This window comes from Tamandua tetradactyla, chromosome 7, assembly GCF_023851605.1.
Source record: "Tamandua tetradactyla isolate mTamTet1 chromosome 7, mTamTet1.pri, whole genome shotgun sequence".
Lineage (NCBI taxonomy): Eukaryota > Metazoa > Chordata > Mammalia > Pilosa > Myrmecophagidae > Tamandua > Tamandua tetradactyla.
In genome coordinates this window covers 69,392,817-69,453,764 of record NC_135333.1, presented here as the reverse complement: position 1 = coordinate 69,453,764, position 60,948 = coordinate 69,392,817, and the positions used below count along the sequence as shown (strand labels likewise).

At 43.4% G+C, this 60,948-nt stretch overlaps 3 protein-coding genes and 1 pseudogene across 4 annotated transcripts in view; 3 read left to right on the top strand and 1 right to left on the bottom strand.

The window, feature by feature from the left end:
- The first annotated feature begins 15,403 nt into the window (after window positions 1-15,403).
- C1RL (complement C1r subcomponent like) lies at window positions 15,404-24,670 on the top strand. The gene is made up of 6 exons (XM_077169921.1): window positions 15,404-15,481; window positions 16,003-16,231; window positions 20,391-20,580; window positions 22,119-22,244; window positions 22,373-22,459; window positions 23,412-24,670. Exons 1-6 carry the CDS (start codon window positions 15,477-15,479, stop codon window positions 24,236-24,238), a joined length of 1,464 nt encoding a protein of 487 aa, XP_077026036.1. The 5' UTR covers window positions 15,404-15,476; the 3' UTR covers window positions 24,239-24,670.
- A 1,770-nt stretch (window positions 24,671-26,440) lies between these two features.
- C1R (complement C1r) lies at window positions 26,441-35,889 on the top strand. Of its 2 annotated transcripts, XM_077169920.1 has the most exons (11): window positions 26,441-26,613; window positions 27,334-27,562; window positions 28,778-28,970; window positions 29,801-29,947; window positions 30,052-30,248; window positions 30,545-30,692; window positions 30,807-30,928; window positions 32,628-32,706; window positions 33,071-33,226; window positions 34,502-34,576; window positions 35,013-35,889. In XM_077169920.1, coding segments are annotated over exons 1-11 (2,118 nt in total). In that variant the 5' UTR covers window positions 26,441-26,611; the 3' UTR covers window positions 35,783-35,889. The 2 variants fall into 2 exon arrangements, with proteins under 2 accessions (XP_077026035.1, XP_077026033.1); XM_077169918.1 differs by lacking the exon at window positions 26,441-26,613 and having other exon boundaries at window positions 27,263-27,562.
- Window positions 35,890-36,007: 118 nt separating this feature from the next.
- On the top strand, window positions 36,008-38,461 carry LOC143690478 (glutamine synthetase pseudogene; annotated as a pseudogene).
- Window positions 38,462-59,824: 21,363 nt separating this feature from the next.
- C1S (complement C1s) overlaps window positions 59,825-60,948 on the bottom strand; it is a 9,114-nt gene continuing 7,990 nt past the window's right edge. Inside the window, exon 12 of the mRNA XM_077169913.1 lies at window positions 59,825-60,948. This exon is cut by the window's right edge and continues 98 nt beyond it. Within this exon, the coding sequence (XP_077026028.1) occupies window positions 60,247-60,948 (702 nt within the window). The 3' untranslated portion in view covers window positions 59,825-60,246.

Genomic DNA, 60,948 nt, shown 5'->3' with positions numbered 1-60,948 from the left:
TGGTTCCTAAGACCAATGGATTACTTTTATCCTATAAAAGTAAGAAAGCCATTTTTTATGAATGGGTGCAGGAATTAGCAGTTCTTGCATTGATCTTTCTCGGTGGATAAGAGTTTTTATATTCTGTTTCTAGATTCACAATCTAGTGTTTTGTGTAAACTATATCCGCAATAGGATAGGCCGAGAATTAGTTTTGGGTGAATTGATAGCAGGATTAGTGGTAAGAGGTGTATTAGCATGAGGCTGTTTTCTCGTGTGAAGGTTGGTTTGATTATATGGGCGTGTGATGTTGGTTTTCCTCGTTGGGTTATGATTAGCACGCAAAGTGAATATAAAGCTGTGATTACTACGTTTAGGCCTATTAGTAGTATTGTGAAGTTTGATCATGCGAATGATGGGATTATTACGAATAGTTCTCCGACTAGGTTGATTGATGGGGGTAGGGCTAGGTTCGTTAGGCTTGCTAATAGTCATCAGGAAGCCATTAATGGGATGATTGTTTGGAGGCCTCGTGCTAGGATTATGGTGCGACTGTGAACTCGTTCGTAGTTTGTGTTGGCCAGACAGAATAGTATGGAAGATGTTAGTCCGTGAGCGATTATTAGTACGGAAGCTCCTATGAAGCTTAGTGGAGTTTGAATTATAATGGCTATAATTACTAGTGCCATGTGGCTTACTGATGAGTAGGCGACTAGGGATTTTAGATCTGTTTGACGTAGGCAGATTGAGCTAGTTATAATTATGCCTCATAAGGATAATATAATAAATGGGTAGGCTATATATTCTGTAAGTGGGTCTAGTATTACGGTGATACGTAGTATTCCATAGCCTCCTAGTTTTAGTAAGATAGCTGCTAGAACTATGGATCCTGCAATTGGTGCTTCAACGTGGGCTTTTGGGAGTCATAGGTGTAGGCCATAGAGTGGTATTTTAACCATAAATGCTATAATACATGCTAGTCATAGAAAGTTTGATGCTCAGTGTGTTGGTAATAGTTGGGTTAAATATTTTATTGTTAGTAGATTTAGTGAACCTGTGTTGTTTTGGATATATATTAGTGCTACTAAAAGGGGTAACAAGCCTATGAGGGTGTAGAATAGAAAATGAATTCCTGCATTTAGTCATTCTGTCTGATTTCCTCATCGGGTGATGATGATAAGGGTTGGGATTAGTGTTGCTTCAAATAGGATGTAGAATAGGAGTAATTCTGTGGCTGTGAAGGTTATAATTAGGAGTATTTGGAGTATAATTAGTATTGAGATATATAGTTTTTTCCGTGTAATTGTTTCTTTGGACAGGTGAGATTGACTTGCTAGTAGTATTAATGGGAGTAGTCATATGGTCAGTGCTAGTAATGGGGTCGATAATGGGTCTGTGAAGAAGGTGGTGGAGAAGTTTAGGCTTAGGTCAAATGGTTGATAAAATAGATGTAGGCCGATTAAGCTGATTAACAGGCTGTGAATGGTTGAGTTAATTCATAGCATTTCTTTTTTTGAGAGTCAGGTCAGTGGAAGTAGTATCATAGTTGGGATAATGAGTTTTAGCATTGTAGGAGATTAAGGTTTTGTACATAGTCTAGTCCATAAGTGTTCGATACTGTGACCAGTAAGGCTAGACCTACAGCAGCTTCACATGCTGCAAATACTATTAGTATTACTGGCATTATACTTGATAGAGTGAAGGATGTATTTAGTGTAGTTACTGTGCTTAGAATAAATAATGATAATATTATGCCTTCTAGGCATAGTAGTGATGATATTAGATGGGATCGGTATATAAAAAGTCCAAGTAGTGCTGTAGTAAATGCTAGTAGGATGTTTGTGTAAATTGATGACATATGATAATCATGTATTGGACCATGATTTAATGAGTCGAAATCATTTGTTTTAAGTTAAACTAATTATCATATTCTGTTCACTCTAGTCCTTTTTGGATTCATTCGTAAGCTAAGCCCAGTCCTAGTAAGGAGATTAAAAATAAGGCTGTGATTAATACCGGTTCGAGTTGGCTAGTTTGTGTTGCTCAGGGAAGGGGTAATAGTAGGGCAATTTCTAGGTCAAAAAGTAAAAAGGTAATTGCGATTAGGAAGAATTTTATTGAGAATGGGAGTCGGGCTGATCCTATTGGGTCGAATCCGCATTCATATGGACTTGATTTTTCAGAATAATTATTGAGTTGTGGTAATCAGAATGCGATGGTTACTAGTAGTAGGGCTAGGGTGATGTTAATTAGTAAGGTTAATACTATATTAATTACCCTTTTCCAGGTTTGTCTGGAACTTGCTAATTGGAAGTCAGCTGTACTTGTTTTTACTAAAAGGGTAAGATCCTCATCAATAGATTGATACGTAGAGGAATAGTCAGACTACATCTACAAAATGTCAATATCAGGCTGCAGCTTCAAAGCCGAAATGGTGATTTGATGTGAAATGGAATTTTAATTGGCGGAGGAAGCATACAATTAGGAATGATGAGCCGATAATCACGTGTAGTCCGTGGAATCCTGTGGCCATGAAGAATTTTGATCCGTATACTCCATCAGAGATCGTAAATGGGGCTTCAAAGTATTCTGATGCCTGTAGTAAGGTAAAGTATACTCCTAGTGAAATAGTAATGAATAGTGCTTGTAGCATGTGTGTGCGATTTCCTTCTATAAGGCTGTGGTGGGCTCATGTGATGGATACTCCTGAGGCTAGTAGCACGGCTGTATTTAGTAGTGGTACTTCTAGTGGGTTGAGTGCTAGGATTCCAGTGGGAGGTCAACATCCTCCTAGTTCTGGGGTTGGGGCGAGGCTTGAATGGTAAAAGGCTCAAAAAAATCCTGCGAAGAAGAATACTTCTGAGATAATGAAGAGAATTATTCCATAACGTAATCCTTTTTGTACTGTTGATGTGTGGTGGCCTTGGAAGGTGCTTTCTCGGATTACGTCTCATCATCATTGGTATATTGTTAGGAAATTTGTTAGTAGTCCTAGCGCAAGGAGAGTTGTAGAATTAAAGTGGAATCATATTGCAAGTCCGGAAGTTATTAGTAGTGCTGATAGGGCTCCTGTTAGTGGTCAGGGGCTTGGGTTAACTATGTGGTAGGAGTGTGTCTGGTGTGTCATTAGATGTTGTCGTGTAGGTATAGGCTTACTAGGAGGGTGAATACGTATGCTTGGATGAGGGCTACTGCGAATTCAAGTATGGTTAAGAGGATTAGGATGATAAATGTAATTAGTGCCGTTGTAGGGCTAATAGACATTAGTGCTAATGTAGCTCCTCCAATTAGGTGCATTAGTAGGTGGCCTGCTGTGATGTTAGCGGTTAATCGTACTGCTAGGGCAATTGGTTGAATAAATAGGCTGATTGTTTCGATGATAATTAGTATTGGGATCAGTGACATCGGAGTTCCTTGTGGTAGGAAATGTGCTAGTGATGCTTTAGTCTTGTGGCGGAACCCTATGATTACTGTTCCAGCCCATAGTGGGATGGCTATACCTAGATTTATAGATAGTTGGGTTGTAGGGGTAAATGAATGTGGTAGGAGGCCCAGTAAGTTTGTTGAGCCGATAAACATGATGAGTGACGTTAATATTAGTGCTCAAGTTCGTCCTTTTGGGTTATGAATCATTATTATTTGTTTTAGTACTAAGTTAGTTAGTCATTGTTGTATGGAGATTATACGGTTGTTAATTAGGCGGTTTGGGGCTGGGAAGAGGATGGTTGGGAATATGATAATTAGTATGACAATAGGAAGTCCTATTATCGTTGGAGAGATGAAGGAGGCAAATAGATTTTCGTTCATTTTGTTTCTCAAGGAGTTAGTTGTTTAGTTGAGCTCGGTGTGCCTTGTATTGGTGTCGGGTGGAAATAGTGTTTTGTGAGTTTTAGTTGTATTAGGATAAATAGTGTTAAGATTATGAATGTAATTGTGATTAGTCATGTTGATGTATCTAGTTGTGGCATGTCATTAAGGGGAGGTTATGTCCCAGTCTTTAACTTAAAAGGTTAATGCTGATTTTAGCTTCTTTAATGATCTAGATTAGTGATATAGTTCAGGCCTCAAAGTGTTTTAGTGGCACTAGTTCGAGGACAATGGGTATAAAGCTGTGATTAGATCCACAAATTTCTGAGCATTGTCCGTAGTAGAGTCCAGGCCGTGTTGCTATTAGTGTGGCTTGGTTTAGGCGTCCCGGGATGGCGTCAGTTTTTAGGCCTAGAGAGGGTACTGCTCATGAGTGTAGTACGTCTTCTGATGAGATTAATATGCGGATTGTGAGTTCTATTGGTAGTACAACTCGGTTGTCAACTTCTAGTAGTCGTAGTTCACCTGGCTTTAGATCTGTTGTTGGGATTATGTATGAGTCGAATCCAAGATCTTCGTAGTCGGTATATTCATAGCTTCAGTACCACTGGTGTCCTATTGTTTTTACAGTTAATAGTGGGTTGTCAATTTCATCTATTATGTATAGGATTCGTAGTGAGGGCAGTGCGATTAGGATAAGAATAATGGCTGGTAAGATGGTTCACACTGTCTCTACTTCTTGAGCGTCTATGGTGCTTGTATGAGTAAGTTTAGTTGTTAATATCAGTGTAATAATATATAGAACTAGTGTGCTGATTAGGAATACGATTATTAGTGTGTGATCATGGAAATGGAGCAGTTCTTCTATGATTGGGGATGTGGCGTCTTGGAATCCTAGTTGTAGAGGGTAGGCCATAGAGGAGTAAAGGGTTTGAGCCTATAATTTAACTTTGACGAAGTTATATAATGTTTTTATTAACTCCTCGTATAAAGAAAGCCACATTGGATGTGAAGTTGGCTTGAAACTTACTTTAGGGGGTTCGATTCCTTCCTTTCTTGGTTAGTTTTTTACGAAGGCTGGCTCTTCGAATGTATGATATGGAGGAGGGCAGCCGTGTAGTCATTCAGCGTTAGTTGTTGTTAGTTCTACTGTTGAGACTTCGCGTTTTGAGGCGAAGGCTTCTCAGATTATGAAGATTATAATGATTACGGCTGTTAGTGAGATGAATGATCCTATTGAAGATACTGTGTTTCATATGGTATATGCATCTGGGTAGTCAGAGTAACGTCGTGGCATACCAGATAAACCTAGAAAATGTTGAGGGAAAAATGTCAAGTTTACTCCTACAAATATGATTACAAAGTGTACTTTTGCTCAGGTGTCATCTAATGTGTAGCCTGAGAATAGTGGGAATCAGTGAACGAACCCTCCTATGATCGCGAATACTGCGCCTATTGATAGTACGTAATGAAAGTGGGCTACTACATAGTACGTATCATGTAGTACAATGTCAAGTGAAGAGTTTGCTAGTACGATGCCGGTTAGTCCTCCTACTGTGAATAGGAAAATAAAACCCAGGGCCCATAATATGGCTGGCGATCATTTAATGTTTCCTCCATGAAGGGTAGCTAGTCAGCTGAATACTTTTACTCCAGTTGGGATTGCAATAATTATTGTTGCTGATGTGAAGTATGCTCGTGTGTCTACGTCTATACCTACTGTAAACATGTGGTGTGCTCAAACGATAAAGCCCAAGAATCCAATGGATATTATAGCTCATACTATGCCTATGTACCCAAATGGTTCTTTTTTTCCAGAGTAGTATGTAACGATGTGTGAGATTATTCCAAATCCGGGGAGAATTAGGATGTAGACTTCTGGGTGACCGAAGAATCAGAATAGGTGTTGGTACAAGATTGGGTCTCCACCTCCAGCGGGGTCGAAGAATGTAGTATTTAAGTTACGGTCTGTTAGGAGTATGGTAATCCCAGCAGCTAGGACAGGGAGTGATAGTAAAAGAAGTACTGCCGTTACTAGTACTGATCATACGAATAGTGGGGTTTGATATTGATTTATTGCTGGGGGTTTTATATTAATAATAGTAGTGATGAAGTTGATTGCGCCCAGAATTGAAGAAACTCCTGCCAGGTGTAGTGAGAAGATGGTTAGGTCTACGGATGCTCCTGCATGGGCTAAATTTCCAGCTAGAGGTGGATAGACAGTTCAACCTGTACCTGCTCCTGCTTCTACTATAGAAGATGCTAGTAGGAGGAGAAATGATGGTGGTAGGAGTCAAAAACTTATATTGTTTATACGTGGAAAGGCTATATCTGGGGCGCCAATTATTAGAGGAATGAGTCAGTTGCCGAATCCTCCAATTATAATAGGTATAACTATAAAGAAGATTATTACAAATGCGTGTGTGGTTACAATAACGTTGTAAATTTGGTCGTCTCCTAGTAGGGTGCCAGGTTGCCCAAGTTCTGCGCGGATAAGGATGCTTAGGCCTGTACCAACTATCCCGGCTCAAGCACCAAATAGTAAGTATAGGGTGCCGATATCTTTATGATTTGTTGAGAATAGTCAACGTGAGATGAACATAGGTAAAATGGCTGAGTTGAGGCATTAGACTGTAAATCTTAACACAGAGGCATGGCGTCTCTTTTTACCAATAGTCCTGTGGTGAACAATTCATGCTGAATTGCAAATTCAGAGTAGTAGGTTGGGCCTGCCAGGGCTTTTGTTGAGTAATAAGGTGTGATGAATAGATTGAAGCCAGTTGATTAGGGTATTTAGCTGTTAACTAAAGTTTCGTGGGATTAAAGCCCACCAGTCTAGGGAGGACGTAGCTTAATTAAAGTACTTGAGTTGCATTCAGGTGATGTGAGATGAGATCTTGCAGTCCTTAATTCAGGGGCTAAGTAATTTAATACTTGCTTAGAGCTTTGAAGGCTCTTGGTCTCGGTTAACCTAAGCCTCTAGCCAAGTGTCGTAAGTATTGGTGACATTGGGATAATGAGGATCGATAGCGTAATTAGGGTGGGTATTGCGGGTATGGTTGCTTGTGGTTTGAGTTGTCATTTTATTTTTGTGCTATTATTTGATGGGAATATTGTTAGGGATGATGAGTAGATTAAGTGTATGTAGAAGAATAAATTTAGCAGAGCTAGGATTGCTATAAGTGTGGGTACTATTAGAAGATTATTTTTTGTCATTTCTTGAATAATTATTCATTTTGGTAAAAATCCTGACAGGGGAGGTAGGCCACCTAGGGATATTAGTACTAGAGTTAGTAGAGTGGTTATTAATGGGGTGTTATTTCATATGTGTGATAGTGATAGGATTGTAGTTGCTGAGCAGTAAGATAGTAGTATAAATATTGGAATTGTTATAATTAGGTATATAATGAGGTTTAATATTGTTAAGGTTGGGTTGAATATGATGATTGCGGTTATTCATCCTATGTGTGCAATTGATGAGTAAGCTATGATCTTGCGAAGTTGTGTTTGATTAAGGCCACCTCACCCTCCAATTATGACTGAGAGGATAGCCATAGTAAGGATTAGAGTGGTATTGATGTAAGGGGAGATTTGATATAAAATTGTAATTGGCGCTAGTTTTTGTCATGTTAGTAGGACTATTCCTTGAATGAGTGGTACTCCTTGGCAAACTTCTGGGAGTCAAAAGTGGAATGGTGATAATCCTAATTTTATAGCCAGTGAGATGGTTATGATTGATAGTGCTATTTGGTTGTGTGCTTTTATAATGGTTCATTGGCCTGAATTGATTAGGTTGATTAGCACTGCTAGTATTAGGAGTATTGATGCTGTTGTTTGTACTAGAAAATATTTTGTGGCAGCCTCAGTTGATCGTGGGTTTGCTTTTATTAGTAAGATGGGGATTATGGCGAACATATTTAGTTCTAGACCTATTCAGATTAGGAGTCAGTGGGAGCTGAGTATTGTAATTACAGTGCCTGATAGTAGGGTTACTGTAATTATTATTAGGACTAAAGGGTTAATTTAGTATGGGAAGGATATAAACCAACATTTTCGGGGTATGGGCCCGATAGCTTAATTAGCTGACCTTACTGGTAGAATGTGGTGTAAGAATGGAAGCACGGAGAAGTTTGATTTCTCAGGAGTAGGTTCGACCCCTATATTTCTAGAAATAAGAGGGCTGTGACCTCTATGTTTTACTCTATCAAAGTAATTCCTTTGTCGGACATATTTCTTATGTTTGTGGGGGGATGCTTGCTAGTGACATGGGTAATGATACATGTCATATTAGCATAGCTAGTGTAAGGGGTAAGAAGTTTTTTCATAGTAGATGCATTAGTTGATCATAACGGAATCGTGGGTATGATGCTCGGATTGGGGATCATTTGGATTTTTTTTTTTTTTTTTTTTGGAAAGAGTTTATACGAGGAATTCTGGGCAACCCCTTTCCAGGATTGCCCCAACTCTGTCTTCTGGTTCTTTAAGGCAGTAAGATCCCAGATTTTATCTTAGTTGCAGGCACCCCATGCTGTGTTTGAGGCAGGCTTCCCACATACTAAAGCTATTTTTTGAAAAAGGCAAGAAACTCACCCCATATTATTGCCTTCATTTAAATTTCAACTCTCCTGCAATAACTACCTGTTTTTGTCCGATCTTCAGAGCCTTCAGTATTTGAATTTTATATTTTATCCTGAGTTTCTAGTTGTTATCTTGGAAAGGTTAGATGGATAGGCACTGACTGCAATAACTGGAAGCAGGTAAGATGTGTCTGAAAAACACAATTGTAAAATTCAAAGCACTCCACACGTGTTCCTTTTTATTTTTTTTTTCCTTCGTCCCTCAATATTCATCAAGTTCAGCACAGTCCTGGGCACTGTTTGGGAGGTGGGAAATGGGGGCAGAAGTTTCTGAGATACTCAAGTAGCTTACAATCTGTTTATGAAGTTGGCATGCATAATAAGAAAACTACACACCTGTAGAGCCCAGAGCACAGGGAAATATTTCAGAGGCTCAGTGCTGTAGCCCCACAGCCTCTCCTAGGATTTTCTGTGCTATTAATTAAGGGGAAGGTGCAAGTTCTTCCCCAGAACTGCTCCTTTCCTCCAGGCTCCAGAGCCCAAAGCATTAACTCGTCACCCTCCCTATCTCCCCATTCCCAGATGTGAACATGTGTGGCCCCAATGAGCCCCTGTGTCTGTATCTGTGCCTAAATTACTTGGGTAGCTACCTCTGCTCCTGCTGTTAGAGTTACAAGCTGCAGAGCAACAGCCACTCCTGCCTCCCCACAAGCCAAAGAGGTGATGCTAAAAGCATTATAATACCCAGGTATATATAATACTTATATATACTTTTATATATAAAAAGTATTATAATACTCAGGATTGTTGAATAAATGAATATAGGTTAGAGGCCACAGTGTTTTTCTGGAGATGTTTCCCAGCCTTTTCTAATGCTTACTGCTCAGTGGCGGGCATACAGACCTCAGGACTTTGAGACAAGCCCATTATGCTCCCACCTTTCAGATCTGGTGCCCTGAAAGAAACATTTTCTCCAGTATCGGAGAAGAATGGAAGCTCTGCTTTCAGTGTAGAAGGAGGGAGCAGAAACATGTTGATAAGCATGACCTGTACTCCGTGTGTGATTCCTGAAGAGTGTGGCTGTGCTGCTACTGGGAACAGAGAGGACAGGGCTCTGGGCACGGAGCTGCCAGAGGATGTTCCAGGTAGCCAGGGCTCAGGCTGGGCTACTGTTTTGGTTTACTAAAGCTGACAAAATGCAATATACCAGAAATGGGTTGGCTTTTACTATGGAGATTTATTAACATACAAGCTTACTGTTCTAAGGCCATGAAAATGTCCAAATAAAGGCATCATCAGGATGATACCTGTACTCTGAAGACTGGCTGTAGGCTTCCTTTGCTTCTCTGACACAAGGGAATGCACATGACATGTCTGCTAGTCTCTCCCTTCTCTCCCCCGTTTCATTGCTTCCAGCTTCTGGCTTCAGTAACCTCCTCTCTGAACTTCTGTATGTTCTTCTCTTTCAGCTTCTTTGTCTCTCTTAGGTTCTCTGGGCCTTTTTCTCTGTGTTTTCTCTCTGTCTCTTATTCTCTTTATAAAGGACTCCATTAAGAGGATTAAGACCCGCATTGAATGAGGTAGGTCACGTCTCAATTGAAATAACCTAATTTAAAAGTCCTATCTACAATAGGTCTATAACCTCAGGAATAGACTGATCTTTTCTGGGGTACATACACCTTCAAACTGTCACAGCTATTAAATACAGCAATGGGTGATGGTGAGTGGGGCTGCAGGTAGAGGGCAAGGGAGGTCTCTTGCAGTGCAATCACCATATTGTAGTAGCTTCAAAGTATCTTATGATACCAGGACCATATACTAGGATGATATGCAACTTATTACCCAAATCAAGACACCCTTGTGAGGAAAAGGGGACACTATTAATAATTGCACTCAGGACAACCACTGTAATCCAGGACTGTTCCAGCCAAACTGAGACATATGGTTTGCCAATAGACGACCCCAAAGAAGCGTTCTGGAAGATTCAGTAAAGTGAATCCATCAAAGCTACAAGGGAAGGAGAGTTAGTAACCCTCGTGGGCAAGACACAAGTCTTGCTAGACCTGTCTGAGTCACTTGGGAAAATGAAGACAATGACAAAAAAGGCTGCCTTTAGGAACTTCTTCAAATAAAGTGATTCAGGGTGGGTGAAAATAAACACAGAAGCCATCCAGTATTGTTAAGGCTTATAGGTTGACTAAATTGGTGTGTGGTAAAGGAGGAGCTGTGGTGAAACATCCAGTAGCTGTTCTAGTGCCTCTTCCTGCCAACGCAGACGACTAGGGGCTCATGCTACAGCCTTCACATTCATTGGCCTTCCTACCTGCACATCCAGAGCTTTCACTTGCAGGTTTCTGGAGAATGCTACCTCTCCTGAGCGCTAATTGCCCTCCTCCCCCTGCTGCAATTGGCAAGAAGTGGCCCAACCTGGACTTCGGTGACGGTTAGGTTCTCATGTCAACTGGCCAGGTGATGGGCCCAGTTGTCTGGCCAGGCAAGCACTGGCCTGACCATGGCTGCAAGGTTGTTTTGTGGCTGGTTGATAAACCAGAAGGCTGGTGTATTAAATCATTAGTCCTTTGATTGCAGCTGTGGCTGATTACACCTGTAATCAACTAATGGCATGTCCCCCAAAATGAGATAATCCAGTCGGTCAAAGACTATTAAAGAAGAAAAGAGACTTTTTCACTGCTTCTTCAGCCAGCGAGCCTCTCCTGCGGAGTTCATTGAGACTCTTCATCAGAGCTGCCTTCTTCACAGCCTGCCCTGTGGATTTTGGACTCTTCCACTCCCACAGTTGCATGAGACATCTTTATAAACCTCATATTTACAGATATCTCCTATTGATTCTGTTTCTCTAGAGAGCCCTGACTAACACAACTTCTAAGGGCCATCAGGCTTCTCTCCCCATGGGCCGAAGCAGTCCATTGTCAGCCTTACAGGCTCTGACAACCATGAAAGGACGTTGGCTGAATCACCAGATTTCCGATGTAGGGCATATTACTCTACATAGTAGAATAGTGAAGGCCAAAAGCTGAAGTGAAGGCCTCATGCCACGACTCCCCTCTGCTTACCTTAATCTAGTGTCTTTTCTCTCTACCACCTCATTTCCACGAAGCCACCTCATTTTCTGCTGCTCTACATGACCATCCGTCCTCTCCCCAGCAAGTACACAACTTGGAACCAAAGGACAGAGATAGAAACAACCAGAAATGAGGGAGAGATTGATACAGATGCAAGCAGGCTTTGAAATAGAGAAGTTAAAGGCATGACCAGCATGACCCTCATAGAACTTTCCTTCACCTCCCCTCTGAGTTAAGTCTGGGCTTTGGTGGGTAAGAGATCTATCTGGTCTTAGCAGTATCAAGCACCTACTGGGGTAAACACTATCTCCAATATTTCAGCTGTTCCTTAAGTCAAACAGCAGGTGGTGTCTATGCTAGAGTTTTAAAACAAGACACACTGAAAATTGCTACATTTCCAGTAACTTCCTTTCCCTCCTGCCAACTAGAGATATCCCCAGCCACAGCTGTACTCCTTGGCTTGGGTCAAGCCCTCTCAGTTGCCCTAGAATGAAGGGGCCTATGTCCCAATTGTAGATAAAAAAACATTGTGTCCTATCTTCTGTGTTAACGTTCTCTTTTCTTTTGTGCGCTTTAACCTTCTCAGATCTGCTCATTTTTCATGCTGAGCATGCTCCTATGGAATTCTGATGCTTGGTTTTGAAAAGCAAGCCCCACAAATGCTAATGAAAGGATTCTCAGGAAGATGAAAAGATGCTTGCTCCCTCATATCCTACAGTTGCAGAATCGGACAGGATTCTGCTTCACAAAGTTGATGCTGATAAAGTGGTGACTTGGCGACACTCAATCTCACTGGTGTGATAAATGCATAATCCTATTCTGTTATGATTATATCATCCTTGGAAGTGTAATTATTACAAAGTAATCTTTTAAGACACTCAAACTTCAGGAATTATTACTATATGCCCAGTGGAATGTAATCAATAAGCTCCAAAAGTCTTCAGCTCTAGTTGGTTACTAGTTTAGGCTCTAAAAATAATATTTAAATTAATCTCTTCACTTCTCAAAAAGTAGAAATATTTGTGTTTGTTGTTTTTTAGGCCAGGAGACTATCTGTGGTATTCTGTTCTCCTTTCAAGCATAAAGGTAAAAATCCCATTATTCTGTTCAATTCTTTTTCCAAACAAAGTACTTGAGAGTTTTTTGTTGTTGTTGTTTGAGATCTTTTGCTTATTTAAATGAACAGGAGGAATCACTGCCCTGTGAGCTGCCTGGAATGATAGAACCCAGCCAGGTGGGAAAGACTGGAAAAAGAAAGGGGAGGAAATGGTAAGACCCTGAGTTCAATTAGCTGAGAAGGGATTTGGAATTTGCCTGTGGCCCATAGCATCCCTTCCCTAGGTGTATAGTTTCCTGGCTGCTGTGACAAATACCACACATGGGCTGGCTTAAAAACAGGAATTTATTAGCTCACAGTTTCGGAGGCCTCCTTCCTGGGTGACTAGTGTTTTGGCTGCTGACAGTCCTAGGGTTTCTTGACTTTCCCATCACATGGTGACATCCTCTCTTTTCCCTTCCGGGTTCCACTGACTTCCAGCCACCCCTCCACATGACTCTCTCTCCATAAATCCTCCAGCAACAGGACTAAGGGCCAACATCATTCAGTTGGAACACACCTTAACTAAAAATAACGTATTCAAAATGTCCTATTTACGTTCTGGAGCAGCTAAAAGGAAAAATCTGAGACGATGGTATGGTAGCCCATGACAAACTCTGGGATCTGTCCTGTAGCTACTTGTTGAAGAGTGCTTTGAAAACTATTACCTTTTTCTGTCTTTGCTTTGTATTATACACATTTAACCATTTAAAAAGTTAAAAAAAAAAAAGTCCTATTTACAATAGAACTAACCATAGAACCAGGGGTTGGGACTTGAGTATGCCTTTGTGGGGGGCTTGATTCAATCAAGCCATAAGCAGGACAACTAATCTGACTATGAAAACACAGCATCAGGGATATTTGGGATCCGTACCTCCTTTTCACCCTTAAGACTTGGGGGGGAATAAAAATTCGCAAGCCCAATAAGAAGCTGCCTACTCAGGTCAGAGGCTCCTCAGGAAGATGGAGCAATACAATGCTTAAAGATAGGAAACGAGCAAAACTAAAACTTGGATGGAAGAGGAGGAGGAGGAAAGCAAGAAAGTAAAGTTCTGGAGAAAAGGAAAGGGATGGAGTTACAGCACAGGGAAAGGAGGGGTGAGGAGGGGCAGGAGAACACGCCCCCAGGACCCGAGCACTGTGCCCTCAGTGCCTCCTGTGCACTTCCTTAAGCTAAGGAGGGGGGAGGAGAGGAACCCAGGGGAGTGGACTTAACGAGTGCGGCCAGGTCACTTGGGAGGGGTTGGCCCAGAGAGAGCCAGGAAGGAGCTTTCTGTTACTATTAAATATTTAATTTTAGTATTTATTAAGTAAAATATTAAAATATTTATTGCTATGACAAAATTGCAAAATATTACAGAAACACAAAATAATACAGAAAATATTTAGTATATTTTGCAACTTCATATTTTCTCACTCTGTTATTAGATATCTGAGTTGTGACCATATGGTGCTTTTTTTTGCCTTATGTGGGGTGGGGGAAGGATCCTGCAGGAGAAGGAGAAGAAGGAAAAGTCAAGTCCCCAAAGGTGGTAGCAGAAAGGTAATTAGCAAAGTGATAGTGGGTGGGAAGAGTGGTAATGGTGATTAGGGGAGGGGGTAAGAAGGGAAGGAGCTAGCTTAAGAATATTTCTACCCATGTATTCAAAACCCAACCACACGAGTCTCATGATCTCATATGTGGGCCGTCGGTGATGGTGAGCAAAGCAGCTGTTGTCTCTGCCTCAATGGAGGGCAATGCCTGGTCTAGCAGACTGTTTAGAGGTGCTCCCTGGATTCCTCAAGAGGCCCCTGAAAGAAGAGGTGGACCAGGAAGCACTGGAGAGGGCATGAAGCAGCCATCATGTTCAGTAGACTGGTGAGTAAAAGGGAGTGGAACTATTTCACAAAGCCACTATGAGTTACGGCTTCTGAGCCAGCAGGCCTTCTAGAGGGGCTGGAGCCCAAGCCAAGGACCTGACCCTGTGGCCCACAGTGAGATGTCATTCACTCCATCCTTGCCCGCCCCTCACTCCTCCCTTCCTCCTGCAGATCACAGACAGCAGGACCAACCTCAGCCGGTTCTGTGGGCAGCAGGGACCTCCACCGGGCAGTGCCCCTAGTCAGAGGGAGATTGTGTCTTCAGGGAACAGGTGGCAGCTGACCTTCTGCACAGATGACTCCACGGGGAGCAGGACCAGCCCTCTCCACAAGGGCTTCCCGGCGCTCTACCACGCCATGGGTGAGCAACACCCCTGGGGGTGCAGGGAGAGCAGCCTCTGCCCCACCACCCGCCCCATCCACCAGGCCCCTTTTCTGCTAAGGAAGCCTGAGTGATAGCTAGAGTTGAGGTCTCAAGGACACCTGGGCCGGCCCTGACCCCTGCCCCGGCCCTGATCTGTGAGCCCACCACCTCCAGGAGCAAAGGGCAGGATTCAAAAGGCTCCCTAAGTGAGTGACTCACTCCTACCTGGGGAGGAGGGAGAGGGAAGGAAAAGCTCAAGTTCACGTACCACGAACTCCAATTTCTACAAGAGACAAGCAGGTAAGTAAATGAGCAGAGCAGGCTGGATGGGAGAGGAGGGAAGCAGCAGCCACCACGTGTGAGGGGCCCCTACCATGTGTGATATGTGCACGTAGTGAAAAGTAGTTTTAAATGGTGTAAAAGAGTCAAGAGCCAGTGCCCTCCCACCCGTGATCTTTGGGGGTCAGCATTATTTTGGAGATGGTTTGCCTCTAGATTGTGATAGGTGGGCCTTCCTGATTCAGACAGCAGGTGGCGTCCAACCCAGAGAATTAGAAAAAGGGAACATGGAGGGTTACTTAACTCATTTCCAGTAACTTCCACCTCCTCCCCCATGGGGCCTTCTCCAGCCCCACCTCCCGTGCCCTGGCCTGATCCCAGAGTACAAGAACTATCTCTGGAGAAGACCCCACCCTACAAGCTGCTTAGGCATGATGTGAGTGCTTCCCTCGGAGAGGCCTGGGAGGGAAGGCGAGGGTGGGACGGACGGACGGACACACACACACACACACACACACACACACACACACACACACACACACGAGGGGAACTGGGAGAGGCCTGTAGCCTCCAGCAGCCTTAAGGAGAAGGAGCAGAGGTCTGAGTCAGGAGAGCAGCATATTAAATGCCACCCCTCACTTTTACCACCAGTGCTCCCTCAAATCCCAGTAGGGGGTGGGAAAGGGGTTATTTGCTGAAGAAGAAAAGCAGCCCCCTCCTTTGAGTGAGACTCTTCAGGAAAACTTTCAGATCTGGAGCTCAGGCCGAGGAGAAGGTGAAGGAGGTTGAGGCAAGGAAGGGGCCATAAAGTGGTAGACAAACGAGGCGAGGCACCAGGCCTCAAGAACTGGGGCCCAGCTGCTGACCCCACCCCCCCTTTGCAAAGCCAGCCCCACTCCTCACGCTTCCCCAGGCCCCAGGCCATAGCTGTGTGGCTCATCTCCCCCTCGTCCACAGGTGGTGGCTGCTCCTCTGGGGGGCCCTCCAGGTCTGCCACACACAGGGCATTGTCCTCTTGGCCCAGCGGCTACCCCAGAAGCTGACATCTCCCCAGTATCCAGAGCCCTATCCCGAAGGCCTGGCGTGCACCACTGACATCGAGGCTCCAGAGGGCTTTTCAGTGAAGCTTGTCTTCCAGGACTTCGATCTGGAGCCGTCCCCGCTCTGTGAGCGGGACTCAGTCACAGTGAGCTGCAGAGGGGATCCTGGAGGGGCTCTGGGGAGGGAGCCCCCGGCCTGGAGCCTCCCAGGAGCAAGGGGAGGTGGCTTGGTCCTGACCCCAAGGGAAACATGGGAGAGGCTGGATGCAGATCCCAGGTCAGGGGTGCTGGGGCCCAGCTTACCTTGGAGGCCGTGGCCTGGCCCCTTGCTCAGCCACCCACCAGCGTCTGTCCACGGCCACCATCCAGGAACCAAGGAGCAAAGGAGACTAGTACAGGGACACACAAATCAAGAGTAAAAGGGCAGGGACTCATGCATCTGTCCTTAAAAGTAGATTGTTCTAGTTTAAAGCTGTCGGAATGCAATATACCAGAAACAGAATGGCTTTTTAAAAAGGGGAGTTTAAAAAGTTGCTAGTTTACAGTCCTAAGGCCAAGAAAATGTCCCAATCACAACAAGTCTATAGAAATATCCAATCAAAGGCATCCAGGGAAAGATACCTTGGTTCAAGAAGGCCGATGAAGTTCAGAGTTTCTCTCTCAAGTGAGAAGGCACATGGCGAACACAGTCAGGGCTTCTCTCTTGGCTGGAAGGGCACATGGTGAACACGGAGTCATCTGCTAGCTTTCTCTCCTGGCTTCCTGTTTCATGAAGCTCCCCGGGAGGCGTTTTCCTTCTTCATCTCCAAAGGTCATTGGCTGGTGGACTCTCTGCTTCATAGTGTTGCTCTCTCTGAATGTCCCTCTCCAGAATGTTTCCTCTTTTATAGGACTTCAGAAACTAATCAAGACCCACCCAAATGGGTGGAGACATGTCATCCCTTAATCCAGTTTAACAACCACTCTTGACTAAATCACCTCAACCAGGGAGATGATCTCATTACAGTTTCAAATATACAGCATTAAATAGGGATTATTCTACCTTTATGAAATGGGATTTATATTAAAACATGGCTTTTCTTAGGGGACATGCTTCCTTTCAAACCAGCACATAGATCATGGAGTATTTGTTCTGTCAGTTTAGGAAGCTGAGCACAAATAGTAACAAAGATTAGCTTCAACTCTTCTCTTTTAACTTAAAAGAGCTATCACAAGACTTCTTATGACAAGGGCTTTATTCGGAATAAGAATGCTTTAAAAACATGTACCTCATTCAAAAATCAGGTAATGAAAAGCCGCAGTTCCCCAGCCCACTCCCCACCATCTCAGATTGAGGCAATCATTTGCAATTTGTGTAGCTGTTTCTTCTAGGATTTACCTTCATCAGTAAAAATAATGTGCTTATTCTGTTATTTCCTATTTTTCATTTTTAAAATATTGACTAATGTCAACTGTAGAAGATAAGGACTGGCTTCATCTCTGAGCCCATCACCACTCCCAATTCCCCTCCCCATCCTCCCACTTTATAGCACTGTTGTTATTAAATGTATAACCATCATTTACACTATTCAGGACAGTAAAATATTCACAGCTCAGCACATGATATACAATAATTATATTTTCTTCTCCAACTTTTGATTTTCCCAGGAATCAATAATTATATGGAATTCTTTCAGGGTTTTTTGTTTGTTTTTGCTTTGTTTTCTTTTGTTTCAATTTTTAGTTTGCTGAGCTCTCTCTGCAACTAATCTCCCCAAACTCTTAGTGTGGAGTATAACTCTCCTGACATCTTCAAGTACAATCTCAGTCCGGTGGTCCTAGTTTTTATTGATGGCATCTTGCTTGAAGGCTTCAGATTCCCTTCTTCTGTCTGAATTCTTTGCTCTCTAACCCTTCACTCATTCTGGGAGTTGGTTCCTTTCTCCCTCATTCTAGGGCTTTCCTTTACCTCCCGTTGTTGGACCCGAATTCCCAGTCTTTCTCTTTCTTGGTTCCTCCCTCATTTTGCAGGAATGCATTTTCCCATAGCTTCCTAAGACACTAATAAAATTTTGAGGAACTTACATACTCCTAAATATCATAGGTCTGCCTTCTCAGTTGGATGGTCTGTCTGCTATGTTAGTCAGGGTTCTCTAAAGAAACAGAACCAACAGGAGAAATCTGAAAACATGAGATTTATAAAGGTGTCTCCCGCAATCGTGGAAGTGGAAGAGTCCAAAATCTGCAGGGCAGGCTGTGAAGCTGGCGGTTCCGATGAAGGGTCTGGATGAACTCCACAGGACAGGCTCATAGGCGGAAGAAGCAGTGAACTAGTCTCTCATCTTCCTTGAAAGCCTTGAACTGATAGGGTTATCTCATAGGAGGTCTCATTTTATAGGAAGGAAACTGAGATATGGGGTGCTCCAGTTTGCTAGCTGCCAGAATGCAACACATCAGAGATGGATTGGCTTTTTTAATAAAAGGGGATTTATTTAGTTAAAAATATATAGTTCTGGGTGGGCCATGGTGGCTCAGCAGGCAGAGTTGTCAGCTGCCTTGCCAGAGACCCAGATTCAATTCCCGGTGCCTGCCCATGCAAAAAAAAAAAAAAAGTATAGTTCTTCAGAGGAAAGGCAGCTAACTTTCAACTGAGGTTCTTTCTTACACGGGAAGGCACAGGGCGATCTCTGCTAGCCTTCTTTCCAGGTCTCTGGGTTCCAACAACTTTCCCCGGGGTGATTCCTTTCCACATCTCCAAAGGCCTGGACTGAACTGCGAGTGCTGAGATGAGGTATGCTGAGCTGCTTGGGCTGTGCTATGTTGAGCTCTCTCATTGAAGTTTCCAGCCAATTAAATCAAACATCATTCATTGCAGCAGGCACACTTCCTAGCTGACTGCAGATGTAATCAGCAACAGATGAGGTTCACATGCCATTGGCTCATGTCCAAGGCAATAGAACTAGGCACCTTCACCTGGCCAAGTTGACACCTGAACCTAAGTACCACATGGGGCAATTAAGAAACTCCCTATCTCACACAGGGAATTAGGACCAAGGTCTGAAATATAACGTGGATCTATGATTCTCATTCCTGTGTTCATTCTACTTTGCTAGTGAGACTCCTAAGTGATTTTATTTAGCTAAGAATTCATGTGAAGGGGTCAGAAGAAAACTGGAGTGGCTTATAACCATGTAGATCAATAATGACAGTTTCCTATATCAAGGCTCTTCCTCAAGAAGGAGGCCTCTTAAATGTGGAGAGTTACATTGGGATGTGCCTGAGCATGGGATTTGGGGCAACTGAGAAATTTTCTTCACGCCAACTTTTCCCAGTTAATGTAATCACAGTGCGATGGGCTGGATAGAGTCTTAAAGGAATTTGGAATTTGGGGAGAAAGGGAATGAAGAGCCTGCAAGAACCCAGGATATGTGGATCAATATCAAAGTTAGAAATAAAATTATCTGAGCAGTGAGCTGGGTGTCCAAAATAGAGATCGATTATGAAGCACAGGCCAGGGGAACTCCTTCCAAGTTGCCCTTCCTTGGGTTGAGGAACCCACGAGAAAGGATTCGAGCAAGGACCAGACACTAGAAGGGGGTTGAAAGAGAGACAGCATGTTTTGAGAATTTACCAAGTTAAGCAACAAAAGCCAATGTCTGCCTAATCTGTGTGTTTTGTGTCCTAAGAGTCTTACACATTGTGAGGGCTTCATTTACAGGCTGTGGGTTAACAGAAGGGGTGCCATAAAAGAAGGAGAATGGGAAAGGTGAGAAGCCCCTGGGGTTCGGTCTTTGCAGGAGGGTCTTCTTGCCTTGCAGATGTTAGTTATAGAAAGTTATTCAGGGAAGTGGATGTTGATGTCAGGGAGGAAAGAGAAGCCTGAGGGGAGAGATATCTAGCTGTATATTCACTGAGTCAAAACTGTGCTTGCATGGACACCATGTTGAGCATCAGGGACTCAGGGGTGAGCAAAAGAGACATAGTCCCTGTCTCCTTAACAGCTTATAATCTAGTGGACTATTGGGGGATCCATGGGGTTCCCAAGGAGCTTCTTGAAAAAAGGTTAAGATGGTGGGCTATATGACATAATTATGGTCGGCTAAAGAGATACCCTAGGCATGTGGTCATGTCTGGAAGAAACTTGGGAGTCAACAATGGAACAGGAGGCTACATGAGGAAGCCTCCACACGTGCAGCTTCTGAGCCCCAGGCATGTGCAGGTCTTCTAGAGGAGCTGGAGCCCATGCCCAGGACCTGACCTGTGGCCCCCAGTGAGACAGAATTCACACCCCCCTTCCCCACCCCTCACTCGTCCTTCCTCCTTCAGATCACAGACAGTGGGGCTGACCTCGGCCGGTTCTGTGGGCAGCAGGGACCCCCGCTTGGCAGTGCCCCTGGTCAGACGGAGTTTGTGACCTCAGGGAACAGGTTGCAGCTGACCTTCCGCACAGATGCCTCCATGAAGAATAGGACCAGCCCTCTCCACAAGGGCTTCCTGGCCTTCTACCAAGCCGTGGGTGAGCATCTCCCCTGGGGGTGAAAGGAGGGCAGCCTCCGCCCCACCACCCGCCCCATCCCCACCCACCAGGTCCCTGAGTATCTACCTAAGGCAGCCTGAGTGACAGCTGGGGCTGGGGGCTCAGGGACACCTGGGCCTGCCCCCACCCCTGCCCCAGCCCTGACCTGTTGGACAGGCAGCCCCATGAAAGGGGGCCGCCACTGCCCAGCTTCAGCATGTTGTTTCCAAGCAGATGTGCAAGCCCAATGTTGGCAGGTCATCTGATTTTTCAAGCATAACCCAAAATCCAGATTTTTAAGTGAAATTCTAGATTTTTGAATGGTGATTCGGGTTTGAAAGATAAGACAGGCACATGACAAAAATTTCCCAAAGAAAGACAGTATGGTTAAAAAGTAAGTCTTCTCTAATCTCTGCTCTTTAGTCCCTCGGTTGCCCTCTCCAGAAACAGCCCCATTCTCCATTTCCTGGGTATTCTCCCAAAGACATTTTATGGCATTCAAATAAATATTGTGTGTGTGTTGCATTCTATACACAATGTTCTAAACTTGGCATTCTTCATTCAATGATATATCTTGAAGATCATTCCGTATGAGTGTGGTTACAATTGCCTCATTCTTTTTTTATTTTGTATGCTGTATAGTGCGGGTCACATTTCATTCTTTTTCCATGTGGCTATCCCCTCATTGCAGAACTATTTGTTGAATTGGGGGAGGGGCTCTGGGGGAGGGGGGTAATGCACAGGCAGGGAAGCAAACCCAGGTCTCCCAATGGCGAGACTTCTACCATTGAACTACCCTTGAACCCCTTGCCCCATTCTTTTTTTTTTCCACATGGGCAGGAAATCGAATGAGGCACCAGGAATCGAACCCAGGTCTCCAGAATGGCAGGCGAGAATTCTGCCTGCTGAGCCACCATGGCCTGCCCCCCATTCTTTTTTAATGAACATATGACATTCCTTTGATTGATGTGATATGATCTTCCTTTGATCAATGTAATCAACTCCACATTGATAGATATTTTGTTGCCACTGACAGTGCTGCTGTGGATATCCTTGTTTATGCATCTTTGAGCACATGTTTAAGAATACTTTTAGGATAAATTCTTAGAATTGGAAATGCTAGGACAAAATGTTTGCATGTTTAATTTTTTTTTTTTAACATGGGCAGGCACCAGGAATTGAACCCAGTTCAACTCCGGCATGGCAGGCGAGAATTCTGCCACTGAGCTACTATCACACCACCCTGCATGTTTATTTTGATATTGCTAAATTTTCCTCCAAAGAGAATTTACTAATTTATGCTCCCACCAACCTCATTTGGAAGTGCCTGTTTCCCCATACCCTACTTACACAATTATTTTCAAATTTTTTGAGCATTAACAATCTAATCGGTACAAAATAGTTTAAATGTTAAAGAAAATTTGAGAAAAAAAAAAACACTCTGCAGACCAAACTAAATATGGCCCATCCAGAATCAGCCCCTCGGCTGCCAGTTTGCCAGTCTGGTCTGTGCACTGATGACTGCTGTTTTCCTATAGCTGTGAATAGCAGTCAACCCATTGGCCAGGCCAGCGGGGGCTCTGAGGCCATCAACACACCTGGAGACAGCCCTCTCAAGGCCCAGAACCACTGCCAGGAGCCGTATTATCAGGTAGTGCCAGCAGGTGAGTCCCCCACCCCACCCCAGCTGAGGAATCCTCTCCCACATGCCTCACTCATACCACAAGAGGCCTGAAACCCTCTAGGCACCTACTTTCCCAATTCTGAACCCGTCTCTTTGGCTTCTCCTCAGCTCACTCCTCAGGGACTCTCACCTGTGCAGCCCGGGGCCCCTGGAAGGACGCCCAGGATAGGGAGGAGGCCCCGCGGTGTGTGCCTGGTGAGTAGTGCCTTCCTCAACGCTGTCCTGATGGCCACCCCTCAAACAAGCCTCTCCTACAGCTGGGACCAGTGGGAGTGGGAGAGGAGCGAGCAAGGGGCAGGAGGACTAAAGGAAGGACTTGGGATAGAAAGGCAGAAGGCAAGAAGGGAAAAGGGAACCAAGGGGCCCAGGAAAGGAGAACCAAGGAGCTTACCACTTATTCTTCGAGAGTCGAGAGGTAGCTGGGAAAGTTAAAGCATGAAGTAGTTAAACAGATGCAAAAATGGAGGAAGAGGAAGGCCAGGGATGTCAAGAAAAGTTGAAATTAGAGAAAACCTTCTCTTCATTTGGTACACTTTAAGGATATACAGACAGGCTCTCTGCCCACCCCCACCCCCAATATACCTCCCTATTGAGATGTCACGGTGCCAGATGGTCTACCAACTTTTAAATCTTTTTTTTTTTTTTGAGGCAAGCAGTGCCTTCTTACCCCATGTGAGTGGTATTTACTCCTGATCCACAGAAAGCTGAAGACTCACTGTACTTTGGGAATGGGTTGGAGGGCAGGTGGCAGTGTTCAATGATGACGTGGCACAGGAAACAGAGGCACAGCTTGCTGCGAGATTTTGCCCAGGGATGGCCCCACCACGTCTAAAGGAGTGGCTTGACGATGGATGAGGAGGCCGGAGGAAGAGCTCAACAAAGCCAGCCCCCAGCACCCCTCACTTCACCGTCCTGAGTCCCTACAGGATGGGCCCCCAGTACCATCTGAATTAATTTACGGCTCATGCCTGTCCGTCTGTCCTTCCCCTGAGGGTCTGCCTCAGCATAGGGTCCTTCTGACCCAATGCTGGACCATGCCAGGGGCCCTCTCCATGCACCCTAACTGGACAGCACTTCACAGGAGTAGGTCTTTAATAGATGCATCAGGGTGCAACTGACTTTTTACCCTTCCCCCCGTATCTTGCAGTGTGTGGACGGCCGGTCACCCCCATCGCCCCGAACCAGGAGGCCCTTGGTTCCCCCAGAGCCAAGCTGGGCAGCTTCCCCTGGCAAGCCTTAACCCTCATCTACGGGCGCGGGGGCGGGGCCCTGCTGGGCGACCGCTGGGTCCTGACCGCTGCGCACACCCTCTACCCCAAGGACCTCGTCTCCCAGGGAAGGTACCCGAGTGTGGATGTGTTCCTGGGCCACACACACGTAGAGGAGATGATGAAACTGGGAAACTACCCCGTTCGCCGTGTCTTCGTGCACCCGGACTACCACCAGAACGCGTCCCGCAACTTCAACGGGGACATCGCCCTCCTGGAGCTCCAGGATGCGGTCCCACTGGGCCCCAACCTCCTCCCAGTCTGTCTGCCCGACAACGAGACCCAGTACCTCAGCGGCCTGTGGGGCTACGTCAGTGGGTTTGGCATAGAGAAGGGCAGGTTAGCTAAGGAGTTGAAATACTCGAGGCTGCCTGTGGCCCCCAGGAAGGCCTGCGAGGCCTGGCTCCAACAGAGGCAGAGGACAGAGGTGTTTTCCGACAACATGTTCTGTGTTGGGGGGAAGACACAGGAGCAGGGGGTCTGCCAGGGGGACAGTGGTGGCGTCTTTGTGGTGTGGGATGACCGTGCCCTTCGCTGGGTGGCCACAGGCATTGTGTCCTGGGGCATTGGCTGTGGCCAGGGGTATGACTTCTACACCAAAGTGCTCAGTTACGTGGACTGGGTGAAGGCAGCGATGGAGGGACAGCCCAAGCCTGGGGATCCTCGACAGGGACCAGCCAGCCCTGTCCCCACTGTGAGCCCGTGACCTTGACATCGAGGGCACCATCCCCGCCCCCCGCCCCCCCCCCCCAGAAAACCAACTCTTTTCAATTGTTAGTTAGATCTTGAGATGATATACAGTAAAAGACACAAATAAAATACAGCTTGTTCAAAATGGAAATGGAAATAGAATTCCAGAAAACCGAGAAGAGAGTAGATTCATTAGCCTTAGGAGTCTAGGTGACTGTGTGCTTCAAGGGCAACTTTATCTTTGAAAAACGGCAGGATTCAAAGTTGTCCAGGCATGTGCTTGCTTCCATTTTTCAGATCTGTGCACAGTACAAACAACTAAAAATAATCTCAAACTACTAAACAGAGGTTGTTTGGGGTGGGATAATTTTGCTGCTCTATTTGCCAGACTATTGAATGGACATGTATAATTCGTATTGAAAAATGGTAGGAGTTTCTCTTTTCCAACACAAATAAAATATAAATAATAAATGTGTGTGTGTGTGTGTGTGTGTGTGTGTGTGTAATCTCCACAGAGGCAGACTCACCATTACTTTAGGTGAAAAATGTTTTTCTTCCTAGAATCAAATCCTAAGAAGCGTGAACAGAACAGACAATATCTTCAATACCAGGTTTAAAACAAATGCAGGAGCAATCTCTATATGGCAGTTTCTTCTTTCTGTTCTTGGTATCAGTCAAAGGGATAGCAAAAATGGGTGAAAAAACAATATTTTGAAGGCTGGGGCAAAATGGGGTAGGGCTGGACTGAGCTCAGGAGATCCAAGCTTGCTGTTTTCCCATGATGTTGTGTGACACCGGGACAGAACTCAGAGTCCCTGGCATGGGTGGGAGAGCTTCAGCTGAGACTTCCTGTTTGGACCACTGCCTCTCCACCTGTTACCTCTGCCACCCTCCCGCTGTTACGAACACACACACACACACACACACACACACACACATTCTGCAGCCAGAATGCTAACATGCAATTTGTTAGACAAGACTCCCCTTCCTTCTGGTCTCCTGATCCAGTCCTTACCCTTACCCCCTCTCTTTTGTCTTTCCTGACCTGACAAGGCCAGTCGTGGGTCAGCCCTACCATTGGACTCCTTCCTTAGCTCCAACCACGAGCCTGCAGGATGATCCCCAACCCAGGCTCCCAGGTGCCCGCTCTCTGACTATACTCAGGGTGCCCTTGCCTTGACCACTGCATAACAGAAACTACCCCATCTTCATAAATCCTTGCACTCCATTGCCTGGCAGAGTACCTGACACACAATCAGGAGACCATAAATGATAAATGAGTGGGCGGAAGGGTGGAGAGACAGATGGATGAATCCTTTAGGGGAAACAAGTAGGCAGCCTTCAAAGGCATAAAACCCCCAAGGTCTGCTCTGCAGCCCAAGCCTCCCCATGGGAGCAGTTGTCGTAGGGTATTTGGAAGCCTGGAGAGCTGACCAAGGAAGGCTTCCAGAAAAAGCACCATCTCATACCAGGCCACTAAGGCCTAGCGGGCAGGAGAGTCCTTTCTCCCTGCCAGGGTCCTGGCTGAAGCTGAGGGGGCATGGAGAGAACAAGTCACCCTCGGTCCACATCAGGCCTTTGCTTAGTCCCAGGCAGTCATAGCTCTTGGAGGTGCAAACTCTTGCGAGATGCTGAGGAAAAGAGGATATTTCCACTCCCTCTTCAGCTGCCCTTGCTTCTCTAGGGGTCAAGTCTGCAGGCCTGAGTTCATCCAGGTGGGAAGGATCTCACAAAAGCCCCTAGGGCTGCTTCAATCCCCGTTCTGTGTCCGTGTCATTCCTAGGTAAAGGAGGCCAGTGCCCCCAGCACAACCAAACCCCATTCCCTCCTGTCCGTTCACAAGCTGCACTCCCCTGCTCCATTGTTCCCAGACCCCTTGCTGGGCTTTGCTAGCTGTTCCTGGACTGGACAATGAGGGTCAACGGAAAAGGGCATAGTCACCCTGCGTTCCCCTCACCCTGCAATGTCCATTACCCTTTGGGTGGGAGCCTCAACACAGCAGCAGTTCCCAGGAGAGCCCCCGTGGAGAGGAAGAGTTCAGATAGCAACTGGGGAGTCGGGCCTCCAACCAAAGCACCCCACCACCACCACCCAGGCCCCTGAAAATTCAGACCCACCTCCTTAGTCCTTCCCAGGTCGGCCAGCAGGTGGCACCACTAACAGCTATTTCAAAACCAAAACTAAATAAAAGTGGAAACTAAGATTTTTTTTGTTTATGCAAATAGTTCATTCCCTTCAACATTCCTCCGGGAATGGTCCCCCCCTTCCACCTCCACAGCCATTCCCTCCCTCTTCCCTCCTCTGCATGACCGCTCTCTTCTTCAACACAGAGTGCCCGGAGACAGAGACGCTGTCAGAGAGCCGAGTATCCCAAACCAGGCCTTGAGAAATGTGAGTGAGGCTGATGGGACCCGGGAGGGAGGCAGAAGCCAGGGAGGAGAATCTGGGGCATGGGACGGATTCGTGGAGACAGGAACACCCTTACCCCGTGCTATGCCTTCTCTACCCCCATGTGCACATGCACGCACCCACACGCCATCCCTCCTCCTCAGAACAAACGGAGACCTTTGCTGGAGAAGGTGATGGCCACATTCTCTTTCTTCCTCCCAGCTCAAAGCAGGGGAGCAGGAGGCTGAGGGGCCCACCCCGTGCAGGAGAATCCTGAGTGGGTTTACCCTATCCCAGGGGCGGTTCCTCCCAGAGCCTTGTGATGAGCCTTTGGGAGCCCCTCCACCAGCCATGACGGGAAGCCCTCACCCTCAGTTCAACTGGTCCCAAGCCAGCCCCATTCCGGGAAAGGCTCACATCTGGGTGGGAAGGGGTATGATGGGGCAGGCAGGGGAGGAGGATAGGGTGTAGAGCCAAGGGAGTGTGGTGACCTCTGGACTGGACATTGCCTGGGGAGGATCACCCAATGCCACAAGCTGCAGAGACCAGACTCCCCACTCTGCCCTCCACCCCACCCCCCCAAAACACCTCTGTGAGGTCTAGAAGGGGAGGAGATGAAATGGTGGAGCAGAACAACCATCCCACCCCCCACCCAGCCACTACCCAAATGGCGAGGGTGCTGCAGCCCTCCAGCCCAGCGGACAACCTGTCTCTTTTTGGCAGGTGGCTCCCGTACCTCCTGGTGCCGCTCTTGTTCTTCAGGGTGGGAGGCTCCAGCCCCATCTCCCAGAAGCTCTTTGGGGAAGTGACCTCCCCTCTGTACCCCAAGCCTTACCCCAACAACTTTGAGAAAACCGCTGTGATCATAGTCCCCAAAGGATACAGGGTGAAGCTTGTCTTCTGGCAGTTTGATCTGGAGCCTTCTGACGGTTGTCTCTACGACTATGTCAAGGTAGGGGGGCAAGTTGGGAGGTCAGAGGGCAGGCTAAGCTGGAAGTTTCTGGAACGAGGTCTTGTGCCCCAGCAGCCCCGCATGGCACTCCCCACCCCTGGACAAAGCCCCAGCTTGTGGAAGCCAATGGCCAGGTGGAGTCCCCAGAGTCGGGCAACGTCATATGAAGGGGATGCCCTATGGTTTTAGAGGGTCTCGTGAATACCGAAGGGAAAAACACAAATGAGGAAACACAAACAGACCCCACTCTCAGGAAATTCACTACCTGTAGGAGTTAGGAAACCCTTCCCTACTTACTGACTTGCTGGGAGTCGTTAGTAAACAACTGTCCCTCAGTTTCCCAAACTGAGAACCTCACCATGGCTGCCTGCCTCAATAGGAACATGGGAAAGAGAAGTAATCAATGTGGTGGCAACTCAAGCATAGACTTCATCAAGGACAATGGGCTCAGTCCCCTCACCTCTGTAACAACCCAAGGGCACCTTCCCTGTCCTGTCTTTCTCCATACAACAAAAATGAGATCCCAGATTCAGGATTCAAGCAGAGCCTGCAAACATCCAATAGATACTCCCCTGGAGGTTACGAGAGTATAACATGAAAATGGTACATCTTCCTAGTCCAGAGGATTTGGGAAATTTGCTGTGTTGGTGCGGGAAGGGGTTTGGTGCAGGGGTAGCAGGGAGTGGGGTGGGATGGGGAAACATCTCTGCTTTTGAGGAATTGAGGACTCTGTGAGGAAAGGAGATCAGGGGATCTAGGCAATGAGGTCAATGCTTAGGGCCAGAGGCTCACATTCCACTGAATGTGTCGGAAGGGATAGCTGGGTGTGAATGCTGTGAACTAGATGAGGGAAAATAAAAAGAAAACAAAGCAGACCATTCCAGGCCCTAGAAATACAGTAATGACAGGGACTTAGGAGAGACAACCAGGATTCCAGTGAGAGAAGGACCTGGGAGGTGATGGGAATGAAGAAATATCTGAAATGTGCTAGGAGAGCATCAAAAGGGAAGGGGTGATGTAGCAGGCTCAGTATACAATAAAAAGCGTTCATGGAAGATGCAGAAAGGAAGGCGAGGTTACCTGGGGAAGCCAGTGTGGGGGCATAATTCACTCTTTGGGGCAAGAGAAGGAGGATCTTCACTGGCTTTCATGTGGGATGAGTCTCCTCAATGTTCCTCTTCCTACCCCTTGTCTTGCCTCCTCCCCACCCCCCAGATCTCTGCTGACAAGAAAAACCTGGGGAGGTTCTGTGGGCAATTGGGTGCCCCACTGGGCAACCCCCCTGGAAAGAAGGAATTTGTATCCCAAGGAAACAAGATGTTGCTGACATTCCACACGGATTTCTCCAATGAGGAGAATGGGACAGTTATGTTCTACAAGGGCTTCCTAGCATACTATCAAGCTGTGGGTGAGTAGCCCCTGGGTAGAGCTCTTTTTTCTGGCCATATCAGATGGGGGCCAGCAAAAGGGAATCTCAAATTCAGAGAAGCTGGAAACCTGGACTTCCTCCTCCTCTGAAGAGAGATTTTTCCAGCCTAGATACCATCCCCATTGGGCAGGTCCCAGAGAGCATTAGAGGGGCCTGGAGGACTATGTGGCCAATTGCTGTCTTTGTCTTTATGGTTCTTAGACTGATCCCTCTGAGACCAGAGCCTGCTGCATATATTTGTAACTGTTGCCTCTTATCTGCCTTAACATGCCCTAACATATCCAGACATCTCTCGTTCTTGCAAGCCTTGCTATTCTAACCCCCTGCCTAGCAACTCCTGAGCATATATCGCACCACCTTTTCACCTCTTCTTCATTAGACCATGTACACTCCTCACCTCACCACCCATTATAATATTCAACACACCTCCTAACCAATCCACATCCTATACGACACCATACCAGCTGCCCATCAAAGTTTCTTCACCCCTAATTAACTCCCCCTCACCAACCCTATATATTCTTTGTGTTTCCTCCTGTCGGGGTCTTAGCCTGTAAGCCTTGCCAGCCAGCTAAGTCCCGCGAGCCCTATGCAATAAATTACTACTATTATTCTTTAGTCTCGGTTTATTGTGCTCGTGCGCCCTCCAAACCTTCGAGCCCCGTAGTCTCGGCTGACGCCGCTCTCCAGCCGAACCACATCCGAGGACGAGACCCCAGTGCGGTCGGGCTAGGCAAGCCCCAAGCCGCAAGAGCCACTGCAGGAGTCCTTGACAGGACTTTAACCCTTTCTTTCTGAATCTTCTCCAGACCTCAATGAATGTGCTTCCCAGAGCAGCTCTGTTGAGGATGATCCCCAGCCCCGGTGTGAGCACCTGTGTCACAACTACGTTGGCAGCTACTTCTGCTCCTGCCGTCCAGGATACGTGCTTCAGGGGGACGGACACTCCTGCCGGGGTGAGGTCGGGGTGGGAACACGAGGGAAGCAGAAACCAAGCAAGGGTTTGCTGGGCCAGGCAGAAACCCTGCCCATGACCCCCTGCCCGGTTCTGCTCTCACAGCCGAATGCAGCAACGAGCTGTTCACAGAGCCATCGGGCTACGTGTCCAGCCTGGAGTACCCCCGGCCCTACCCCCCGGACCTGCGCTGCAACTACAGCATCCGGGTGGAGCGGGGCTTCACCCTCCACCTCAAGTTCCTGGAACCCTTTGAAATCGATGACCACCAGCAAGTACACTGCCCCTACGACCAGCTGCAGGTATAGCCACCCTGCTGTTCAAGGGATTACCCTTCCTCTCCTTCCCATCCCCACTTGGCTCCTTTCTTCCCTACTTCCTCCTGCACACTCAGGCCAACATCACACATCACATATGGACTGTGCAAATGCCCACACAACTAGAAGTGGGTCTTGGGGATCCCCTTTCCCCTTAAATTGAACACATACACAAAACAAGATTCCTACCACCACTAGCAGCCTGGCCACCATGCTAATACCTACTTGGCCCTGGGGGCAAAGGTCCAAGTTGGAGAGATAACCTTATTCCTCCCCACCAGATTTATGCCAATGGGAAGAACATTGGAGAGCTCTGTGGGAAGCAGAAGCCGCCTATCCTTGACACCAGCAGCAATGCCGTAGATCTGCTGTTCTTCACCGACGACTCAGGAGACAGCAGGGGCTGGAAATTGCACTACACCACTGAAGGTAAACTCTCCTGGGGAGCTTACACTCACTGGTCAGTAATGAGACAGCCTCGGGTAGATGGAAAAAAAAAAGTCAAGTGGCCAAAATAAACATGACCTCTGGTCTCTCCCATAGTTATCAAGTGTCCCCAGCCCAAGACACTAGACGAGTTCAGTATCATCCAGGACCTGCAGCCTCAGTACCAGTTCCGTGACTACTTCATTGTCACCTGCAAGCAAGGCTACCAACTCATGGAGGTGAGGGGCTATACTGGAAGAGAGAGAGAGCTGACCCCAGTATCCCTGGAATAATACAGATGGGGAGGCCCATAGCAGCTCTAGGCTCAGCCCCTGTGATTCATAGGAATCATAGCTATGTGAGCTGGAAGGATTATCTGGTCTACCAGCTCTCAAAATTGGCTGCACATTGAAAACTCTCAGGGAATTGAAAAAAAATCTCTTGCTGGAGGTTCTAATTCCATTGGTCTGGTGTGCATCCTGGGCATCAGGATTATGGAAAGCTCCCCAGGTGACTTTATTACACAAGCAAGTCTAATAACTCGTAGAATTAGGAACTGAAAAAGAAGGGGTGGAGGCAGAAGATAAGGAGTGAATTGTTTAACATCACATAGTGATTTTGCTGTGGAGCAGAGACTAGGATCTAGATCTGTTGACTCTTGCCCCAGGATGGCATTATGCACACACGTGGTCTCATCTTGGGCCCACCAACCTGTCCTCGGCTTTGAAGACTCTAGGAAGGAGCTCCGTTTTTATCAAATGGCCAGTCCTCAAACACTATTTTTAAAACGTATGACTGGATTATCCCTAGTCAGGGACAGAGACTGGATATTCTCTGCTTGTTCTAGAGATCCACTTGGAAGACCTAATCAGAATCAGAGAAAAGAACTGTAATATGTCCTTAAGCAGGAGTTAACCAATCCAACAAAGATTTTAAGTGTCCACCAAGTGCTAGGAAGTATTCTGGATGCTGGAGGTAAGGCAAAAAGAAACATACCTATTCACACGGTCTTCCTGGAGCTTACATTTGAATGTTTCATCAAGTCGAGCTGGCCTGATGAATTGCTCTTTACTCCAGGTTGCTTCCAGCTACATCACGAGGACCTGTGTCCTAGATCCCAAAGGCTGAAGAGTAACAAACTCTGCTCATGTTACAATCCTCCCTTTCCTGTGCCACCACCTTTGCATTTGCCAGTCACATAGTGTAATATGAAGCAAGTCAGATTACGTGCTTCACATTATTTGCACTTTGCTCAGACATCCTAGTTCTCAAACATGTTCTCTTATAATCTTTCATAGGCCTTACTCTCTGGGATGATTTTTGGTCTTAACAAAACTCATTCATTTTGCCCAATTACTTTTCATTCAGAGTGTGCTATCTTCTTGCCTTGTTCCTACTGTCCACTTGACCACAACAGCATTTAACACACATACATCAGCATCTCAAGCATCCTTGGAAGGGACTAGGTGGCATGAGTATTCCAAGAAAGACTCTCTTCCTTAAGAAAACTGAAATCTATAAGAGAGAAAGTGATGCAGGGCATTCCAGAGGGAAAGAAACATGGTCCTTGCTCCAAAGCCAAGTCTTTTGTTTCAACACAGAAAACATGCAACCTAGCTTGTTATTTTTTTTATTACAAATTTTGGGGTTCAACTGGACCTCAATAAGAACAGGCACAAGTCTAGAGGAGATTACTGAGTCTAACAATATACCTTGCTCTGACTTTCTCCTATGCATGTGACTTAGTGCCCCTGTTTGTAATTCTGGTCTGAGAAAACTGGCTGGGGAGAAGGAAGAGGAGACACATAAGAGGTGCTGAGGTCTAAGAGTTTGAGAGATGTCTTTGCATTCCCTACTGTTTCTATGTGTGTGAGGACAGGAAGTGGGGTGCTGCCATACCTCTTTTCATTGATGTTACTTCTACCTCTGCTCAAACAGGGGAAGAAAGCACTGCTCTCCTTCACATCTGTCTGCCAGGATGATGGCACATGGCATCGTGCCATGCCCAGGTGCAAGAGTAAGTCACAACACAGTGATGCCCCTACACACAGACTTTTCAGCCCAAGCCTTATGGTCTTGGGCTAAGGGGGATTTGCTGGCCCAGATTGAGCCTCCCTCCCAAAATACCTTCTATCCCCAATTTGCTATTCAAAGTCCATGGTCCATCTCAGGAACTAGTGAGCTTTCAGTTAGCAGAAACAATGGGCTGTACCCAGAACTGAATTCTACTCTATCCAACTCCCATCCATCTCAAGTGCCCTCTCCACTGACCATAATTTTCTAACGTGCACAGCCTATTCTTTGGTAGACACTCACTTTCCTTCACTGAGGTTCAAATAAGGTTGCATTCAACTCTCACATGGCCTTGTGTTCTCTCCAAGTCAAGGACTGTGGGCAGCCCCGAAAACTGCCCAATGGGGCCTTCAATTATACCACTATGAAGGGGGTGAATACCTACCAGTCCCGTATCCAGTACTACTGCCATGAGCCATATTACAAGATGCAGACCAGAACTGACAGCAGTAAGTCCATACGAGGTAAGAACCCATGGAAATGGCAGTCTTCTCCATTCCATCTTCTCATGTTAGTCTCTGAGGTTTCTTCCCAATACAATCCCTAGGTGATGTATAGTAGGACACCAGCTTCCAGGGCCTAAACTATGGTACCAAGAGTGATCTAGTAAAGTTGAAGAAGAAGGCACTTAAGTAGAGGCAAAGAAAGATGTGGGGCTCATAAACAGTCCACTCCCTCTCATCACCAGCACCTTCATTGCCATAGCACCACCAGCACCTCCAGCACCTCCAGCCCTTATAGCACCTCCAGCCCCTACAGCACCTCCAACACCACCAGCCCCTACAGCACCTCCAGCACCTCCAGCCCTTACAGCACCACCAGCCCCTACAGCACCTCCAACACCACCAGCACCTCCAGCACCTCCAGCACCACCAGCCCCCCCCAGCACCTCCAGCACCTCCAGCACCTCCAGCCTTTACAGCACCTCCAGCCCCTACAGCACCTCCAACACCACCAGCACCGCCAACACCACCAGCCCCTACAGCACCTCCAGCACCTCCAGCACCTCCAGCACCTCCAGCCCTTACAGCACCACCAGCCCCTACAGCACCTCCAACACCACCAGCACCTCCAGCACCACCAGCCCCTCCAGCACCTCCAGCACCTCCAGCACCTCCAGCCCTTACAGCACCTCCAGCCCCTACAGCACCTCCAACACCACCAGCACCTCCAGCACCACCAGCACCTACAGCACCACCAGCACCTACAGCACCACAAATCTTGATTCTGGCACTTGGAATTTATGTGCACTTGTGCAAATTATTTAAACAGTTTCTGTATCCATAAAATGAGGATAATAATATTATACTTCAAAGGGTCACTATGGAAATTAAATGAGATAATGCAAATAAAATGCCAGCATCAAGCATGGCACAAGGTCAACAATCAGAAAATATTGACTTCCATTACCTGTAATCCCACTACCAAGACGCAAGCACTGATAACATGGTTATATGTTCCCTTCCAGTTTTATGTCTAGTTTCACGAATAGGGGTCCCACCAAATCACACCAAACATACTGAAAAATTCTGATTTTTTTCATTTAACGTTAAAACACAAACAATGTGTGAGGTCTCCTGGTACCTTAGATATACTTGTAGCTTTCCCCTTTGTTCCTTTCCATGTTGATTTCTTCTTTTCTGTCTCCCTGTACAACACACTCAGTGATAACTGGCCTCTGCAACCTGGTTTTCTTGTCCATCACCTCCCAGCTTGATCATACCCTTTTCTCCCCTCAGGGATGTATACCTGCACAGCCCAGGGCATTTGGAAGAATGAGCAGGAAGGAGAGAAGATTCCTCGATGTTTGCCAGGTGAGTGGAACTTTTCTGGAGCCATACTCAGTGCCCTTTGCAGCCCAGCCCCAGAAGAAGCATTGCACAAGGAATGGAGACACTTCAGCCTGAAGTTGAAGGCAGGAATGTGGAGTAAGGAAAAAAAAGAGCAGAGAAAGGAGAGAAAAACCCAGAGAGCTGGCCTCAGTCCTGACATCCAGCATTCTCAGTGAGCAGATGGGAAGTTAGGGGGGAAAAAAAAGCAAGGGAAACTCCAGGAAAGAATAAACTAGAACAAGGAGAAGAGCTTGGCAAGAGGCCAAAGAAGAGGTTATGGGAATGGGAGGAGAAAGACAGAAGAGTCCCACGGGCCAAAAGGAAGGGATGAAAGGGGAAGTAAATGACCACAGAGAGGAATGGCAGGGTTAAGAGCTGGAGTTGACTTGTCCTCGCCTTTCCTTTCTCTTTTCTCTAGTGTGTGGGAAGCCAGTCAACCCTGTGGAACAGCAGCAGCGCATTATTGGAGGCGAAACGGCCAAGCTAGGCAACTTCCCCTGGCAAGCGTTCACCAATATCTATGGGCGTGGGGGTGGGGCTCTGCTGGGCGACCGCTGGATCCTCACGGCTGCCCACACCCTGTACCCCAAGGACTACAATGCACAAAGCAATGTCAGCGTGGACGTGTTCCTGGGCCACACAGATGTGACAGAGATCATGAAACTAGGAAACCACCCCGTCCGCAGGGTCAGCGTCCACCCAGACTACCGTCAGGACGAGTCCCACAATTTTGAGGGCGACATTGCCCTGCTGGAGTTGGAAAACAGTGTCCCCCTGGGTCCCAACCTTCTCCCCATCTGCCTGCCTGACAATGATACCTTCTATGACAAGGGCCTCATGGGCTATGTCAGTGGCTTTGGGATAATGGCAGAGAAGCTTGCTTCTGACCTCAGGTTTGTCCGTCTGCCCGTAGCTAAGCGGGAGGTCTGTGAGGGCTGGCTCCGGGGAAAGAAGAGGACAGATGTATTTTCTGAAAACATGTTCTGTGCTGGGGACCCGACTCTAAAGCAGGATGCCTGCCAGGGGGACAGTGGAGGGGTCTTTGCAGTGAGGGACATAGACAACGACCGCTGGGTGGCTACAGGAATTGTATCCTGGGGCATTGGGTGCAGCAAGGGTTACGGCTTCTACACCAAATTAATCAACTACGTGGACTGGATCAAGAATGAGATGGGAGGGGAGGACTGAGCCCAGAATTCGCTAGGTCCCAATCCAGAGAGCAGTGGGTGACAAAAATTATCTGAGCAGTTATTGGTAACCACTAAGAGTCCATATTAAAATCACTAACACAGAAATACACCGTGTGATATAAATTCTTTTTTCTAATCCCATCCACATTCTTCACCTAAAACCACCCAAGGACACCTTTCTTTCTTTAAGGATTCCAAAGGACATGTTTCCACAATCTCTAGCTTTCATTTTCCTTTTCCGTTTTTATACCATTAGGTGGTCAAATAAAAATGCTTTGTCCAAATAAAATTTTACAAAAAGTTCCAGTATATTTTACAAAAAATGTGGTGCTTGGTTAATATAAAAATATTTAATAAAATAGTATGATGGTTAATTTTATATATCTCCTTGGCTAGGTTATGGTACCCAGTTGTTTGGCAAACACTGTCCTGCTTGTTACTGTGGAGATATTCTGTAGATGGAATTAGCAACTACAGTTAGTTGACTTTAAGCAAAAGAAATGATCCTCAGTAAGGTGGCTGGGCCACATCCAATCAGTGAGCTGTCTTGACAAAAATTAAAGGTTCCAGAGGTCTCAAGAATTTCTGCCTCAAGGCTTCAACATCAATTCTTACTGTAATTTCAGTCCTTTCAACTTCCCCTACGGAATTCGGACTTGCACATCACCTTTACCAGAATTTTCAGCCTCAGTCTGCCTATGGAATTACATGAACTAATTCCTTATTTTATTTTATGCACACATACACACACCCATATATACATACATTCTGCCAGTCCTGTTTCTCTGGAGAACCCTGACTGATACCGGCGACATTTAAAGTATCTATTTAGGAGAGCTGAAAATGAGGAAGTGTTGGGCATCTGACCTGCACACCTAGCCTCTCTCACTTTGCTCTCACAGCCTTCCCTCCCTCTGCCCTGCTTGCTGCACAGAACTCCTTCCACCATGGACATCTCAACAAGTTCCCATTTGAGTAAAGGCATCAAGGAGATATACATGGCTCTGGCTCAGGGTGAGAAAGCCCAAGCCATGTATATCTGGATCAATGGCACTGAAGGACTGTGCTGTAAGCCCCACACCCGAGACAGTGAACCTAAGTATTTAGAAGAGCTACCCAGGTGGAATTTTGATGGCTTTAGTACTTTTCAGCCTGAAGGCTCCAACAGTGACATCTATCTCAACTCTGTTGCCATGTTTCAGGATGCTTTCTGCAAGGACCCCAATAAGCTGGTGTTCTGTGAAGTTTTCAAAGTACAACCGAAAGCCTGGAGAGACCAACTTAGGGCCCTCCTGTAAATGGATAATGGGCATGGTGAGCAACCAGCACCCCTGGTTTGGAATGGAGCAGGACTATACCCTCATGGGGACAGACAGACACCCCTTTAGCTGGCCTTCTAATGGCTTCCCTGGGCCCAAAGACCCATATTACTATGGTGTGGGAGGAGACAAAGCCTATGGCAGAGACATCATGGAGGCCCCTACTGGGCCTGCTTGTACACTGGCATCAAGCTCGCGGGAACAAATGCCGAGGTCATGCCTGCCCAGTGGGAATAGGACCTTGTGAAGTAATTGACATGGGAGATCATCTGTGGGTGGCCCATTTCATTTTGCATCATGTATGTGAGGACTTCGGTGTGATAGCTACCTTCGATCCTAAGCCCATTCCTAGGAACTGGAAATCTGCAGGCCGCCATACCAACTTCAGCACCAAGGCCATTCGAGAAGAGAATGGTCTGAAGTACATTGAGGAATCCATTGAGAAACTAAGCAAGCAGCACCAGTACCACATCTGTGTCTACGATCCCAAGGGGGCCTGGACAACACCTAATGTCTAACCAGATTCCATGAAACCTCCAACATTTTGCCTGTTTGAATCTGTTGTGGACCCCAGAAAAGCCATGTTCTTCTATCTTTATTCAATATTGCTGGGTGGGATATTCTTATTGTTTCCATGAAGATGTGACCCACCCAATTGTGAGTGATAACTTCTGATTAGATGGTATCCATAGAGATGTGTCTCTGCCCATTCAAGGTGGGGTTGCTTACTGGAATTCTTTAAGATGGAACCATTTTGGAAAAAAGCTTTAGAGCCAACAGTGCTGACAGAGCCCACACAGCCAGAGACCTTTGGAGATGAAGAAAGAAAATGCCCCCAGGGAAGATATTGAAGAAGCCTGGAGAGAAAGCTAGCAGACATCACCATGTGCCTTTCCAGCTAAGAGAGAAACCCCGAACATCATCGGCCTTCTTAAACCAAGCTGTCATTCCTGGATGCCTTAATTTGGACATTTTCACGGCCTTTAGAACTGTAAACTTGCAACTTAATAAATTTCCTTTTTAAAAACCGTTCCATTTCTGGTATATTGCATTCCGACCTCTTACAAACTAGAACAAATGTCAACGATTTCTCTGCTGGCATGGCCAACCATGGTGCCAGCATCTGTATTCCTTGGACCGTTGGCCAGGATAAGAAGGGTTACTTTGAAGCATGCCGCCCCTCTGCCAACTGTGACCCCTTTGCGGTGACAGAAACCCTCATATGCACGTGTCTTCCCAATGAGACCAGCAATGAGCCTCCCAGCACAAGAACTAAATGGACTAGACCTCCAGCTGTCAACCCCTTCCCAGTTCTTCATCCTGCTCCCACTTTTCCTCTCTCCCGATTGTCCTACTAAATGTAACTCAAAGGGCAGAGTATCAAAGTCTTTTATTATTCCTCATGCCTAGTTAATAAGTCTTGCTTTTAGGGGGCCAGGGTAGAGGGGTCAAGTTCTTAATGTCTTCACACCCACCCCATACCCCTTTTGATCCTATCACAGAAGCTTTGGAAGACTGAGGAATTAGTGCATTAGTGGGGAGGGGATAAAGGAAAAACATAACCACTGCTTCCATTAAAGTCAGATGTATTTGTCCAGTAGACATGCACTGGATAGACAGCATCGGTGTGTGTGAAGGGAGAGCAGACCTTTCTCTGTGAGGTTCGCTGAAGGTGAGGGGGGCCTGACTTAACTCTGTAGTTAGCTGAGAATACACCCTCACCCTCTTTTGGCGGGGAAGCTCCACTTTTTAAAAAAATTACAACCAATTTTTCTTTTGAAGTGGGAATTAGCAGAGAAGGAAGAATTAGGGAGATTAAGAAGAAAATGCCCTTACTCTGCTGTTTTGCTTCCCTTGCTTGAGGCTAAATGCCTTAGTCTAAAGACAAACTTCAGAGAATTAACTGATGGATAGCCCTACTTTAGGAAGAAGAATAAGTTCCTATTGCTTCGTGCTCCATTTATAGCACGAAACAGTGTAGTATTTTTATATTTAAATGTAAAAAAAAATTATATGTAGATGTGCAGATATGTGTGTTTTTCTGAAGGAGAAAAACATTCTAATCAACAGGAGGCAAAAATTTGATCCAGAATTTCTGGTTAGGAATAAGGATCTCCTTTTGAGTGGGAGTAGGTGAGGCATTGCTTGAAAAGTTGGCTATTTGGGACCCTACCACTTGGAGTTTCATTGGGCTATTCCCACCCTTCTGAAGAAGTGGGAATTGGGCTGGTAAAAAGGTAGAAGCAGGTTACTAACAATAATGGTCACATGAGCCTGATGGTTCTAATTTAAAAGATACTTCTGCTTACACACAGGGGTTGAGCATATGAGTTGGCTGATCAACTTAAGCTTTATATTCTTGACAAGGGGGCATTGGGGTTATTTTCTGGTGGGAATTGCATATCACTAAGGCAGGCCTTTTGATACATTGAATTTTTTTTTTAACTATCTATTTAGGGGCGGCACAATGGTGTCTTGGTGGCAAGAATTCTCACCTGCTGAGCTAAAGACCGGAGTTCGATTCCTGGAGCCTGCCCGTGCGAAAAAAAAGCTATCTATTTAGGAAAAGAACAGGAAGAATTAAGCTAATGCACACATATCTATAATTAGGTTATAGGTAACAATTTATTCCTGTGTTTTGTTTTAATTGGATGATATGAAGAAAATCCCGATTTAAAATTATAACAGCTTTTTTGACAGCTCATTTTCCAATCTCTAAATATTCCTGAAGAAAGGAACGGTATGAAATTTGTGTTTCCAAGTTGAATCACTAACAATATTTTTAAATAACTTGTATTCCTTTAACGTACATTTAAAGGTCAGAGAATAACCCAAAACTTGGAATAAGCATTAGAAATATTTATAATAGAATATTATATCATAGAATATGGTGTTATTGCCCAAAAGACTGCTCTGGATTTGTTTGAACAACTTTACATGAGCCAACACACACAGGTCTAGTTTAAGAAGAACGGTGCAGAGCTAAAAGCTTCCCAAGTAATGACAAGTTTATAAATCCACTCGCAGGACCTCAATTCCTTATCCAGGACCTCAATTCCTTTGGGCCAAGTGCTAGTCGGTGGTCAAGATTTCACAGATTTTAGAAATATAATATACTGTCTCTTATCTAACATCCCTTGCAAGGTCTAGGGCAGTACCCTATCAAAAAACAGATGAATAATTCTTTGGCAAAATATTTGAATAGCCAAAGCAAGCAGATAAATAAATACTCTACATAGCTGCCCATCAGTTCTTACCACTAAGAAAATTTTGGTGCCAAACTTGTAAAACCACATTCAGTAGTTTTTAGTGCATTTTGGATTTCAGGTCTATGCATTTCAGGATTGTGCATCTGTACATGCAAAAATGACAGAAGAAAATGTTTTCTCGCATCTACACAAAAGTGTGCACAAATGGTGTGTAGTGCATTTGAGGAATATGCTTTTATTGCAGTTTTTTAATGATTAGAATTTTTTTTTAAAAATGAAGCACCTCCAGGATTCCACTGGAGATAAGAGCGGAGGTGATGGAGATGATTTTTTAAAGGTTTTTTTTTTAACAAATAAAACATTAAGCTATATTATTCCTAAGGTCCCGAGCAAAATTACAGTCTGTGTCCTGATCCACATTATCCTCACCCAGAGCTGTTTCCACTTCACAAGTCCCTGGGGAAAGGCAGATGATCCTCTAACTTCACAAGTCCCTGGGGAAAGGCAGATGATCCTCTAACCTTCCCAGTTCTCATTCCCTTCCCCCAAACTTATGTGTATCTTACCCTTCCAATGCACTGGAGAAGAAAAATAATGTAAAAAATTATATATATGTGTGTGTATATATATATATATATATATATATATATATATATATATACATTCTGGAAAGGACAGGAATAAATATAACCAAATTTCTCATCCAGTTACCATGGCTTTTAAAGCCTAAGTTGCATATCCTCAATTCTATTTTTCTCCTTATATAGAGTATTTTCAATTATTTTTAATGAACTGTGACATTGTGCTGGTTTGAAATGAGTATGGACCCTAGAAAAGCCATGTTTTAATCCTAATTCTATTTTGTAAAGGCAGCCGTTTCTTCTAATCCCTATTTAGTATTGAATGTTTGAAACCGTACTTAGATCATCTCCCTGAAGATGTGATTTAATCAAGAGTGGTTGTTAAACTGGATTAGCTGGAGGTGTGTCTCCACCCATCTGGGTGGGTCTTGATTAGTTTCTGAAGTTTTATAAAAGAGGAAACATTTTGGAGAAAGATTCAGAGAGAGCAGAGAATGCTGCAGCACCGTGAGGCAGAGTCCACCAGCCAGCGACCTTTGGAGATGAAGAAGGAAAATGCCTCCCAGGGAGCTTCATGAAACAGGAAGCCAGGAGAGAAAGCTAGCAGATGACGCCGTGCTTGCCACAATCCTTTCCAGATGAGAGAGAAACCCTGACTCTGTTCGCCATGTGCCTTCTCACTTGACAGAGAAACCCTGAACTTCATCAGCCTTCTTGCACCAAGGTATCTTTCCCTAAATGCCTTTGGACATTTCTACAGACTTGTTTTAATTGGGACATTTTCTCAGCCTTAGAACTATAAACTAGCAACTTATTATATTCCCCATTTTAAAAGCCATTCCGTTTCTGGTATATTGCATTCTGGCAGCTAGCAAACTAGACCAGATATCATGAGAGCAATCTCTGAATAGGTAAAGAGGAGTTCTTATCTATCAGGAGAGGTAGGAAAGTGTAGGAAATCCTCCCCAGCAAACGTCTTCTCTCACCTCTTTGAGTAAGATTGGGATGTCCATCCCTACACCAATCATTCTGAGATAGGATAAGGCTGTAGAAAGTGGGGCAAGGAAAGGGGTTTGGGATTAGGGAACAAGTGTTTAGGCTGATAGGTCAAATTAACATCCAAACCCCCAGGAAGTTACTTGTCATAAATATTCCCTGTGTACGGTAGTTGGCTGGAGTCAGAGCAAGGTCCCAAGCACGTTGAAAGAATGAAAAGTTGGAGTAAAGTACACAGAGAAAAAAACTTTAAACTTTAATAAGTGTAATAAAATTTATAAGCAAAACTTTAAAAAAATGTTCTTTGAAAATTGGTATTCAAACAAGTACATGCACACACATGCTCTTAGCAGCACTATTCACAATGGTCAAAAGATGGAAACAACCCAAATGTCCATCAACAAATGGATGGATAAATCCATTTTAGCATATCCATGCAGTGGAACACTATTCAGTCATAAAAAAAGGAACAAAGCAATGTTACTTGCTACAATATGGATGAACCTCCAAGACATAATGCTAAGTGAAGAAGCTAGACACAAGAGGTTATATATAGTATGGTTCAATTTATAGCAAATATTCAGAATAGACAAATCCATAATAACAGAATACAGACTAGAGGAGTGGGGGAATGGGGAGAGACTTTTAATGGGTATGGGACTTCAATTTGGAGTGATGGAAATGTTTGGGAACTAGAAAGAAGTGGTGGTTGAACAACACTGTGACTGTACTAAATGTCACTGAATCATTCACTTTAAAATGGTCAATTTGCTGTTATGTGAATTTTACCTCAATAAATTATTTTGAAAAAGAGGAATGCTTTATGAACAGATAGTTCACAGAGAAGAAAATACAAATTGCTTTGTGGTTTTAGGGCTCAATATCACTCAGAGTAAGAAAACATGTCAACACTATCTTTTTATCTACAAGATTGGCAAAGATAATATACTATGCTGGTGAAGATGTAGAAAAACAGTCACTCTCATGCACTGCTTTCTGGAAAGTACATTGGTAAATTCAATACATAGAATAAATTGACAACAATATTATCAAAATTACAAATGTACATGCCTTTTGACTCAGCAATTCCACTTCTATAAATTTATCCCACAGATATTCTCACATATGAGACAAGTGACATATATACAAGTATAGTCATTGTAGCATTAATTATAATAGCAAATATCAGAATTCTGAATTCTGAAAGGCATCCAGCTGCAAAGTTTCAGATAAATTTATGGTATATCTGAACAACAGATACAGTGTAGTCACTCAATCCCCAAAGTAGAGTGATAAGTAAAAAAAAAAGCAAGATATATAATAGTGTGAAAAGAATGCTACTATTTCTATATAAAAAAAGGGGGGAGCATATATATTGCTTTTCTATGTATAAGTTATTCCTGAAAGGACACACAATAAACTTTGGTGGTCTTTGGGGAAGAACAGACATCAGAAGAAAAGTTGTCACTCTATACTCTTTTCATCTTTCAAGTTTTGAGTCATATAGGTACATTATGTATTCAAAATATAAAATAAAAAGATGGAGTTTTATTAAAATATCATTTAAATAAAATGTTATTTTTTAAAAAAAGGAAAAATCTCCTGGAGAAGACTGACATTTAGTGAATATTGAAAGAAGCAAGAAAGTTGGCCATTCAGAGAGACCCTTACCCTTCCCTTTCATTGATCACTAGCATTTCAAACTAAATTTATTTTAACATTTGTTCCCCCTATTATTTATTTTTATTTCATATGTTCTACTCTTCTGTTGACAAGGTAGATAAAAAGGGCATCAGACACAAGGTTTTCACAATCACACAGTCACATTGTGAAAGCTATGTCATTATACAATCATCATCAAGAAACATGGCTACTGGAACACAGCTCTACATTTTCAGGCAGTTCCCTCCAGCCTCTCCATTACATCTTGAAAAACAAGGTGATATCTATTTAATGTGTAAGAATAACTTCCAGGATAACCTCTCGACTCTGTTTGGAATCTCTCAGCCACTGACACTTTGTCTCATTTCACTCCTCCCCCTTTTGGATGAGAAGGTTTTCTCAATCCCTTGATGCTGAGTCTCAGCTCATTCTAGGGTTTTTCTCAATCCATTGATGCTGAGTCTCAGTTGAACAGAGTAATATTAACTTACATTTTGAAAGTCTCACTCTGGCTACTGAACTGAGGACAGATTATAGGTGGTAAGGGGTAGAGAAAGGACCAGTGATGAGATAATGACAGTAGTCCAGGCAAGAGTCATATTGGCTCAGACCAGGTTGTAGCAGTGAAAGTGATAAGAAATGGTCAAATTATGCATAAAATTTGAAGGAAAATTCAAAAGGATTTCCTGATGAAGTAGCTATTGGGACAGGGGAGACAGATGGTCAGGATTAGGAAAAAAAGAGATGTCAGAAAAAATGAAGTTGCCATCAGTTGAGATGGACAAGATTAAAAGAGGAGCAGCAGGTCGATGAGAAATATGAGGAGTTCAGTTTGGAGCACATCAATATTCAGATATGTACTAGATTAGGGATTTCACTTTTGGCCAAGACAAAGTAACAGATCAGATTTATCCTCTGTGGTGATTTGAAGCTGTATGTTCCCTAGAAGGAAAAAAATGTTCTTAAATTTATTCCATTCTTGTGGGTGTAAACCCATTGTAAGTAGGACCTTTTGATGAGGTTACTTCAGTTAAGGTGTGTCCCACCTCAGTGAAGAATAAGGTCTTAATCTTATTACTGGAGTTCTTTATAAGTGGAATGAAATTCAGGCAGAGAGAGAGAAAGCCACAGTGGAAGCAGCGAGAAGCTAAAATCGGCAGAAACCAGAAGGGACGGGGGAGACCAGAAGATGCTGCATGTGTCTTGCCATGTGACAAACTAAGGACCAAAGATCACTGGCAGCCAGCCCAAGAAGACCACAGTCTTAGGGAAGAAAGTATGACCTTGATGATGCCTTGATCTGTACTTTCTTTCAGACTCCAAAGCATAAGCAAATAAATTCCCATTGTTTAAGCCAATCCACTGCACAGTATTTGCTTAAGCAGCCTGGGAAACTAAAGTACCCACCTGAAAGAGGCAAACAAAACAAACAAAATATAACAAACAATAGTTTTCAAGACGCTAGACACCAGACAACAAGACAATGATCCCTGAGGGATTGGATCCCCACATTTACCCCAATTTAATGCCTGGAGAGTTTCTAAACTGAGGCGATGGAAGAAGAATCCCAGTCAGGGCTTGGTTGGTTAACTGAGTTGAGGAAACCAAAACTGAATGCCAGAGAAGACCAAGACCTCTAGCGTTCACATGGCTGAGTATCAGAGAGGAGAGAGCTGCCGAAAAGAGAACTCCAGAGATCTGCAAATGATCCTCCCTCAAAAGTTCAGCAGAGTACTTATCAGCACTCATGTGTTAGGAAATTAATCAAGGACAAAGAAGAAAAACCATATAAAATGATTAGAGGGAACAGTATGCAATAATCACCAGGGATGGGAATGGTGCCTGATCTTACCAGCCAGACTGGAAAACCTCATAATTCACAGGGCATTCAGTACACAGAGTATGCAGATGGTGCTTGCTTCATTAGAGGAAAATAATTAGCCCTTGATTAAATGCTGCTCTGGTCCCACCTAGTAAAACTTAAAAGCAAGACCCAAAAGGATCAAATTGTTTCCAAGTAACTTTACTGAATCACAAGACAAAACTCAAGAGTATTTATGGAGTTCCAAAAATATCTAGCACCCAACAAGATAAAATTCACAAATTCTGGCATCCAATCAAAGAATATAAGACATACAAAGAAGTAGGGAAATCAATCAAAGCTGAACCAAAAGTAACAAAGATATGAGAATTGGCAGACTGGGACATTAAAACAATTATTATAACTGTATTCCATACACTCAAAAAATTAAGTAGATACCTGTTAGACACCCAAGGAGAGATAGTGAGTAGGCTGTTTGATATATAAATATGGAGTTGAGGAAAGAGGTCTGAACTGAAAATATAAATTTGGGGGTTATTGATAGGCATATAGATGGGTATTTAAAGCCACAAGCTTAGATGAGACCATCAAGGCATTAAATTTGGATAGAAAGGAGAAGAGGACCCTATCATGCCAATATCAGAAGTCTGGAAGGAAGAATTGGAAGAACCAAAAAAAGAAGGCTCAGAAATAGTGACCAGTGAAGTGGGGAGAAAACCTGGAGAGTTCAGTTTTTCAGAAGTCAAGGAAAGAAAGTGAATCAAGAAAAAGGAGTGATCAAATGTGTCAAAAGTTGCTGATATGTCAAGATGAAGACTAAGAATCAGTCCTTGGATAGAATGATGTCAAAATCATTGGTAACTCTTACACATAATTTGGTGGGATGATGGGGCAAAAACCAGGCCAAAGCTGTAGAAGGAATGGGGAAATAGGAACTGGAGACAGACCGTATAATCAAGTGCCTTAAGGAAAGTACTGCAAAGGAGAACAAAGAAGTAAGGCAAGCTGTTGGGGAAAGTAGAGTGGAAAGAAGGTTTTTTTTAAGAATAGAGAAGTAATAACACATTTGTATAATAAGAATTACACAAGAGAAAGGGGAAATGATGATGATGGGGAGAGGGAAGGAGATGGAATCTAGTTGGAAGCATGGGTAGTTATCCACAGTAACAGGCAGGCAAACAAAGTATAAGGGAATTGATACTGATGTTTCAGCAGATGTGGTGGTAGCAGTGTGTGGAAGTTCTCTTCTAATTCTTGATTGTTTCGGTGAAGTAGAAAATAAAGTCATCAGCTGAGAGTGGATATAGAGAAGGATTTGGAGGCTTGAAGAAAAAGAAGGAATGAAATAGTCATCTAGGAGGGCAGGGGAGAGAATAGATTAGAGGATTTTGATTGCCTGGGAGAATTAAGGATCCATGTGACATTCACAGTCATGAATTAAAAGTGAGACAGTTCAACAGGGGTAAGGAAGACATTGTCTATATTTCAGAACCACATCTATTCTTTGAGACCAAAGGAAGAAAGGTTTATTTGGACCAGAACCTAAATTTTCTGTAGCACATAATCTAATTCAACCTGTCTGTATAGCTCATTTGAACAACTGAAACACAGGGAGCCCAGAATAAGAATGGGGGCCTTTAATCCTGTACAGCTTAATGTAAGGCCTGTATACATCCTAGAATATATTAAGCAGATAAACAAAAAGTATTGGCATCTCTAAGCCCAACTCTGGAAGTGAAATCATTGCCCTCCCTCCTACATGGGGCAAGACATTTAGGAGTGAAAGTCTCCCTAGCAACATGGGAGATGACTCGCAGGGATGAATCCAGACCTGGCATCATGGGATCAACAATTCCATTTTGAACAAAAGGGGGAAAAGAAGTATAACCAATAAAGTATCAGTGACAGAGAGAGTTCAAATAGAGTCGAGAGGCTACTCTGGAGGTTGCTCTTACACAAGCTTCAGTTAGACCTTGCTACCTATCATAACCTGGCAACTCCCAAGCAAGACCATTCCAGCCAATCCTAAAGAACACCTAGGGCAATATATAAGATTCCATAAGGATTCCATGCACTAGAGTAACTTTCCAGAAACCTACAACCTCCAGATGGGTCCCTGGTCCAGATAAGTCCTGAAACCTACCCCAGCTTCTCCAGAATATCAGACAGTTCCATCTCCCTACACCATATTAGTGACAGATCTTCCAATATCAAAAATTTAGAATTGCCATAGCCCGAACACCCCTAAAGAGCAGGATGGAAAGATCAAAGGTGATGGTGGAGTTACACATAGAAGATAGGATTTAAAAAATGAATATGAATGCTGAATCATTAAATTGATATCTCTTTTAGTCTCCAATATTTTACAGCAGCTGCTAGTAAAAAAAACCTAAAATTGTGAAATTGTAACCTGTGCCAGTTTGAAAATATGTATGTACCCTAGAAAAGCCATGTTTTAATCCTAATCCCATTTTGTAAAGGCAGCTGTTTCTTCTAATCCCTATTCAGTACTGTATGTTTGAAACTGTAATTAGATCATCTCCCTGGAAGTGTGACTCAGTCAATATGGGCATTAAACTTTCACCCATTTGGGTGGGTCTTGATTAGTTTACTGGAGTCCTATAAAAGAGGAGACATTTTGGAGAATGAGGGAGATTCAGAGAGAGCAGAGCAGAATGATAGAGCTACAAGAAAGCCACAAAAGAGAACACTGCAGAACCAAGAAGCAGAGTTCACCAGCCAGCGACTTTTAGAGACGAAGAAGGAAAATGCCTCCCAGGGAGTTAGAGAGGAAGCTAGCAGATGACACCGTGTTTGCCATGTGCCCTTCCAGCTGAGAAAGAACCCCTGATCATGTTCACCATGTGCCTTTCCACTTGAGAGAGAAACCCTGAACTTCATCAGCCTTCTTGAATCAAGGTATCTTTCCCTGAATGCCTTAGATTGGACATTTCCATAGACTTGCTTTAATTGGGGCATTTCCACAGCCTAAAAATAGTTAACTTACAACTTATTAAATTCCCCTTTTTAAAAGCCATTGAGTTTCTGGTATATTGCATTCCAGCAGCTAGCAAACTAGAACATAACCCAGGTCAAACTCTGAAATATGTTCTACAACAAATTGTGGTGTTGTGCTTTGAAATTTATAGCTTTTTGTATATGTTATTTTTCTCAAAAAAAGAAGGGAAAAAAGTTGATTGTTATGATAAAAAAAAAAAATCTAAGCCCTCTAGCCTGGGCTAAAAAATCCTGGAGCAGCTAGAAGTAAAATATGAAAGAATCGTATGGTAGCCCATGACAAACTCTGGGATCTGTCCTGTAACCACTCATTGAAGAGTGCTTTGAAAAATTACTTTTTTATTTCTTTGCTTTGTGTGTATGTTATACTATACGATAAAAAAAAAGTTGGGGAAAAAAAAAGTATTGGCAAAGTCCCTTGAGGAATGGAAGAAAAAATATGGAACTATTAAACTTTATCATCAGGGAATCCCTTGATACTGTGTCAAACATTAGGGACACCCAACTCAATAGGGCAAGCCCTTGCTCTTGAGGCTTACTCTTGTGAAGCTTATGTAGGTAGTAGAGAAGCTTAGCCTTCCTATAGGTATGCCTAAGAGTTACTTCTGGAGGACCTCTTTTGTTGCTCAGATGCAGCCTCTCTCTAAGCCCAACTCTGCAAGTGAAATCATTGCCCTTCCCCCTACGTGGGATAAGACATCCAGGGATGAAAGTGTCCCTGGCAGCATGGGAGATGACTCCCATGGATGAATCTGGCCCTGGTACCATGTGACCAACAATTCCATCCTGACCAAAAAGTGGAAAAAAGTGTAACTAATAAGGTATGAGTGGCTGGGAGAGTTCAAATAGAGCCAAGAGGCTAGTCTGGAGGTCACTCTTATGCAAGCATCAGTTAGACATTGCTACCTATCATAACTTGCCAAGCCCCAACCAGAACCATTCCAGCCAATCATAAAGAGCACCTAGGGTGATATGTGAGATTCTACAAATGTTCCATGCGCTAGGATAACTTTCCAGGAACCTATAACCTCCAGATGAGTCCCTGGACCAGATAAACCCTGAAACCTAAAGGGTTACTAAAGGGGCCAGCCTCTTCAGAACATCAGATAGTTCCACCTTCCTACCCCATATTACTGACAGCCCCTTCCAACATGAAAAAGTTATTATGGCCATAACCCAAATACCCCTAAAGAGAGGGTAGAAAGATCAAAGGTGATGGTGGAGTTATACAGAGAAGGTAGGTTTTAACAAATGAGTATGATTGCTGAATCATTATATTGATATTTCTTTTAGTTTACAGTATCTTAGAGCAGCTAGAAGCTAAAACCTAAAGTTGTGGTGTTATAATCCACACCAAACTCTGAACTCTGTTCTCCAACTAATTGTTGTGCTGTGCTTTGAAATTTTTTGCTTTTTTGTATATACGTCATTTTTCATAAAAGAGAAAAAAAGCCGATTGTTATGATAAAAAAAAATATTTGTTCCTTCTAGTCTCCTATGTTCTGGAGCAGCAAGAAGGAAAAATCTGGGAGGATGGTATGGTAGCCCATGACAAACTCTGGGATCTGTCCTGTACTACTTGTTGAAGAGTGTTTTGAAAACTATTGCTGTTTCTTTCTTTACTTTGTATGTATGTTAGATTATACAATTTAAAAAGTTTTAAAAAATTAAATGACCTCAAAGATGGCAAAAAAAAGAGTGAGACAATTCAGCTTCAGCCACTATCAGTTACACCAGTAATGGTGTACCAGAGGTAAGGTTGGCTTTTGTCAAGAGGGTATAATGAAGCAGAGAACTGTGAGGGAGTCCAAGGTGTATGTAAAAGAGATAATATATGGAATTTAAGCTAGGTAAAGAAGTGGGTAAGTGCTAAGGGGGTGAGTGACAATGAATATACAGTAGGATTAATGTATTAGATGTCCTAGTGTTGTGGGATGTAGGAAATGTGGCCCTAGAGGAAATGACCTGGAGAAAGGAGGTGATGACAAATGAATGGGAAGTATAAAACAGATTGCCAAAGAGGTTACAGTTATTAATAATGACAAGGTCTATCTACATAGGCCCAAGGGACTGTGTAGCTGTGACAGAGTGCAAGGAAAGATTGTTGGAGAAGAAGATTTTGAGAAAGTCCAAGGTCAAAGCTTTAGAGGTATCATCTATATGCACATTTAAATTGTCACAAATTAAGACAGGAATAATGTTAGAATGACAATGAACAAAAAACCAAGATCATTGAGTAATTAGGGGAGTGGCTCAGCTGTCAACAGATGACCACAACAACGAGAGGACATGAATGGTATAATCTGTGTTGAGGTTCAAAACCAAGTGTTTTAGAGAAGCAGGAAAGGATAGTCTGCATATCCTTTATGAAGATCCAAGAAGATGGTCGCAAAATTGCCAGGCCAAATGGAATGGGGCTGTGGGAGAAAAATACAGCCACTACTTGAGAGAGCTGCAGGAAGATCCAGAACACCTCTGCCAGCTGGGAAAGCATGTGGCTGGTGTCTGATGGGGTCTCTGGCTTCTCATTTAAAAGGACTTATCTGGAGGCATTTTCCTTCTCCATCTCCAAAGGTCTCTGGCTATGTGGGCTCTGTCAGCACTAGAGCTTTTTCCAAAATTGAATGGGTGGAGACACATCTCCATGGAAACCACCTAATCAAAAGTTACCACCTACAATTGGGTGATTCACGTCTCCATGGAAACAATAAAAAGATCCCACCCAACAATATTGAATGAAGATTAAAGAACATGGCTTTTCAGGGTGTATAACAGTTTCCACCAGCACACAAACTAAGAATCAAGAATTGCCGGCAACCAGCCCCAGAATGTCAGTCTTCTGGAAAAAAGTATTGTTTTGATGATACCTAGATTGTGACTTTTTTTAGCGTCAAACTGTGAGTGAATAAATTGCCATTGTTTTACTTTACCCATTCCATGTTATTTGCTTGAGCTGCCTAGGAACCTAAAACAGGGTCCCAGGACAATTTTAATGTGCTCTCTTCCTATAATCTCTCCCATTCTTGACTAATAATTGAAATGTCATTAACAAGGAGCAAAGTCTTTCACACTTTTAGAGAAAAGTTGCCTTCTATCCACTCACACTAAGGATAAATGATGATGTTGAGGACAGCAAAAGGGGAGCAAGATGCCAAGGACAAGGAAAGGAGGGAAGAGAGGTCTCAGGGCTGCCCACAACAAACTAAGCCAGCTTTATAAGTTGCTGAAAACAATCTCTACATTGTCACAGGCAGATATAGAGTTCACCTAGATCAAACATACAAGGTTAATTTTTTCCAAAATCTTTCTCAGTGTATCTCTCTCTCCAGTTTCTTGGATGCAGCCCTTCCCACACTGCTTCTACCTGGCTCCATGAAAAAAACTAGATTCTCTCTTCTGGGTCTTCTTCCAGCCCCACTTAGACCTTTCCAGGCTGCCTGGCAGCACTGGCCTGATTCTGTCTCTCTTTTGTCCTGAGTTTCCCGTCCACTAGACTCAGGCACTTTTTTTTTTTTCATCCTCAGCTTCTGTGAACTTTTATTCTAACCATCCTCTTCTTTCCTGTTGGATACCTTAGATTTTCTTGCTTTCTAAAAGAAATCAAGAAACATTTTCATTTCGTCCATGAATATCACCAAAAAAAAAAAAAAAACCTGGGTGAACCATGCCAAAAATATTTCACACTCAGTCCCAAGCAGTAAAGACAGAAAGAATAATTTGCTTCCACACTAATCATAATGGGAGATACAGGTTACAAACAGTCTATTTGTATATCAGACAGAGTACAGTGGTTAAAATTAGAAGTAGCTCCTTACTGACAGTTGCTGGTCTTCTATGTCTTTGTGTTGTCTTGTAGTGAAACAAGAGATATAGCATTTAAAAATAGAACCCAAGGCTGCTAAGTTCACTCAATGGAGAAAGAATAAACTCTTCAACAAATGTTGGAAAAGCTGGATATCCACAAGCAAAAGAATGAAAGTTGACCCCTACCTCACACCATATACAAAAAATTAACTCAAAATGGGTCCATGACCTAAATGTAAGAACTAAAATCATAAAACTCTTAGAAGTCAACATAGGGGAAGATCTTCATGTCCTTGCATTTGGCAATAGATTCTTAGATATGACACCAAAAGCAAAAGCCATACAAGAAAATATAGATAAATGGAAAATATAAATAAATTGGACTTCATCAAAATTTAAAACATCTGTATATCAAAGACATTATCAGGAAAGTAAAAAGACAATAAACAGAATGGGAGAAAATATTTGAAACTAATGTATCTGATAAAGGTTTAATATCCAGAATATATTAAGAACTCCTATAATTCTACAACAAAAAAACAAACAATCCAATTTTAAAATGGGCCATGTGAAGCATGCAGCTAGGTGAATGAACCTTGAGAACATTGTGTTGAGTGAAATAAGCCAGAAATGAAAGGACAAATATTGTAAAACATCACTAATATTGACTAACTATAATGAGCAAACTCTGAGAATTGAATTTGAGAGCATAGGTTTTCATAGGAAAGAACATGGGCAGAGATTGGGCAATTGACAAGTAGTACAGAAAGTTCAATAAGGCTTATTGTAAAGGCTCCTAGATTGTAAGCTCTTACAACGGTCACATCTATTCTGGAATTTTTTTATTTCTAAATTCTGAGATGCTGGGCTGTTTGTGTACAACCTGGTAATCCCTGAAACTTTGTGTATCTGTGTGACACCTGCGACTCAGAGTTAGAGTTCTATTGCTCTGAAAGTCAGCATTACTCCAAACAGCAACTGTTAAAGTGAAAAAGAGACCAGATTTCAATTAGAGATATGAATGAAATGGTTATTAGGATTAAGGTAAATCAGAACACCAGAATACCAGAATATCAATATGATATTGACTATATTTTAAAACTTCAACTTCTATATGAGGCCAAAGGAAGAGATGTTTATTTGGTAGAAAACTTATGTTTTCTGTAGCGCACTATCTAATTTAACCTGTATAGTCAGTTTATGCAAACAACAAAATTACATGGAACCTAGAGTAGGGATTGAGATCTTATTATTCTGTGCAAGTTAATGTAATCCCCTGATACATCCCAGAGTGCTTTGGGCATAAAATAAAAAAGTATTTTCAAAGTCCCCTTGAGAGACTGGGGAAAAAATGTGGAAATATTAAATTTCCCCATCTGGGGAATTGCTGATATTTTCTCAAGCATTAGAGACTCCCAATTTAATAAGCCAAACCCTCAATCTTGAAACTTACCCTTATGAAACTTATTCCTGCAAAGGAGAAGCTAAGCCTACTTATAACTTTGCCTAAGATCACCCCCAGAGAGCCTCTTTTGTTTCTGAGATGTGGTCTCTCTCTAAGCCAACTAAACCCACTACCCACCCCCTATATGGAACATGACCCCCAGGGGTGTAAATCTCCCTCACAATATGGGATATGACTCCCAGGGGTGAGTCTGACCCTGATATAGCCGGATTAAAAAGCCTTCTTGACCAAAAGGGGGAAAAGAAATGAAACAAAATTAAGTTTCAGTGACTAGGAGGTTTCAAATGGAGTTGAGACATCATTCTGGAGGTTATTCTTGTGCATTATATAGATAGTCCTTTTTAATTTCTAGTGTATTACAACAGCTAGAAGAAAATACCTGAAACTGCTGAACTGTAATTCAGTAACCCTGATTCTTTTTCTTTTTTTTTTTTTTTCAGTGGGTCTGAAGATCAGCGATAATAGACAACAGATAACTTTGTTCTTAACCAGGTCCTGCTTGTATATCGCAGGATGACAAAAGGCGTGCATGCATTTCCTGAGGGAACAGAGTGCTTATATTTCAACACTCTTCCTTCATACTTAAGATAACCATTTGGGGTAAACAAACATTCTCTTCCTCCCAGACTGTTCTACATAAATCAGATAACATAAAGCATATTATAATCTCCACAATTTACTGCCGACACCACCCCAATGCCATCTGCTCCCAACTAATTCCGCAGGTCCTATTTTAATACTATCTCCTACATTTCCTCCTTTTTATTTTATTAGCTGAGGTGACTATGCCTGTCTTAGGTAGCCTTGATTCTTGATGATGATTTTATGACTATATAGTTTTTACAATATGACCATATGATTGAGAAAACTTCATGACTGACACTCCATTTATCCAGTGTACAGGCAGATGAGTAAGAAAATAAAGACAAAATAATAATAATAATAATGGGGCAGGATAAGAGATGTGGGGTGTTTGGGGTATTTTTTAATTTTTATTTTTATATTTTTTGGAATAATGAAAATGTTCTAAAATTGATTGTGGTGATGAATGAACAACTATATGATGATACTATGAGTCACTGATTGCATGCTTTGGATGATTATATGGTATGTGAATATGTCTCAATAAAATTATGTGCTGGTTTGAAACTGTATGTACCCCAGAAAAACCGAGTTTTTCTAATACAGTCTTGTGGATGCAGACCTCTTGTGGGTGGGACCTTTTGATTAGGTTGTTTCCATACAGATGTGATGCCCCCAATTCAAGGTGGGTCTTAATCCTTTTACTGGCGTCCTCTATGAAGAGATGAAAGGCAGAAAACATAATGAGAGCTCAGAGCCAATACAGACAGGAGAGAGATGAAACCAAGTGAAGGCTACTTGGAGACAGAAGATGCCCCAAGAGATGCTAAACTAAAAGATGATATCCAGAGTTTGCCCCAGAGAAACTAAGAGAGGACCCACAGACGCTTAGGGAGGGTAAAATGCCCCCAGGAAAGTCCAGAAAGACCCCCCAGGAGTCCTTTTACAAATCCTCTTTGTAAAAGCCAATCCATTTCTAATATATTGCATTTGGCATATGGTAGCATTAGCAAACTGAAACAAACTGCATTAAAAAAGAAAATTTTAAGGAAGCCTTTGAGAAATAAATATTTAAAAATTTTAAAAAATTGGTCACTAACATGCCAGTTTAATGTAATACATGCCCTTTAAATTATTTTATTGAGCAAATATATTTGAAAGGAAGCTAAATGTAATCTCAATTGGAGACTTCTAGAAATTCTAAAATTCCTAATATACAGAGTTCTAAATATTAAATGCATAATTATATGGATGGTATCACTAAAATGCAAATATTTGGCATTAAATGAGCCCTAAAAAAAGAAAATATACTAACAGACATAAAAACATTTGTTTTAAAAAAATAAGTTTTATTTCTGTTTATCTGGAATTGTCTGCCACTAGGCTTAAAAATATTTTTTTAATGATTTAATAAATTATTTATAACAGCATCATCTTTGAGGGCTGAAAGAAATGAATGATTTAAAAATAAATCCCATATGTTGTATATTGGTTTGTACCTGTTTAAAAGAGAAATTCCAGATAATACTTTAGAAAAACAAGTTAGTAGAAATAAAGCTTAAGTAACGAATAATAAATGAATAAAAAATGCAAGTATTGAATTTTTTTTAAATGGGCCAAGGACTTAAATAGACAGATATTTCTCGAAGAAGATATGCAAATGACCAATAAGCATATGAAAAGATGCTCAACATCATTAGTCATTAAGGAAATGCAAATCAAAACCACAATGAGCTATCACATCATACCCACTAGGAAGGCTATTACTATAAAAATGGAAAATAAGTGTTGGCAAGGATGCAGAGTAGTTAGAACCTTCAGGCATTGCTGCTTGTCATGGAAAAATGTGCATCCACTGTGGAACCATTTGGCCATTCCTCAAAAAGTTAAACATAGAATTATCATATGACCCAGAAATTCCACTTCTAGGTATATACCCAAAAGAATTGAAAATAGGGGCTCAAACAGATACTCATACACCAAAGTTCATAACAGCTTTATTCGCAATAGCCAAAAGGTAGAAATAATCCAAGTGTCCATCAACAGATGAATGGATAAACAAAACGCAGTACATACATACAATAGAATATTTTTCAACCATAGAGGAAATAAGGTTCTGTTGCATGCTGCAACGTACACCATTTCATAATGCCAGGTGAAATGTCATATACAAAAGAACAAATATTGCATTATTCCACTCATATGCAATATCTACTACAAGCCAATTCATAGAGACAGAAAGTAGATTCGAGATTACCAGGGGTTTTGAGGAAGGAAAATGGGGAGTTATTCCTTAATGGACACAGAACTTCTGTTTTGGTTGATGACAAAATTTTGGTAATGGATGGTGTTAAAATAGCACAATATTGTAAATGTAATTCATGCCATTGATGTACACTCAAAAATGGTCAAAATGGAAAATTTCATGATTGAGAGATATATACATTACTGTCCCGACCCGCAGGACAGTCAACGGGGTCTGCCACCTGCTGAGGGAAGAATGGCTATGGGACAGAGAGACGCAAGAAGAACAGCAGACAGGATTCTGATCAAGCTGCAAATTTTATTAAGCAAGCTGGGTGTATATATACCGGCTTGGGGAGGGAGTAGGGTATGTGGGGCATTATGATAGGAGGGAGTTCGCACCGGCGGGAAGGGCTGGTTAGATAATTGGTGGGGAGTTCGCGCCAGCGGGAAGGTCCCGGCGGGAACCTATTTCCGTGAAGAACCTTGTTGTACTATATAGATGCCATTGCATTAGCCGGGGTGGCCATGTTGGCTCAATCGTTATCTTAGGTTAGCCTCTGGTCCCCAACACATTACAATTTAAAAAGAAACCAAACCCAAACTCTCAGGAAACAAGCCCTGTTAGGGGATTGTACTTTTAAGTTTATCCTCTCCCCTTGTGAGATTTTCCCACTGCAGTTCCTGTGGTCACAGCTTCATCTGGGCCCCATCATATATCCAGTCTCCTACCCTCTCTGAACTAAGGGTGGGCACACCCAAAATCTAATCCACTTATCTCTTAGCCCAACTGAGAGAAGCTGGGTTTTTTAAAAATGTCTTTTTAAAATTATAAGATAGTAAAATAGAAACGGGGTGACTCTTAAAGAGGCGGCACGAGGAAGAGCTCCATAGCGATGGAAAGTTCTCTATCTTGATTGCAGTGGTTATGTGACTCTACAAATATGATAAAATGATGCAAAACTATCCACACACATTGTACCAATGTCATTTCCCTGGTTTTAATAAAGTACTATAGTTAATATGTTGTAACCGTTGGAAAAACAGTTGAAGGGTACACAAGACCCCTCTTTATAACTTCCTATGAGTCTATATTTCAAAAGAAAAATTGTTTAGAAACTATAGTTTCTTTTTTGGGGGTGGGGGTGGGCCGCAGTGCATGGGCTGGGAATCGAACCTGGGTCTCCCACATCACGAGTTATGATTTCTACAGATGTTTACTCCAATAAATGCTTCCTAGATTAAAAACGCAGTCTCTCCATTCATTGATTCCATTAAATGTTATTTGGATACTGAAAGAAAAAATTTTCAAAAAACTATCAGACAAAATAATAAGTGCAGAGTTTATGAATCTGGTCAAGATGATATAAAGTATTCTCTATATATTTTTAAATTTTAAAAAATATTCTTATTGACAAATCTTCACACACATACAGTCCATACATGCTTTTTTAATTTTTAAAGAAAGAATAATATATATGCAGAAAACATTAAGTCACGTTTCCACAAGTTATGTTTCTGATTTAAGAATCTGAGTAAAGGCAACTTGAAGAGTTCCAAAATCCCTTCTAGCCCTCTCTGAGCTAGCTCAGTTTCAACCAAATTCTTTCTCATCAGGTCATCTTGGCTTCTGGCACCGTCTTTCTCCCTGGTATGAGAAGCTGGTACACCAGTCCATTTTCTTCTAACCAAAGAAAAGTGACAATTATCTCCTTGAAAAAGTCAGATCTTTTCCTCAGTCTCAGGAGAAATGGACACACCTTGTTCCCAGATGATATGCGAGGCAATTATGATCAGCACTCTTTAAGCCACAACAAATTATTTTCTAGCCCTTAAAAGCCCTGGTGGTGAGATCTTTCCAGCACTGAAGTAGCTGATAACAATCCATTTAGAGCCTCTCCCTGCCATTCACTCAGGGAAATGATCCTGCTGAAGTCCACTGTTTGCAGTGCAAATCATGTAAAAACCACATGCAACATACCACGTGAGGCAGTACCAAAGAGGAAATTCTTCCAACACCTCCGCCCATCAGCAAGAGCAAAACCCAACAGACTGAAGATTTTCTTTGATAAGGATGGACTTCCTTTTTGCTGTTACTTGTCGGGCCTCAGATTAATTTTTTGCTATTACTCCAATTATTAAAAAAAAAAAAAATAGAAGAAGGAAAATGTCTCCATGACAGATCCTGTTTCTAAGGATTAATGTTTCTTTTCTCTAGAGGAATCCCGCTTCTCCCACACTTAACACTGTAGGCCAGGGCACATTGTCGATTCCATTGCACATACAATGCAAGGTAGGGGAGGTTTATAAAGTTTTACAGTTAAGGAATAATGCAAATGGCTTTGTGCTGTTGGTTGACTCCATGCAATCCTTTCAGAAGCTCACTACTGCTGTTCCCTTTCGGTTCTTCAGACCATTTGCTTAGAGTGCTTCTCATCACTTCACCCTGTGTTTAGCCTCCAGTCTAAGGTCAACTGTGAATTTTTGATGGGACCCAAATCCACCCTTTTGGCTTCTAGCAAAAACTGTTCTCCCGAAAGTCACATGTCACATCAAAGAGGCCGGAGTCCCCCTGAACTCTTATTTTCAGTCCTCAGCTTTTATAAGACAGCCTGTTAGGGCAACAATCACCCAACTCTAACTTAGCTTCCTGTGTTCAGATTTAAAAATACTGGTCTCTATTCTGTGCTCAATTTTCATCACTGATAATTTTTGGGGAGGAAGAGTGAGTGTGTTTTTAAAATTCTCTCCCCCTAGAAAATGGAAGGGATAGTCTTTGGGTCCATCTTCTCTGGGACTCTCAGCTATAACATCTTAGTACAGATTTCAATCCACACAAGACATTGTAGTCTGACTGACAAATTGACCAAAACACCAAGAAAGCAGATAAGAACATGCTGAATTTCTTTTGTCTTGTTGTGTTGTTATTTTATTTCATTAAGTCATAATACTGCATTATATAAGCTAATACTAAGAAACAATTAATTTTAGGTGACATTGAAATAATTTATACCTCTACAATTTATATTTAAGGAAGATCCTAAGTAATCAAAGGCTAACTGTTATATCTGGATTTCTGAATGGGATTCACATGTGTTCAAGGAGTTTCAAAAGCAGGATATGGTGCCTTGTGTCATGATGTTCATGCCAATCCACAATATTTAGATCCCTTCCTTTCAGTAAATTTTATTTGGAAGAGGGGAGAAGATGAATAACTTGCTTTGAGGACAAGGATTAGCTGCCAGACGCTTGAATTTCCATGACACAGCAGCTCTCTCATTCCACCCCTTTTCTATGGTTCTGAGTCATTGATGTGAAATAAGACGAGTTAGCCAGAATTGGATTATAAGCATGCTTTATTGTAACTAGATTGTGGACATGGGGAATGATAAAGTAAACAAACTTGTGAACAAATGATGGGGGGAGGGAAGGTATCCACAACAGTAAATTTGAGAATCAGAGTTGTACAACCAAGCACTCATCAAGAATGGGGATTCCCTGTCGCATAGTGCAAGGTAGGTGTGCCCTTCCTATGTAGTTATCTATAATAGGAATTCGGGGGAGGAGACCCCACAGATTCAGACTAACCCAATGCCATGATCAAGTGTGCCCTTCCTCCAGGTATCCCAACAATCAAGTTCTATCTAAATCATACTCCCGTGTCTTCTCTCCAAGAAGTCATGACAAAGTAATGGAAATATTGTGAGGAACTGAGGAGACTGGTATTGCCCCTTGGAGAAGCTAGTGGCACAGATATGGCTCATTCCTTACTGGGGGTACTATTTTCCTGCATAGTATTCATTATCCAGTCAATGTAGTTCCTCACCCGTGTGTAGATCCCGTAGGTTCCACACTGGGGACCCCAGGACACCAACCCAGCTACATAAAATTTGGGTTTCCCTTTACTGGGGTCCTGTAGAGCAAGGGCTCCACCACTGTCTCCCTCACAGCTATCAATCCCCTTCTCTCCCCCAGCACAGATCATGTTATCAGTGTAAACAAAGTTACGTGAACCCACGTTGGAATTTTTCGGTTTTACCTTCCGGCATTCTTCTAAGGAGGTTATGGGTACCCTTGCCCCTCTGAGTTGGTAAACATGATCTTTTTTCTCTGTTCGACCCCACCCTGAGATTAGTCCCAGGTCTTTCTCTGAGGGGCTGTATGCTGGGGTGGTACCTGGCAGGCAGATGGGGGAGACATTGGGTCCCATCTTCACTGGGTCTTTCAGTTGCACCAGGGCAATGTCATTGTCAAAATTCGTTCGTGCTTCTGGGTTACTCAGGGTTTCCCAGCCTGGATGAATAATCACGCGCTCAGCAGTAAGCATTTGGGTATTCTTCAGAAGTGACGTGCGCACTGAGGTTGACCCAACATACATTGTGGGGTTAGGGCTTTCCTCCACGACGTGGGCAGCTGTCAGCACCCAGTACTCATCAATAAGAGCCCCACCAGCTCTTGGGCT

Excerpts from the sequence above, each read along its gene's own strand:
- C1RL (XM_077169921.1), top strand. Across the intron at positions 20,581-22,118 it reads GGCCTTCTACCAAGCCGTGG|CTGTGAATAGCAGTCAACCC; the intron begins GTGAGCATCTCC and ends GTTTTCCTATAG. Across the intron at positions 22,460-23,411 it reads GGCCCCGCGGTGTGTGCCTG|TGTGTGGACGGCCGGTCACC; the intron begins GTGAGTAGTGCC and ends CGTATCTTGCAG.
- C1R (XM_077169918.1), top strand. The coding sequence starts at position 27,278 with ATGGCGAGGGTGCTGCAGCCCTCCAGCCCAGCGGACAACCTGTCTCTT. Across the intron at positions 29,948-30,051 it reads GGACGGACACTCCTGCCGGG|CCGAATGCAGCAACGAGCTG; the intron begins GTGAGGTCGGGG and ends CTGCTCTCACAG. Across the intron at positions 32,707-33,070 it reads TGCCATGCCCAGGTGCAAGA|TCAAGGACTGTGGGCAGCCC; the intron begins GTAAGTCACAAC and ends GTTCTCTCCAAG.